This window comes from Zeugodacus cucurbitae, chromosome 4 (assembly GCF_028554725.1).
Source record: "Zeugodacus cucurbitae isolate PBARC_wt_2022May chromosome 4, idZeuCucr1.2, whole genome shotgun sequence".
NCBI lineage: Eukaryota > Metazoa > Arthropoda > Insecta > Diptera > Tephritidae > Zeugodacus > Zeugodacus cucurbitae.
The window spans coordinates 17,916,245-17,985,387 of record NC_071669.1 but is presented as its reverse complement, the minus strand read 5'-3'; the positions used below and the strand labels follow the sequence as shown (position 1 = coordinate 17,985,387).

Below are 69,143 nucleotides of genomic sequence, written 5' to 3'. Positions count from 1 at the left end.
AATGCTTTCGATAAACGCAAGAAACGCCAAATAATGAAGCTGTAACGCTAATAATACTAATTTATCATTTTTTTTTTAAAGCAACACCAAACACCTTGCCGCTTGAATTAGAGTTCAAAGTGCAAAAAAGGAGAAAAAATAACTGAAATAAACTTTTAACGAAGCACCACGTGCACGCGGGAAATTCCCAAAACAAACTGAGCCAAATGTTTTTTGTGAGATTTTTCAATTCATCTTCACTCTTTTTTGCTTTTGTTTTTTGTTATTCCGTCTTCTTTTTTTTTTTGCTTTGACTAATGTGTTGTTATATGAAAATTAATTAAAGCAGGTATTTTTGATAAATTTGCATTTTAATTTTTATGTTTTTTTTTATTTTTTGTTTTTGTTGCTTTTTGTGCTTTTTTTATAACTTTGTTTAGCTTCGCTACTAAAAAGATGCAGAATCCGAAAAACCCACTGAAATACAAAAGCAATAAAAACAAATAGATTTCGTTCACATAACCTTAAAACCGCAAGCGAACGCGTCGAAAATCGAAAACTTTTGGTTTTTTGCCATTTCATTTCTTCACTTTGGGGACGAAAAGCGGGCCGGCGCCCAAGCCGCGCCGCAATTATTAATCAAACAATGTGAAATGTCACATTTATGCGCTAATTGTATGCTAAAAGCGCTTAGTAAACAAATTAACTATGCAACGAGTGGGCAGTGAGTGAGTGAGTGAGCGAAAAAGGGAGAGAGCGCGAGTGAAAGAAAGGGACAGCAAGCAATGGCGTGAAAGGTGCGAAGTGTTAAATAGGTGTGTTTGGGGAATACCTATGAGGAGAAAAGGTTAGTTAAATAAAGAAAAAAAATCATTAAAAAATTAAAAGTATTTTTTTATTAAATTTGTTTTATAGCAATTTTTCTTTAGAGCATTTATTCATTAACTTTTTTTTATTATTTATCTAGTTTTTTTAACTTTTTGTTCGCATTACTTTTGTCTGTGAATTTATTGCTTTACTAATTTCCTAAAAATTACCATCATTTGTCATTTATCAATAGAGTTGCTCGAGCAACTGTTTAAAAAAAATCGATACAAAATGATTAATTTTGTTTGCAAAATAATTTACATGTAAAAAGAATCAATTAAATGGGTGACTACGTGACCAGCGATAAAGACCGTTTGAGAATTGTGCAAGAATAAGCACACAAATACAGTGAAAGGTCGGAAGAGCAGCTAAATGTTAGATTAGTGTTCAATGAACTGTCTGCAGCAAATTAATTAACGGTTAAATTGCAATGGAATTTAAGACACAATATTGTACAAAATTATAGAATACAAGCTGAAAAAGTTATAAGAAGGTCAAAGTAACGAATCGGACAACTAACTGGTATAATCAAGTAGAATTGAAAAAAACTGGTATTTTAGGTAAAAAAAAACTGGTATAAAATAAACAGACTGATTAGGTTAGGTTAGGTTTGTAGGCAGATCTCTGCAAAAACAGAAGATCTCACTTAGATAGCCTGGCGCTGTACGTTGTGGTACCAATAAAACTCCCTGTGGATCAAAGACCTTTAAGATTCAGCAAAACGCTTGGAATCCCTTACAAATTTCTTAATATCGATTCTAGCCAATTCGCTAGGATCGCCGAAAAAGGGCCTTCCGAGGTGTTTCAACCTCAGCCTAGCAAAAGCTGGACAATGAAGAAGGAAATGCTTAGATGATTCCATCTCGCCTTCCTCCATATAGCATTGGCAACTTGCATCTGCCACGATCCCAAGTCTCACCTCATGGGTACCCATTGGACAATGTCCAGTAAGTACACCAATGATCGCGCTGAGATGGACCTTGCCCAGAGAAAGCAGTTGAAAGGACCGCTTACGCTCCACCGAGGGCCAAAAGGACCTCACCACTGCACAAGTACTGGTAGTTGACCAGCGTTTGTCTTGGAAGACACTACAGTGGTCAGGTAGCCTAAAGCTGGTATTGATAGAGAGCTTTCTGCAGAAAACTCCCCCTCCCACCTTTCCCCTTAGCTTCGATCCATCCGTGAAAAAGCTGACTGCACTTCTTCTCCATTGACTTCTTCCTTCCCACATATCCCTCGTAGGTACGTGTGCAGAGAAGAAGCCTCTAGGGGACGGTTCCGCAGTGCAGTAGTCAGGGATGCAATCGAACCGACGGAGAATCTCAGAATGCCCCTGCTTGTGACCGATCATGTACCCAGCGTCTCTGAGTCTGACAGCGACCTTTGCCGCAATGCACCTACCGGCGATATCAACAGGTGCGACGTGTAAGATGGCAGTTAGAGCCATTGTTGGTGTTGTTCTTAGCGCTCCGCTGATTCCAATGAGAGGCGCTTTTTGGACACGCTCCAGCTGCTTAGCTAGTGTGACTTTCTAGAGTGCCCTCTACCAGACGACAACGCCATAGAACATTATAGGTTTAATAATGGTCTCATACAACTATAAAACCACTTTCGGTGAGAGATCCCACCTTTTTCTAATAGCCCCTCTACAGCAGTAAAGAGCTACCGGAGCTTTCATACCCTCTTCTCAATGTTTGGCTTCCATGAGAGCTTCCTATCAAGAATAAGCCCCAGGTATTTCACCTTGTCCGCAGGTTGCAGACTGGTGCCTCCTAATGGGGGAAGAGTGGCTTTTGGAATTTTGAACAGACTGGTATATTTAATTAAATTTGATCAATAAACTGGTAAAAATTAAACAGACTGGTATAATCAAGTGGAATTGAACAATCAACTGGTATAATTAAACAGACTGGTATCGAACAACCAATTGGTATAAGTAAAACAAACTGGTATAATTAAGTACAAACAAATAAAAGTCAATGAGACTAGATTAATCAAATCGCGAGAGAAAAACAAGCGGTTATACCACTCTCAACTCTTTGGAATTTCATTTATTCCTATTCATATTAATTTGCATTTTATTTAAAACGAATTTGCTCTTAAGTTGTTCCCAAGAATATTGGGTCGGCTGATCAAAAAGCAACAAATAAAAAAAATCTATAAATATATTGACGGAAAATTTTAAGAGAGGCTGGGATCGACTAATTTCGGTTTTATATATCTGACCGAGCACCAACAAGTCATGAAAGAAACAAAATGAGCATGTTTGAAAACTACCACTCTCCGTAAAATAGTAATAAAAATATTTAATTTCAAGTGCAACAACAATTATATTAGAACGACCTTCTAAAAGCCGGTCTATAGTACTCAAACGAAGTATCCAACTACATCTTTTTCAGTTCTTTTTGCCACGATCGACCTGTTATTTTTGATTCATATAAATTCTATTGGAATAAGAATATTTTGATATTATTTTCGGGTTAGATATAGGGTTATATGTATATGTATATCAAAATGATCAGGGTGACGAGTAATGTTCAAATCCGAATGTCTGTCTGTCCGTCTGTGCAACGGATAACTTGAGTAAAAATTGCGATATCTTAATGAAACTTGGAACACATGTTCCTTGGGACCGTGAGAGTGTTACTTTCGAAAATTGCAAAATCGGACCACTGCCACGCCCACAAAATGGCGAAAACCGAAAACACATAAAGAGCTATAACTAAGCCTTAACAAAAGCTATGAAAGTAAAATTTGGAACGGAGTATCGCACTAGGAAGGGGCATATTTGGATGTAAGCTATATAAACCAAACTTTCTGCAGTCGGTTCTCTTACGTATCCCACCATACACCATGAAAATAGTTGAAATCGGATAATAACCACGCCCACCTCCCATACAAAGGTTAGGTTGAAACTTACTGAAGTGAGTTAACTCAGTAACGAAAAACACCAGAAACACTAGATTTTACAGAAGAAATTGCAGAAGGAAGCTGCACTCAGATGGAAAATGGGCTTGGCATCGCCCACTTATGGGTCAAAAACCATATCTCAGGAACTACTCGACAGATTTCAATGAAATTCGGTATGACACAGGCAAAAAATGGGCGAAATCGGTTCACAACCACGACTACTTTCATTATAACTCAATTTTTAATTCCATCTTATTCCTTCACTTTATAATATATACATAAGGAACCAATGCAGATAGCGGAATAAAACTTTACACAAATAGTGTATATCATCTCTGGCTTCATTTGTGAAAAAAATTGTCGAAAACGGACTATAACTTTTCAAGGCCCCAGATATCGAACATGTTGAACTCAGCGCCTAAGGGTAAATTTTAACCGAAAAAAAGCTCTTAGATAATTTAATGTAATTCAGAGGAAATTGTTTTCTTCTAATAGTGTTCTGTTCCACAAATTATTAAAATCGGGTCATAACATCTCCTAGCTCCCACATACCTAATTATAGGTTTTTCAAAAATACGGTGGACTTTATTCCGCATACATATATGTATTGGTTAATATGTGAGATATCTTATCAAAATTAAATGAACGTGAAATTGAATGAAATCGGTTCAGGAATTAACTCAGCCCTCATAGTATATAGTATAGGACGATTTTTGTTATTCTATTAAACTTTATGCCGAATTTATGGGTTAACTTGTATGTTATCTTAAAAAAATTTCTTCAATTAATTGCGAGAGTATAAAATGTTCGATTGCATCCGAACTTAGCCTTTCCTTACTTGTTTGCTTTAGTTTTCTTAGAATTACTGTGTTTTCTGTTTGGGTATCAGTGACACTTAACTATGTCGAATTTAAGAGGTTTTGTGTTTGCTCAGAATACGTAATCTGTACTTTAGAAGATTTTTCTGAGTTTAATGAGTAAGTTTGGGAGAAATATTGTTCATAGTGAAATAATCACATCAATGCAATATTAGAGATCTTCACTAAAGTCACCACTGTCATTGATGATGGTATAATGCATGGCAGAAATTATGTGAAATTACTTTTATAACTGACACACTCGGCATTTTTCTAACTTATGAAGACGGTTGTCGGTTCTATAATGAGGAAACGTATCTTCAGTTCATTTTATATTTTGCTGTTTTGTTATTAACTATATTAACAACATTTTTTAGTTCTAAAGGAGGCTTGTATCATTGGAGTAGTAGTATAATACTTGAGGAATCACAAAAAGTTTTGTTCCATCGACTCCTACGAAAGGTTCTCCATATAAAAATTCTGCTAACACGAATACCACACGTGCAAAGAAAGCAAGTCAAATGCTTTTTACGCTTTATTTTACATTTTTTAGTACAAGTATTAAACACTTTTTAGGCGATTAAAAAATGTCTTCCATTATCGCGTCAAAACAATGTCATCCATCATTTCCAACAGCACAAATATGTAAAATGCCGAAATTTTTGGATGCACGTTTTATTAAAATGTTTTTTTTTTTGTTTTTACCCGGGACATTGTTTTTTTGTTTTGTTGAGAACAATGTCAATAGCTTTTGGGCTATAATCTGTGACATAATTAATTGTTTAACAAGAAAATACTGCAAACAGCTACTGTATTCCGCAAAATCCATAAAGGCGATTTGTTTGGCGCGTGCAAGTTATTATTTTTTTGTTAACCAATTTATTTATTATCAGATTAATTATATATAGCTATATATGTACATATATATACATGTTTTTTAAACTGATTTATTGGTTTAATTTTGGTTTTTTTCTTCAAAATTTTGTATACATTTTTGGTGGGATTTACTTAAAAACATTAAAAGAAGATCCCGTTTATTTTGATAATTACCATACTTGTTAGAAAATGGACGACAGTCAATGACCTTAGCGAGAGTATGGTGAATTGTTTTATTCTTTTATAAGGAATTTCCCTATACTCCTTAGTATATGAATTTTCATAAAGCCTGAGATGGTTGCTTATCAAGCAACTTATGTATATCCAAGCAACTTATATCTAATCGCTATATATTGTACTATGAGTATACTTAAGTTAAAGCGCTACATATCAAACATTTTATCTTCAAATATAAGGAGTGTTTATTATGAACTTTGGTTGTGAAAACATAGATACGGTATTCTTCATAGGACTCATTAATGAAATCATTCAAATCACCACCACATTTAATAAAGCTTCGGCTAAACAGAAACTGGGAAGATTCGGAAACTTAAACAGAGCCGAAACTAAATTTTAACTGACTTCATAACTACTCGCGTAATTATTAAAATAATGGATCATTCTCTTCATATGACTAACGAAGATTTATAAAAATCATGACTTCAATTTGTGGAGTCCTCAGAGGAGTAAATAAGGCTAAAGCACCTCTAAAATCATTAACAGAGGTGAAGAAATAAGAACTTAGTGAGATGAGGGTCTGTCGAGGCCGAGGCTCCGTAACAAGATTAGCCACGGATCGAATATCTATAGTACATATGTATATATATTTAACTAAGAGCTAATAACTCGGCAATATATGGATGATGCTTTATGAAGTCAATCATCAACAACATAATTTCATCATTAATGTTTAAAGTTTAATCACAAAGAAGGAGTAATAGAAAGGATTGGGACAGCTTAATTTAAAGAAAAATAGTCAAAATTTAGAGAAAACATTTTCAAAATGGAGTATCACGATGTTTGGAATATGTCACGTGACAGATTTTATTAAAATTTGGAAGCATACGAGATCAAAGGCAGCAAGATCACAACATATCCACTTTTCAAAATCAAAATACAGCTGTTTCGTTAATGAAAAGAACAACTAGTAAAAATCCTGAAAAATACGTCAACGGGATTCGAAATTCCTTTCGAAACCACTTTGCAAAAAAATGTGAGAGTAAATTGAAATGAGCAAACCCTGCATTACAAACTTTAAAGTCTCGAGTACAAGTTCAAACATAGTTTCTTCGTGATAGATTACGTACATATCCCGAACGAATCTCGGTGATTGTTTTCTATATTTATACTATAGAATAATCATTTCATAGGCACTATCATCCTCTCAAACAATTTCAGATCTGTCCTACTCATTTGCTTTTCTTTCTCTAATTACCAATACCATCTCTTCATAAATTTCAATTAAATGACGAGTCTTCATTAAATATTGTAATTAAGAAATTCTTCAGAGCAGCAACTGGAACACTGACGATTACAAACTAGATATGATGACTACTATATGAGGCAAAAAATTAATAATAATTTAGGCTTCTACGTAAGTAGTGATGAAGAAACGCAAAAAAAAAAACAAAAAAAATACAAAAATTAAAAAAAAAATAAAACTGATTTCAAAGCAAATTCCAAAACTCATTCAAGCACATTGACGTCACTTCTGCGCAGTCATAATCATCAAAATCAACTCATTAGTTCGGTGGGGGTACAACTTAAATGCTTAACTAAACGCCATACTAACTTATAGACTTACCAGTTGAACGTTGAACGTTGAACTCTGCGGATATGCGGTTGATTGCTCGCTAAACGGTGAACCAAATTGTTTATTTGCTTGAATAAATAGTTTGTTGAGTGGCAAATTGAGCCGATGAACGCTTGACTGAACTTGAGCACAACTACAACACGTAGAACTGGTAAAATGAACCGAAAAAAAGAAAAAAATGAAAGATAAAAAATAAACAAAATATTGCATAAAATATGAGCTATATGAGAGTTATTTATGGCATTTTTTTGCATTTTTTAAATGTTTTTTTTTTTTTGTTACGAGGGTAGGTTGATATGTCAGTATGTTTTAGAGTTCTTCGAATGCAGCACTGGTTCTTTGAATATGATTGTCTAATGCTCAAATGGAAAACTTAGTGATCTGGATCACCGAGTTAACATAATCCTCTCAAGGAAGCATTTAAAATTATAAAATTTTCGTCATCAGACTGCTTAAAAAGCCTTAAAATTGTAGAATAATAAAAGCTTTCATAGATGGCTAATTCTATAAAGAAGACCATTGAGAAGGTAGATCAAATTTCAATAGGTAAAAATCATGTAGGGACCGAGAAGGTAATCTGGTAGAGGATGTCCAGAGCACACTGGGATTATGGAGGGAACACTTCTCCGACCTGCTCAATGGCAGTGAAAGTACAACACCAGGAGATGGCGAACCCGATTCCCCAATCGATGACGATGGAATAGATGTTCCATTACCCGACCATGAAGAAATTCGAATAGCAATTACCCGCTTGAAGAACAACAAAGCGGCGGGGGCCGATGGATTACCGGCCGAGCTATTCAAATACGGCGGCGAAGAACTGATAAGGTGCATGCATCAGCTTCTTTGTAGAATATGGTCGGAAGAAAGCTTGCCTGACGATTGGAATCTTAGTGTGCTCTGCCCAATCCATAAGAAGGGAGACCCCACAATCTGCGCCAACTACCGTGGTATAAGTCTCCTCAATATCGCATATAAGGTTTTGTCGAGCGTATTGTGTGAAAGACTAAAGCCCACCGTCAACGAACTGATTGGACCTTATCAGTGTGGCTTTAGACCTGGAAAATCCACAATGGACCAGATATTCACCATGCGCCAAATCTTGGAAAAGACCCGAGAGAGAAGAATCGATACTCACCATCTTTTTATCGATTTTAAAGCTGCCTTCGATAGCACGAAAAGGAGCTGCCTTTATGCCGCGATGTCTGAATTTGGTATCCCTGCAAAACTAATACGGCTATGTAAGCTGACGTTGAGCAACACCAAAAGCTCCGTCAGGATCGGGAAGGACCTCTCCGAGCCGTTCGATACCAAACGAGGCTTCAGACAGGGTGACTCACTATCGTGCGACTTCTTCAATCTATTGCTGGAAAAAATAATACGAGCTGCAGAACTAAATAGAGAGGGTACAATCTTCTACAAGAGTGTACAGCTCCTGGCGTATGCCGATGATATTGATATCATCGGAAGCAACAACCGCGCCGTTTGTTCTGCGTTTTCCAGACTAGATAAAGAAGCGAAGCGTATGGGTCTGGTGGTGAATGAGGACAAGACGAAATATCTCCTGTCATCAAACAAACAGTCGGCGCACTCGCGTCTTGGCTCCCACGTCACTGTTGACAGTCATAACTTTGAAGTTGTAGATAATTTCGTTTATCTGGGAACCAGCATTAACAACACCAACAATGTCAGCCTTGAAATCCAACGCAGAATCACTCTTGCCAACAGGTGCTACTGTGGACTGAGTAGGCAATTGAAAAGTAAAGTCCTCTCTCGACGAACCAAAATCAAACTCTATAAGTCGCTCATTATTCCCGTCCTGATGTATGGCGCTGAAGCGTGGACGATGACAACATCCGATGAGACGACTCTTGGGGTTTTCGAGAGAAAGGTTTTGCGCAAGATTTATGGTCCTCTAAACATTGGCAACGGCGAATACCGCAGACGATGGAACGATGAGCTGTACGATTTATACGACGACATTGACATAGTTCAGCGAATAAAAAGACAGCGGCTACGCTGGCTAGGTCATGTTGTACGGATGGAAGAAAACACTCCAGCTCTGAAAGTATTCGATGCAGTACCCGCTGGAGGAAGCCGCGGAAGAGGACGACCTCCACTCCGGTGGAAAGACCAAGTGCAAAGAGACCTGGCTTCACTTGGTGTTTCCAATTGGCGCCAAAAAGCAAAAAGGAGGAATGAGTGGCGCGCTCTGGTGGATTCGGCTATAATCGCTTAAAGCGGTTCCTACGCCAAATATATATATATATAAAAATCATACGAGACTCGATTATCTGGATTGATCGTATTCGACTCTGAACAAAGACCTATAATCAAGTTATTCTATGTTATACCTGATATATTTGTATTATGGGAGATTCATGTCAAAAGTTGTACAAATAACAATAACAATTTAGAACATCTTGAAAGAACTTATTAGTTATTGGATTGAAAATGTTTGAGTACCCCTGACTCAATTATTATAGACTAACATTACATTATAGGGACGTTTTGAGTATTAGAGAGGAGTCTTCACTGAAGCAATGGGAAATGTGAACTTTATGAGAGAAATTTTTTTGGAATGTATATAAAAAAGTTTGACAACCAGTGACTTATATATATTAAGAAAAGAAAACATATTTAAGAGCTATAGTGGATATATTTACTGAAGCAATGGAAGATGAAAAAAACAAAAATAGTGTTTTAGGTAAGACCATAAACTCGTGTTTGAACGAAGAAAATACCAAAAAATAAAATTTGGAATTTTGGCAGACATTTTTCCAAAAAAATAAGAATTTCGGTGAAATTTGCTTGTCATTTTGTTTATTTTAATAGTTGTAATTGGAAAAAAATTAAATCCTTCGTTCAAGCACGAGTAAATTGTATCTCGAACACCTGTGCAAAATTTCATTAAGATCGGTTGAGTAGTTTTCGAGAAAATTTGACAACCGACTTTGAAAACACGGTTCCGACAAAAACGCGTTTAAAGTTTTGAGTAACAATATTTATTCGGATCGACTTGAAAATTTAGGATAATATTCTTGAGATGTTGTAGAAATTAATAAGCCAAAAAACAAAAAAATCGATTTTTTTAAACCCACGAAACCCATGTAACCCCTTAAGAAGAGATTCAAACTGAAACAAACAAAAAGAAAAACAAAATTAAGCTTACCTTCGGTAGTAAGTACTACAATAAAGTTTAAGAGTCCCTGAAATAGATTAAATTTATTGTAACTTCATTCATCGTGACTTAACAAACTGACCTCGTAGTTCACAATCCCAACAACACTGTTAACAGTAAAGCGCTAAAGCTCTACTTAAAAACTAAAAAATATTAAAAGAAAAAAACAAGTTCGTAAAATACAACAATAAAGATTACAACAACAAGAAAAACAATTAATCTGCGAAATACTTCGAATTCTTGCCATCTTTAGCTAGTATGTATGATTGTACCAAGTCTTCTGCTCCAGCAATCGTTCTCCAGCAATTCCTCTACAATTGCATTATTTGCTGCAAAACTCGGAAATTATCACACAACTACATTTAAGATACTATATACGTACAAACAAAAACAATAAATACATTGTTGTTGTAATTTTTTGTTCGTTCACCTAGCTCCGGTTAACGGTAAGGCGACACAATGGCGTCTGATTTAATTTGCACTGCCAATTTGTGTCTGTGCTGTCCAACTTGCCTCGACTTGACTACTCGGTGATTTGCTGCCAATTCAATTGTGCCCAAGTTAGTAGCCGCGTGGAGGTGCTAAAAATAGGTTAAAAGCATTTATGGCATGCCAAGTTGAGCTCTAGGGCATTCAGCGTACGGCCAGCTAGTTGTGAGGGGGGCGTGTGCGTTCGCCTAGAGTATCCGATTACAACTTGTTTTCAGGGCATGGAAATTAAATAAAATTCCTTTTTGTGTAGATTTCATGACGAATATACATATATATAAGTACATATGTATATATGGTATAGCAGCATACTGTTATTATTGTTTTCTGTCTCAGTTCCACGCAAATATTACTTTTGTATGAAAAAGCTGCGTAAAAACTACTCACCCGATTTAAGTGTCTGTTGTTTTTCCTCTCGCTTGTGTTGAATAATATTCAATTACTTTGTTTATTTATGTATTTTTGCATATCGATCTAGGTGTTATGGAGTTAAGCGCTGACAGCTGTTGCGAACTTGTTATTGTAATTTGATATTTACATATAAGCGATTTTTAGAGGAAATTTACAGAAAATACATATATACGAGGGCTGCTATATATATTTCTGGCCTAATAATGCATATAGGAATATTTATCAACGAAAATGGTTTTATTGTCTGAAGGTATGTTACATGACGGTCTTGCATTATCAGTTCACGTACGGCATCGATGTTTTCTGGCACAACGGCTGTTTTTGGATGACCTTCACGGAATTCGTCTTGAGCGAGCGTCGGCCACGATTGAATTCGTTGTACCAGTTTTTCACAGTGCTATAGGATGGTGCTTCATAGCCATACAAAGATTTTAGTTCATCGATGCAGTCTTGTCGCTTAGTGTTGCCTAGGCCAGAAATATATATATAGCAGCCCTCGTATTTTTTAACTTTTGCAGTTTTATTTTCGAAAACGGTTTTCCTGAGTTAATTTACTTTAGAAAATCCAAAGAGTTAACGATGATCCATCCGTTATTCCGTTGCACGACAGTCGGTTCTGTAACCAGAATGGAGGGAAATTTTTATACGACCAAGGACTGTCAAATCGGTAGCATTTCTCAAAATTATGTTTAAAGCCGCTACAGCAACAACTACATGGATCCGTTATTTGTTTTACACATTCAAAAAAATCTTAAAAGCTATGAGTATTCCATTAGTAATCAATTGGGTCGAAAAAGGAGTATATTTCAATTGCACTAATTTAAAAATAACGGTACTTAGTTTTATATCAAATAATTCAAAAACAACGATCCTTATTTTTTGAAGTTACTTATCTCCTAAACTAATTAAGATCTTGACTTGAATAAAATGACTAAAAAAACGTACTTTATCTCACTTTTGGATTCAAGTTAATATCTTAATTAGTTTAGTATCTTTTTTAATTAATTAGTATCTGTACATTTTTTCGTATACTGTATATCTAAATAAAATTAAGATCTTGTTTCCCGAGGTTCACCATCGTTAGAAGGCAATTTTAAATTTTGTGGAGATTTACAAATAACTTCTGTTTACAAAAATATATTCAAAAAATTTTCCGAACTTTCAAAAGGGTGTATATAAAGCTCACCTCTCTCTCAATACTTAAGATAACCAACTACATATATCAGTGGCGAACGCAAGAAAAAAATTGGGGGGGGGGGGGGGGGATGTGTGTTTAGATAAAAAGACAATGTTTCATTATTTTATTCAGAAATTGAAGTCTAATCTTCTTTTATTTTGGGCCATAACATTTAAAATCTCTTCCTCCGGCACGTCTATATCTCTAAGGATATTCAAGAGAGCCATTCCGTTCAGGCGTGCTTCTCCAGTTTTATTTCTAAAATATGTTTTAAGCCTGCGAAGTGAGGAAAACGAGCGTTCACTTGAAGCGACAGATATAGGTATTGTTGCTCCAATCTTTAAAAAACGATGCATTGTTTTGAAAATTTTTGCATCGCAACAATTCAACGCGTCTAAAAAAGTTTTGGATCTCTTTGTTTGATTTAACCAGTTCCTGAAAATATATTCAAAATTTTAGTTAGAAAATATAATCTGAAGAAAAGATTTTTAACCTTTTCCACATTCTAAATTCAGCAACGAAATCAGCGGGATATTCTACATCAGCGGTTAAGTTAAGAAACTCAAGTATTTTTTTGCAAATAGCATAATTTTTTTTATTTTAAATTTATTTCACAACAGTTTGCTCATGGAACGAAAACTGAAAGTCATAATAAAAATTTTTCAAATTTTCCCTGTATTAAGATTAACAATAAACTCTAAAAAAAATAATAGAAACCTTATTGGTGACTTTTCAGTTCAGAACTAATTTTCAAAAGAAGTCCATTTTCGACTCACAATTCCCCTTAAATCTAAAAAAATCCAGTTCAGCAGCCACAGAGTTAGGTTTGTTTTTAGTTTAACATTTTCATAGTTTCAAAAAATTAAATTCAGCAGAAAAGTATCAAAATAGGCCTTTTGTGAACAAAAAAGTATCAAATCACAAAATTTGGAAGATACAATTGTATCAAAACGGCAACGCTGTTAGTGACTAATGTATTCATTTATTTTACATATTCTTACATCGTCGTCAGAAAGATTGCTTTGAAAACAACAAATCACAATTTTTCAAATGACTATGTAGAATTAAATTCTATTATTTAAAAATTCAATTACTTTGGGAGGGGGTTTTAACACACCAAACCCCCCCCCCCCCCCTGCGTTCGCCCCTGACATATATAATTGCACAAGTTGCTTGAACGTGTTAAAATTTCAAAGTGTCGTCTCTCTTTACACCTTCTCTATTAGAACCGTGCCCAGATAATCTCCATAGCTGGTATTCATTTCAACGATTTAGGTTCTCTGTGTGGTTTTCAATGAGGCAATACAATTATCGGAGTTACAGCTGTTACTTGATTCATACTCAATTTGGTTTTCCATTTCAAAATGAACAGACTTACACCGAAACAACGTTTAGGAGCCATCCATAAATTACGTCACACCTTGAAGGGGGGAGGGTATCATTCAGAAGTGACATTGTGTGACAAGGGGCACGGGGGGTCAAAAGCTTTGTGACATCACATTTCAAAATTTAGGGCAATATCGTTTCCCGCTCTGCTGCGCTCCTGAGTGCTAGACGACTGGCTGCTCTGTACCACGCCCATTAAAACATTATGCTTTTGGGTCACATCTTGATTCAATTACTTGATCTACTGACTTAGATCTAGAAAAACGAAACTTCGAAAGTGCGGGCAATGTGTTGGCTGAGATTTGGAGCAAGTTAGTCATTGAAAATTTTCCAGTCGTTGCTGAATATGTTGCACCAACTGTTACTGGACTGGATATTGAACAGGCTATGATGTTGAAAAATAATGCAACTTGGTATGCTAAACATGTACGTGAGTCACAATATTTTTTACAAATAGTTAAATGTGAAACTATTGCATGTTGCGTGTCAGACGTTCTAGTCTTTGGAAATTATTAAAAGAAGGTTTTTTACCACCACCTGTGTTAATTAAACAGACATCAGAAGGTTATGGAGTGATGACAACGACGCTAAGTTTGCTCCATTATTACTACAGATATTATTAAATCTCCCAGCATCATCCCATCTGAAACAAGTTCCATATGATAGTTATTGTCCTAGTGTCGAGTCATACTTATTTAAAAGATCGTGTAGCATATGTGGCCTATATTTTTCTTCATATAAAGCCACCAATCAACACAAACAATCCCATAAAAAACAAGAGCTGTTATCTATTGCGAAAATTCGTCCTCAAAGAATTGCGGCTAGATGTGTCCGAGAGGTTCTCTGTTTAATTAATGATGACTATGCTTTATGGATGGAAGAAGAAGAGGAGTGTGTCAAAAGTCCATGGACACAAGATGATTAAGTTTTGTATTTTTAATTACCGTATCTATTATTGACTTGTCATGCGTTGTCTCTGTACTTTAATATTTAACTAAATGTTGATTTTATTAAAGATTATTCAATAAATATTAGTTTGTGTGTTTTTTTTATGATAAATCCATAAAATTGGAAAATATGGGTGACATCACGTCAGGAGGTGGGGGTGAGTTCAAAATGTGACAACTTGTGACAAGGAGGGGGGGGGAGGGGTTAAAAAGTCTTTAAATTCGTGTGACGTAGATTATGGATGGCCCCTTATTGCTGACATATGGTCCCAATTGCTGCAAAGAGTAATGGAAAATTGCGCTTCTCGGCTGCAATTTATGCGAGTCGGATGCGGTGATCATTTGGCGAACACTTATCTTTATAATATAACTAAATTCTTGTCCATAACATTAAATTTTATGATTTTTACTTTTCTTGAAAACCAAATATCTTAAAACCTATTACATAATAACACCTGGAAGAGAGTCATACGAGATACTTCACTTATACCAAGTATGAGGTACTACTTAGAATATATCCAAATAAACATTTGAAATTAAGAAAGAAACAGTCAATAAAAACAAAAGAATCGGAGAAAGAAGAAGAAACATAGAAAAATGAAGAAAAGACATTCGCAAATGGACTTTGTGCCATTGCAATATAATTTTAATAAAAATTAAAAGAAATTCATTGCTCTCCTCAAAATGTGGCATACTTTATAAAAAAGTCACGAAAAATCCCCCTTTTGATATAAACGACTACCATTTACGTACGAAATAAAAGAAAAGAAGTAACAAGCAACCAGCAAAACTTGTAATTTGTAATAACATTTCAATTGCTATAAATTAAAAATAATGAATTTACTAAGCCAGAGGAAAAAAATAAGTTTTTAGAGCTCTTCGTGCGGGAATCCACCGGGAATTACAACAACTACATGCCAAATGTTCACAATAAAATTTCAAGAAACAAAGTTCAACCGAAAAAAAAACTTTTTGGAATTAAAGTACACACTCTCTAATGCAAATAGTTAGTGTACGTGGGCACTTTGTTAAGCCTTTGCTTTAATTTCAAACGTCAATTCAATTATTCTAATTTCTAATTTAGGATACTTTGAGTTAGTCATACAGACATTTTAAAAGCCTAAAGCGCTCCAACAAGATCATATAAAACCAGTCTATAAACACAAATCAAAATAAACTCGAGTTTATCGAAAATCTTAAATTGTACTCAGAGCCTCTGAAGCACTTATTTAATAGTTATTAATATCATCCAACAGTTGTTCATAAACTAAAAATGGTTAACACGAGTTTATAATAATTTCAAAATAAACTCAGAACTTCTTAAGCATTGGAATGATGTCATGTAATAATTTTTCATAAACTCCTCAACTTTAACTCGAGTTTATAACGATTTTCAAAATAAATTCAGAGATTGTTAATCACTCGAATACGATCACTTGACGTTTTTCAAAAACTCAAACACTAAACTCGAGTTTATAGATAATGCATTATAGATAATGATACAAATTCCAATCAGAAGGTGTTAAGTAATCGAATGAGATTATTTGCAATTTTTCATAAACTCAACAGATTAAACTCGTTTAGAGGAAATGTCAAATTATACCCAAAGCTTGTTAATCACTTGAATCAGATCACTTGAAGTTATTCATGAACTCATTCATTATTCATGAAGTTATTCTTAAACTCGAGTTTATTGAGATAATCAAACTATATTGGAATAAATATGAAAATATAATATTTGTAGCTTGACTGACTCGAACTTTTATGAGAAAAAAACAGGTTTTAATATCAACTGATGTATCATTGCTTTTGGAAAATTCTCTGTTCTTCTTTCACTCTTTCCCTCTCTTTCTAAGATGCTCAAAAGAGATATTTCGCTTTTGTAAGTTGTGATAAAAACTCCATTCCTCTGTCACTCTCTACCTCTATTGCTTTCTTTCTTTCTCTATAGGACTTTCGGAATACGCTAATAATAAATTGTATATAAATAAACAAAAAGTTAATAACAGATATTTTAGCAAACCCAAGTCAATATCTTTAAGAAACGCCTTGAACTATGTACTCAACCAACTTGCATTCAATTAATGCCAATTAGCATTTTAATGACAGCGCCAATTTGTCGCATTAAAAGCAAATATTTTCTTATCTCAAAGACTGAACAAATGCAAATGCATAAAAAATAATATTATTAATCCATTAACACTTTCAAAATAAGAATACTCATTTGAAAAAAACAAAAGAAATTATGAATGCTATATCTATCAGACATTTAATATGTCTGCATTTTATAACGGCAAATGCAACGAAATTGCTGACATTTTTTTGTGTTACCTTTTGCTTTCAATTTAAAAATGATATTTTTATGAAGCCATGCACATTATGGACCATATAGATTGGCTCTTAAGTAAGTAATTTCATGAAAGTATAAACAATTTAGAGCTTTTTCTGCAAAATGAAGTGCAAATATTTTCGATTAATTTATGCGACAATTCAAAATCGCATGCATTTCTTGCAGCGAATAAGAGTCTTTATTTGAAAACACATTGTTTTGCATTTCTTAATGTTGTTGGTTTAGTAATTCTTGGCTAATGGATAAAAGTCATAAATAATTTGCTATCTTTTTATGAAGATAAATACAAATTTGTTAAGTTATGAGAAGAATTTGAACGAAGTAGTTGAAATGCTTGTACATTGTATGTATGTAAAGAATCGGTTAGAGGGCATACATTTTTGTCTATTAGTATTCGCAGAATGAGCTTCATTTATTCATATTTTGTTTTGTTGTTATTCATATTTTGTTTATAGAGTTCATAAACACAAAACGTTAAACTCGAGTTTATAGAAATCTAAAATTGAACTCAGAGTATATGTATGTATGTGATTGGCGTTGCAACCGTTTAGCCGGTTATAGCCGAATCGACGATAGTGTGCCACTTCTCTCTCTCCTTCGCAGTTCGGTGCCAGTTGGAGATCCCAAGTGTAACCAGGAGGCCTTCCCCTTCCTCGGCTTCCTCCGGCGGGTACTGCATCGAACACTTTCAGGGCTGGAGTGTTTTCGCCCATTCGGACAACATGACCTAGCCAGCGTAGCCGCTATCTTTTTATTCGCTGAACTATGTCAATGTCGTCGTATAACTCGTACAGCTCGTCGTTCCATCGTCTGCGGTATTCGCCGTTGCCAATGTTCCTAGTGTCGTCTCATCTGATGTTGACATCGTCCAAGCTTCTGCACCATAAAACAGGACGGGAATGATAAGCGACTTGTAGAGTTTGATTTTGGTTCGTCGAGAGAGGACTTTACTGTTCAATTGCCTACTCAGTCCAAAGTAGCACCTGTTGGCAAGAGTGATTCTGCGCTGGATTTCGAGGCTGACATTGTTCATGTTGTTGATGCTGGTTCCCAGATATACGAGACTATCTACTACTTCAAAGTTATGGCTGTCAACAGTGACGTGGGAGTCAAGACGCGAGTGCGCTGACTGTTTGATGACAGGAGATATTTCGTCTTGTCCTCATTCACCTCCAGACCCATTCGCTTCGCCTCCTTATCCATGCGGGAAAAAGCAGAACAAACGGCGCGGTTGTTGCTTCCGATGATATCAATATCATCGGCGTACGCCAGGAGCTGTACACTCTTGTAGAAGATTGTACCTTCTCGGTTTAGCTCTGCAGCTCTTATAATTTTTTCCAGCATCAGGTTAAAGAAGTCGCACGATAGTGAGTCACCTTGTCTGAAACCTCGTTTGGTATCAAACGGCTCGGAGAGGTCCTTCCCAATCATGACGGAGCTTTTGGTGTTGCTCAACGTCGACTTACATAGCCGTATTAGTTTTGCGGGGACAAATTCAGACATCGAGACATAAAGGCAGCTCCTTTTCGTGCTGTCGAAAGCAGCTTTAAAATCGACAAAAAAGTGGTGTGTGTCGATCCTCTTTTCACGTGTCTCTTGAAGATTTGGAGCATGGTAAATATCTGATCAGTTGTTGATTTTCCAGGTCTAGAGCCACACTGATAAGGTCCAATCAGTTTGTTGCCGGTGGGCTTAGTCTTTCTTGTGGGATCTCCCTTTTTATGGATTGGGCAGAGCACACTGAGATTCCAATCGTCAGGCATGCTTTCTTCCGACCACATTCTGTTAAGAAGCTGATGCATGCACCTTATCAGTTCATCGCCGCCGTATTTGAATAGCTCTGCCGGTAATCTATCGGCCCCCGCTGCTTTGTTGTTCTTCAAGCGGGTAATTGCTATTCGAATTTCTTCACGGTCGGGCAATGGAACATCTGCTCCATCGTCGTCGATTGGGGAATCGGGTTCGCCATCTCGTGGTGTTGTACTTTCACTGCCATTCAGCAGGTCGGAGAAGTGTTCCCTCCATAATCCCAGTATGCCCTGGACATCTGTTACCAGATCACCACCTTGGTCTCTACATGAGGATGCTCAAGAGTATAGTAAAGACTTTATTAAGCTCACCTTGGCGATAAAAGTCTAGTTCGTTCCGGTTGCATAGAACCAACTATCTCGAGAACGATAAGAAATTATAGAATCCCTAGATAGATAGTGATACCAAAAAAGACCAGTCATTAATAATATTTCATACTACAGATTTCCGGAGATCGGCAGATATTATTCGTAATTTAGCATATATTAGGTTAAAATTACAAAAGATGGAAAGTTTGTATTGGCCTTATAGAGTAGTCTGGCAGATATTTTCCTCGAAAATTGTAGATTATGGTGGATATGTTTCTGTTTAGAATAGATCATGCATATTTATCTTCACTTGATGCATCAAATAAGATCGAGAAGGCATCCAATTTTTCAGTAAATCTCTGGCAGAGACCTCGTTCAACTCATGGCCGGCTTTCTTGAGTAGATTTTTGAGTTTCAGAGGAAGATGCTAGAGGACTTATGTGTTGTATGTCGATGGCAAGTAACTTGACTTTTTATAGATTTCATATTGCAAGGTTTTTTGTTAAGAGTCTTACGGAAAATATTTAATGATCGTAACACTAACCAACCAAGAACGTTGAGCCAATCATTAAGAGCTGTTTCTCTTTCTAAGTGCTCTAAGATCTCACAATTCACACCGAAGGCATTTTCCTCGCGTTATAGATAATGTGGCACCACCTATTTTCCTGTTTTCTTAAATATTTGCAACGGTTTAGAGATTCTCTTTAAAAGAAAATATTTCCACGCACACCAAAATCCACAAACACCAAATTTTTAAACCAAGCACTAACTGTGTAGCTGCTCAGAATCACGTCAAACTGAGCTAACATTCCTTCAATCAAACCAGATTCATCCCATTAAAAAAGAGAAAAAATCTAAATTTTTTGTATAAAATTTGTGCAATTTGTATAACAAATAGTTTTTGTTTTATGGCATCTCTTGTCTTTCTTTTGTACAATTCACGCAAACTTCCTGGTGGTGAATGTGTGTAACAGTTATTGGCTGAATAGACTAGGGGAGAAAAGAAAAAAATAATTCTAGTGAAAGATTTGCGTTTGTTACTTGTTCTTCATCTTCTGCTTCTTCTTCTTCTTTCAAATCAATTTAATTTATGCAGGAATTTATATTTTGTATGGTAACTAGCTGGCGAGTTGGCGACGCGTTGACGCGTCATACTGGCCGTCATAAATTCGTAGCAAATGTCAAAAGATCCATAAAACACATAAATTTCGGTACATTTAGTTTTTTTTTTCAAATTACGGCTACTTTTTCACACATAGAAATGGAGACACAGACACATAGAAACACAAAAAAAAATAAATTTGTCGTAGAATTTTTTTTTTCATACAAAACAACAGGTTTTCCCAACATGCCACACCAAAATTTTAGTTAATGCTTAAACAGTTAGTGATGAGTATATTTGTATGTTCGTAAGTATGAGTTTGTGTTTATATTAGTTTTTAAAGTTATTAGCCAAGCTTGCTAAGTTAGTTAAATTAAAATGTGTTAATTTTATTGATGGCACTGATTTGCTTGCTGCTGTGCGAATAGCTACAATTTATTTGTAGCTGATACTCATGTGAATATATTTATGTATGTATTTAGTAAACTATGTAACAAAATAAAAGCTCCAGCATTGACTTTATGTGAACATCTGATAAGAATTTAATTGTTACATGGCAATGCTTAAAAAAAGTATTTAAATTATTATTAAATATTTTTTCACACCATCGGATGCAAAAATTGTAAATAAAATATATATTTTTTTTAATTTACGCAAGTGGCAACCCTTTTTCAAAATACTTGGAATGATACAACTTTGGAAAATCTTTAATATTGAAACCAAATTTAAACTTATTTTATAATTTGAGTTAATTAAGAAAATAATTTTTAAACAGGTGGCAATCCTACTCTTAGATATTTTCAATTGAGAACTTGTTGAAATTTCCTTTTTTTGATACCCATATCGTAAACTATTTTTTTAGCCTACCCTTAGTTATTTCCAATTGAAAACTTACTTAAATCTTCTTACTTTGATTACCATACAGTGAAATATTTTTAAGAAGGTGGCAGCCCTTCTCATAAATATTTCCAACTGAGAACTTGCTCAAATCTTCTTACTTTGATACCCATATAGGACAAGATTTTTAAACAGGTGGCAACCCCACAATTAGGTATAGCAAGTAATAACAAGCTTTCTTAAACCTCTTTATTTTGAAACCCATATTGGAAATTATTTTTTAAAACAGGTGGCAACCCTACTTTTATATATTTTCAATAGCAAGCTTTCCTAAACCTCTTTATTTTGAAACCCATATTGTAAAATATTTTTAAGCAGGTGGCAACCCTACTCATAGTTATTTTCAATACCATGCTTTCTTAAATCCCTTTATTTTGAAACTCATATTGAACTAAAGAATAGTTTGTAAAGATATGGCAACACCCCTCAACGATATCCTTTATTGTAAGCCAAAATAATAATCTATATAGTAATTGGGGCCAACTTTCCTTAATAAATTTGAACTCTAAGATTTCTAAAACCCACTTATTTTGATATCCAGATTGTAGTGTCGTCTTATTTTAAACAAATTTTGCTACACAATTTCAAACAGGTGGCAACATTCTATCATTAAAATCCATTTTGATCATTTAATACTCCATTTATTCCATCAATACTTTTTGAAAAATATTAACTACTGGAAATTTGTCCATTTAGAAATATTAAACATGTGGCAAGCCGTCTAAATATTTTTTTTTTCTCTGTAAGCTTTCTTAAAGCTCTACAGGGTATATTATTTCTTTATAATTCTTCTTCTATTCTTTTATTAAGGAATTAAAGAGCAAAAAAATATGGAAGGCACCTATAAAACGTAGTTAAAAGCTCATTTATTAGAGAATGGGAAAAGCTTTCATTTTTTTATGAAAGGATTTTGTATGAAATATTTCAATTAAGCGAGAGTTTGAAAGATAAAGAAGGGGTAACTCATTGAATAGTTAGCCAATTCCGAAATATTTAATTTCATTAACGAATTGAAGAGCTTGAAAAGCTCATTTATTACAGAGTTGAAAATCAATTTTTTTGTAAAGAATCTCAAAAAGAGTTTCATAACCAATAATTTCATAAAAAAATTAAGTTCGATTAAAGCTCTTGAAAGTTCATTTATTACAGAGTGGAAAATCATTATATTTTTTAAAGAATCTCAAAAAGAGTGTTTATGATATGATAACACAGGCTAACACATAATTTGCTTCTTTGAATTTATCAACTGATTCTATTTAATTTGGGTTTGTCTCTATCAGCTCTAGTTTTCATGATATAGCTTTTTTACCCTCCACTTAACTTTTGACCTGAAAAAATAAGGTAAAATTATTTTTTTTAATTTTTTCGGGCTGTGTAATCTATCTTATTTCATAAAAAAAAGTTCAAAAAAGCTTTTAAAAGCTCATTTATTACAGAGTGAAATATTACTAATAATCGTAAAAAGAGAAAAGAGAGAGAAGGATAATCTATATTATTTCATAAAAAAAAATTAAGTTGAAAAAAGCTCTTCAAAGCTCAGTTATTTCAGAATAGAAAATCATTATATTTTTTAAAGAATCTCAAAAGAATTAAAGAGCAAAATAATATGGAAGGCACCTATAAAGCTTAGTTAAAAGCTCATTTATTACAAAGTGGAAAAGCTTTCATTTTTCTTACGTAAAGAATTTGTATGATATTCTTCCAATAAGTGAGATTTTGATAGATAAAGAAGGGATAACTCATTGAAGAGTTAGCCAATTCCGATATATTTAATTTCATTAACGAATTGAAGAGCTTGAAAAGCTCTTAAAAGCTCATTTATTACAGTTTTGAAAATCAATTTTTTTGTAAAGAATCTCAAAAAGTGAATCTCAAAGTGGTTATGAAGGATAATCTATCTAAGCTCTTGAAAGTTCAGTTATTTCAGAGTAGAAAATCATTATATTTTTTAAAGGAGCTCAAAATGAGTGGTTATGATATGCTAACCTATCTTACTTCATACAAAAAACTATGTTCAAAAAAAATTTTGAAAGCTCATTTATTACAGAGTGAAAAATTACAGAGTTAAGAATCGTAAAAAGAGTGGTTGTGAAGGATAATCTATATTATTTCAAAAAAATTCATATTAAGTTTAAAAAAAAAGCTCTTGAAAGCTCATTTATAATATAATACAAAAGCATTCCTTTTTTAAGAATTTCAAAACGAGTCTTTATGAAAGATAAACAAGAGGTAAACAAATTTTAGATATTCTGAATTTTTACTTCAACATCATAAAAAGAGCTTTCTAACACTTATAATTTCAGTGATTCCCATAACCTCGATTGCTGAACTTATCTTTTGTAACACAGTGTAATTTTCGCGCGTCACTGCACAGCAGCTGTTGTTTTTTCAGCACTCTAATCAATAAATTATAATTTTTAATCGTTTTTTTTTTTTTTTGTGAAAATATATTATAGTCTGCAATAGTATTTACTAAAACTAAATATTTATAATGTAAACAGAAAAATTTAAATACGAAAACAAACAAAAAGTCATAATAATGTCTGGCGCACGACATTAATGTTTAATTGGCGCCAAAAGTGTTATTGAATACTGATTAGTTTGTTGTAATCTTGAAATTTATGCTGACCGCAAAGGTTAAATAGCGCATTAAATTTGAAAATTAATCAGCGGAAAAATTACAAAAAAATGTCAATAAAAAAAATTTACTACTGAAGGGGTGATGGGGTTTAGAAGAGAGGTGGAAAAGATTTAAAAACAAAAGAATAAGAATGTGATGTCTACAGCATTTTACAAATACATATTTATGATTATAAATGTATATTATATATTCAAATGTACTCTTCATATGCGAAGGGTGCTTTTTTAGAGGAGTAGAACTTTTATTTGTAGCAAAATACCGAAAAGTGAATGGAATGTTAAATATTTCCTCTTATTTATGACATTTAGCGATTGAACTGTTTCTCGAATAAGCTATCGTTGACTCTATCGTACGAAGAACAGCCTATAGTTCAGATTTTACACCACTTTTACAGCATATATGGGTCTGTCTCATCTATATAAGGTAATATGTCAAAATATGATACGATATGAAAATCAGTTATTACTTTGACAGTTCATTTGTCAGCTGTTCTGACAGTTATTCTGACAGCTATATAACCTATCCAAAAGCACACCCTATACATTTGCAATTTGAAATATTCAAACACGCGACTTTGACTTAAATAAATATGTACATTTGTACACAGAAGTCAATATATTCTTTACCTTTTGCATTCCTGTCATTCATCAGATTATTGGTTCAACAGATTTTTATTTATTTATCAAGTGTTTTTTCTTTCGTAAGTCAACGAACTGCTTGTGGTTTCTGAGTATTTTAGTATGTATATTGTTAAATAATATGTAAATATATATTTCGATTATTTGCATTTCAATTTCCTTCAATTAACGCTTGTACCGCAAATATGCGTAGATAATTGCTTTTACACTCTCACTTTTAATCGATTGACATACTCACGATGCTGAATACTTATTTATTTATGAATACTTTATACTTATGTGTGCATATCTACTTACATATATGTATACCTATACTCATTCACTTGTTCACATCTGCATACATATTAACGCTTCGTCATCTTCAAGCGCATGACATTGAGTCATCATTTATTTCAGTAAAACGTGAAGAATTTTAAAAATGTCAAGTGATTATTGACCATTCGTTGCACGATGTGTTATTAATAGCTTCAGTAATTGTTATTGATATTGATATTTATATTTTATTAAAAAAGAAAAAAAGGAGACAGAGAAAAAAATTTATTTTTATTCGGTAGATGGCGCAAATGATAGTACTTAAAGATTTATTCAGCAAAAGAGCAACGGCTTACGGATTTATTCCAAAAGTTCAGCATATTTACAAATTCAAGTAGGTTGTACACCCTTCTAAAGGCTCATAAACTGTAGTACTGTTCGCAATGTCATTATACGATCAGCGATTCGTACCCACTATGATCGAGTTTAGGAAACCGCAACGAACACGTAATATATAGTTACTTACAATGAAAACAATAGATGCACGGATGCATTAGATCTAATTGTGTTGTCCTATATTATGTTACAAAACTAAAACTTGTCTCTTTTTAAACTCAAATTCTAAACTTAGCCTAGACAACAAAGTACTGTTATACACTGCAATCATAAAACCGATTAGCATGTATGGTGGCGTACCACCTGTGCAACCAACATTGATATATTTCAGAGATTTCAATCTATAATGCTTAGAGCAATCACGGATTCACCTTAACGAAAATATCCATAAAGATCTTGATATTCCTGTGGTAAAGAGAATGAGAATGAGATAGAGGGAAACAGAAAGAAATATATTTCTAAACTACGCGAACATTCAAACCCATTGGCTAATGCCTAGGTACTTTCCTGCAATCAAACACGTTTGAAATGAATAGATCTAGCAGCCTACTAGAGAACAACGTTCTACCAATATAGCTCAACCACATTCTTGAGCTTCTTTAGTTGTAAACTGATTTAAGATTTTAATACGTTATACAAAGCATATCCAATAAATAAGGAATATTGAATAAAAAATCTTAAACACTTTCTGGCAACCGTAAATCGACACACAGCTTCAATCAGCTGGAATCTCGTGCGTTATACATTTTTATGGTTATGGTTCCAAGTTCACTGTAGCTTCTTATATCGAAATGAACCCGCGTAAAAAAATTATGAGTGACTATGCTCTAACAGGTCATTGTCCCATCGAAATACAAACTAAAAATCCGGAAGCCAGCTGCAGAGCTGCTTGAAGGAGAGTGAGGTAGAATCTTCCCAACATTTTCTTTTGGAATGCTCCTCCTTTACGAGCTCTTGGATCTCACGTTTTTGTATATCCTCGTGTTAGGTTTTTATTGCATCACAAAGATCTGACCTTAATGGTTTAGTCTTGTCCGAAGATTCAATCTTATTTTGGTAAATCTCTGGGTTCCAAGTACCATTCGATTCATATGCCAAGTATTTCCTCTCGAAAACTCCTAGTGTCGTCTCATCTGATGTTGACATCGTCCAAGCTTCTGCACCATAAAGCAGGACGGGAATGATAAGCGACTTGTAGAGTTTGATGTTGGTTCGTCGAGAGAGGACTTTACTTTTCAATTGCCTACTCAGTCCAAAGTAACACATGTTGGCAAAAGTGATTCTGCGTTGTATTTCGAGGCTGACATTGTTGGTGTTCTCGATGCTGGTTCCCAGATATACGAAATAATCTACGACTTCGAAGTTATGACTGTCAACATTGACGTGGGAGCCAAGACACTTGCTTGTTGACAGGAGATATTTCGTCTTGTACTCATTCACCTCCAGACCCATTCGTTCCGCCTTCTTATCCATGTGGGATGATATCAATATCATCGGAGTACGTCAGGAGCTGGACACTCTTATAGAAGATTGTACCTTCTCTATTTAGCTCTGCAGCTCGTATAATTTTTTCCAGCATCAAGTTAAAGAAGTCACACGATAGTGAGTCACCTTGTCTGAAACCTCGTTTGGTATCGAACGGCTCGGAGAGGACCTTCCCAATCATTACGGAGCTTTTGGTGTTGCTCAACGTCAACTTACATAGCCGTATTAGTTTTGCGGGGATACCAAATTCAGACATTGCGGCGTAAAGGCAGCTGCTTTTCGTGCTGTCGAAAGCATCTTTAAAATCGACAAAAAGGTGGTGTGTGTCGATACTCTTTTCACGGGTCTTCTCCAAGATTTGGCGCATGGTGAATATCTGGTCCATGGTGGACTTTCCAGGTCTAAAGCCACATTGATAAGGTCCAATCAGTATTTTGACGATGGGCTTTAGTCTTTCACACAGTACGCTCGATAGAACCTTATAGGCGATATTTAGAAGGCGTATCCCGCGGTAATTGGCGCAGATTGTGGGATCTCCCTTTTTATGGATTGGGCAGAGCACACTGAGATTCCAATCGTCAGGCATGCTTTCTTTCGATCATATTCTGCAAAGAAGCTGATGCATGCACCTTATCAGTTCTTCGCCGCCGTATTTGAATAGCTCGGCAGGTAATCTATCGGCCCCGCCGCTTTGTTGTTCTTCAGGCGAGTGAAAGATACTTCAGAGAAAATGGAATAGAATATCGTTCGTCAAGTTTTCACGCAAAGATATTATTTTTAGAAGTCGACCTGTGGGACAATAATATAAATATGTGAGTTTTAATAAGGTTTCTATTACAAATATATCGGTAGATGCTTTAAAGGTTCTCTTCCCATTTGTGAGGAGGCATTATTGGACAAACGGAATGTTCTGAATATTTTAAACCGACTTTGAGAGGCTGAGAAAGCTAAAAGAAATCTTCTTTTAAGGGTCGGAATCTCAATGATAGGGTCGACCTATTCTGCCTAGTCTGCGCCAGGCCGAATGCGACAGTCCTCAATAAAATATTGTTCCATGAACGTTTTAGAAGCGCTCTCACTGAATAACTGCTAAAAAAGAGTGGGAGATAAATCTCTAGATTGATTAAAGAAATAGGAAGTGAGAAGCGGCAATTAAGAAGCAGTAAACTACGTTAATACGACAATCGAGGCTATGTAACGTTATCTGTAATATAGAAAAAAGTAGAAACAGTTTTACTAAACATCAAATCTATTTATACACGCTGCAATTAACTCCACACCCATGGCAACTCGTCAGCTTATGCCGCCATCACTGTTAACGCACGTCAACAAATTTGACACCTTCGTTTGTAATATTCAATTAAACAGCCGACTGTATGGCATATTATATGCGTATTAATCGCTCTAATGTCGGTGATTAACAAACCGACTTGATTATAATGGACGATTGCGGCACATCGTAATTGAGTGGGTCGCAACCTGAGGCGGCCATTTATAGGCAGCTTAGTGAAGCTGAGGCGCATTGTGAGCGTGTGAACGTTCGTGTGGGAGCGCAGTAGTGGGGGAGGTGTATAGTCGATAATCTGCTGACGGCGGGCCTGGTGCTGCCTTGTACGCGCACACACACCCACACAAGCCAGTGTGATGCAGCAAAATGAATCAAAATCGCTGTGTAATCGCAACAATGCCTTGTTAAGTCAATATCAAAAGTGATTTCAATGCGTTGCGAGCGCTTGGTGTTTTTGCTAAGAATGGCAATGTTGCTGATCTGAGCAAATGCTTGAAAGGTAATTGATGAAATTATGAAGTTATAATTAAAAATTGCTCTTACAAACAATTTTTTATTTAAATATTAAAGAAAAAAGGAGCTTCAGCAACCTCAAGTATATAATTACCATTTCTTGTGAAAACCCCAAAAAAAAATATAACTGCCAAGTCATAGTGTTGTATCTATTATATGTGGCGAATGCAAATAGTTTTGTGTAAAATGCTGCTGAAGAATCGAGCGTCAAGACAACGCTTAACCGGTTCTAAAGCGTTAGCTCTGGAAATTCGCGTACATTCCACACATAAATTTATGCAACGAAAAAATTTTATCGGAAAAAAATTTGAATTTCTAAAATATCATGCGTGCTGCGATAAATTACAAAGCCTCCGATATGGCCTGCGGTGTGGGTAAGTTTGGCAATTAACATTTTTGAGAGACACATATTGATAAACATGCAAATTTGTTGGAGGAATTCAATTTCAAGTGAGCGAAAAGGGCTTTGAGGTAGTAACTATTTCATTCTAGAGGGCACACGAACATACCTCTAATACCAGAATTGTAATTTTAGATTATGTATTAAGGGTGGGTCGTCATATCGTTCGAAACTTAATATCTTCTAGATGATGTACCTACATCAAAATGTAACTATCCAATTTAATAACATCTTCTATTGGTGCAAGAGCAACCACTAGGTTCCAATGAGAATATAAATGACGATGCTAGATACTAGTTTTCATAGAAGATATCTATTGATGGACTTTAAATGTCGTAGTCGCAAAGCTACTATGAATCAATAACAAAGTCAAAGAATTCATCGAACTAGCGACTGTTCATAAACGAGTATAATGACAAATATTAATATATCACCTTTTCGCACAGGAGTTAATTGATCAATTAAACGGTCTTTGCTCGATTAAAGCGCTGATTTAGATCAATTTACCATTTAAAATTAAAATCTAAAATCTTAATTCCTAATCGAATGCAAATCGAGTTAGAACTGGAATGCAACTCTGCGGATTGTAGTTATTGATGAACTTGTTATGAATAGCAAAAACAATAATGTATAATAGCTGATCATTAATCGAGCAGCCGGCTGTGCGAAAAGCAAAAACTGGTTTATCAATTATAATCTTAATGTACTAAATTTATTGGGCTGTGCGAAAGAACTATTCAATTATCTGTAAACTGAAACATCAAAGTGTTAACATAGCCAAGGTATGAAAGCTTACTAAATATTTGCTGAATGTACTGTATGTAATTGGAGAAAAATTCTTGGGCATTGTCAAGTTTTTAAATAAAAATTCCTATTATCATCTGGAAGTTAGACTTATTTTGAGTTAATACAGACCTCCGTTCCACTGACTTCTCTTTAGACTTGTTACAGGCCTTGTTTAGTATGACTTTTAGTTCCTAAGCTAATATTATGTCCTCAATCCACTTACAGCATATTTTTCAAGGCGAATACATGAATCTTGGGAATATGAAAAGTTAGTGAGGACTACATCTGCCGAAGAAGTTGTGTCAGGATTCTTGCACCCTCTCTCTCTCACTGTGTACTCGACGTTGTTTGTGTCAAAGCATAGGTATTTTTGTACGCTTTTGAAAGCGAAATGTCCAAAATCCTAAAGATGAGATACAAATATTTCGGTCTGACTCATTTCTCTATGAGAATATGTCTTACTCTCTCTCTCGTTGATTCATAAATTCAATGACCCCAAAAAATATTTCTCCCTCTAATCAATTAAAATGCTCTCTTAAAAGCTATATCAGAAGATTCAATTTAATTTTTTTCCAAGCTTTTCTTCCTTATACCATTTGATTTCTCTCATTTGAGCTCAGAAACTATATATCTTTTTCTTCCCTAAACTATCTATACTGCTCTCTGGAAGCGTGATTTGTATCCTATTGAATTTAGTTTCCTGTTCGACATTAATTTCTATTAAATTGGGGAATTATTCCACGATTCAGAGAGTAGGAGTGAGAATCGTAAAATGATTATTTAGACATTCTGATGCCATTGTAGGTTTTTAATGACAATTTTACATCCTCAATAGCTTCATTTTTTTCTTGTTAAAGTAAATATTTAAACAGATTTCCATAAACTGAATATCTTGCTGACTTGAAAGATTACTCAAATCTCCTGAAATATCAATATTTATATCAAAACGTTGTTGCTATTTAGAATTAGTAGCAAAATTCATTAAAGTCCAGGAGCTGACCGCAAAAAGTGTATGAGTCACTCTAGAACTTAAGTTTTGATGTAAACAACCTTCTTTTAGGTGCTGATGTAGACAGACATTGCCTTCATTAAATATGCTCCAAAATTATATAACTTGTTATTTTATTCTAAAAAAAATAAATATATTTTTTATGTAATTTTATAGCCGCACGGCAGACTGATTTGCTTATCTCTACGCCTTTTACATAATACATTATATATAGACACACGTATATAGAAATCTATATACAAATAGTGTCTTATCTGTAAGCTAAGCAAATACATTTTCGTCAGAACTTCTACATTTATTTTTTGCTTGTAGCTCATTTCTTTTGTATTACTTTTTTAATTTTTTTGGTTTAATTTTTTTTGTATTTTATTTTTTTGTTCTTCATCGGCACTGCTGGAATTTTGTTTACCAACGCTCATCAACAAGAGCACGTCACAAATTGTGCTGATTAGTTTTTTTCTTCAGCCACATTTTTTGCTCAATACATATATTTGTTGTATTTTTTTGTAATTTTTTTTTGCCATTTCTTCCAACTCCTTACCCGCTCTACACTCGTTCAGCCGCTGGAGCGTCGCAACGTGCTCGCTTACGTGCAAAATACAAGTCTGCGTATGGGGCTCGCTTTGCCGGCGCGTTGTGAGTTAATAAACAAAATAAAATAATAAACAACAACAATAATAACAATAACAACAACTAAGCATTAGCGCTGAAGTCCACAGCAGAGAGCGCGACAGCATTTGATTTAAATATGAGCGTTGGCTCAGTGTGAAATTCAGTTGAAAACTCGATCTCAACGTGAACAGATCAACAACAAGCTCCAATATAAAGTCAAAATTAGCCCTCAAAGCTAGAAATTTAACAAGGCAAATTTTACAGCAACTAAAAGTCAATCAAATTGTGTGTTTAAATTTAACAAAAGCAAAGAAATATTTGTTTGGCTGTAAGAAAGATACATTTGAATTGCAAGAACTATTTGAAATTTGTGTGCGTTTAAAAAGCATTCGCTAGAAAATAATTTGAAAAAAATATTTTTACAACAACTACTAAATACAACAAAAATAAAAAAATGTGCTCACTAAAAGTGTGTTTAGTCTTCATTGCTGCAGTTATTGCCATCAGCTGCATTAGCAGTACAAATGCTGCTGTCTTCACACAACCCGCTGCCTTCCATCCTGGTAAGTAAAATTGAATTTAAACAAAAAAATAAAAAATAAAAATAAAAATTGAAGAGAAGTGTTTAAAATGTAGTGCAAATTAGTATATACGTGTGTGTTATAGTTTTTGTAAACAAATTCTAAAATTTATTTGAAAAAAAAAGATTATCGACTTAGTCACTTTTTGCTTTTAAGTAAAAAAACTTAAAAATATGCATAAAAAATATAGCATAGTTGTTTCTAATAGTTTTAGTAAACATATTTGTGATTTTTTTGGAAAAAATAGAATATCGACTTAGTCACTTTTTGCGTTAAAGCGCTGATTTTTTTAAATTATTAATAAAATGTAATGCATAGTAGCGTAGAAGTGTTTTTAAGTGTCTTTCAAATGTATTTGTGCATTTTATTGCAAAAAAATAATATTGACTTAGACACTTTTTGCAATTAAGCGCTGAATTACTGCGTATAAATACATTTTTTATGTTGTTTGTCAAAAATGCTGCTCTACTTATGAAAAAGTGCTGCCGAAAAGCACTCAATAACACTAAAAGAACAACAAAGATAACAATAACAATAAACAAATTATGTGAAAAATATATAGCGATGTTTCAAAGTCCACATATTTTATATAAAAAAAATATATATATTTTTTTTGTTTTCGTAAGCTTTTCTATTATTTTTGTGCCTCTTAACTTGCTTGTTTTAATTACAATTATGTTCTTTTTAACGACATTAATAATGCTTTAGCGTAGGCAGGTTCGTTGCTTAAGTCTTTTGTATCAAAGCAATTTTTTGTTGATTTTCTTGAGTGAAAAAGTGTAGGTTGCAGAATTATTGTGGTTTAAAGAGCTTCAAATTTGAAGCAAAGATGTAAACAAATAATAAAAAAAAATTTAAAAAAAAATTAAAAAAAAAATTATAAAAAAATTATAAAAAAATAAAAAAATTACAAAAATTATAATAAAAAAAATGTAAATACTCAAAAAGCAAAAAAAATAAAATAAATAAAGCTGAAGATATAAAAAAAAAAAATTAAAAAAGCTAAAAATATATATTTTATTTTTTTACATTTTTTTAATTTATTCAAAAAATATCTTCAAAACATACCGGTAAATTTTAAAATAACCACATTTTTTTCTCACACTCAAGCAGTTTTCCTTGACACACTCAACAATTTTGTGTACAAAACCACTTTTGTAAATTATACCAATTCTACCGGCATAACATGCGCTCTCTACGCGCATCCTTGACTTTCAATTTTTTTCCAACAATATTTACCGGTGTCATACTTTTAATCAACATTTCTAAAGCGCCAATCAATTATTTTTATGCGTTTTTAATCAAAACGTAAATTTACCGGTTTTTTGCTGTTGACCAAGCAGCGATAAAAAATGCCAAAAAATAGCCCAAAAAAGTTAAAAAAAAAAATCCCAAAAATCTAAATACAAAATTCGAAAAAATCTAAAAAAAATTCTAACAAAAATTCCCCAAAAAAAATTTGATAAAAAAATCGAAAAATAATCGTAAAAAAAATCTATAAATTAAATAATCAACGTGACTGTGCGCCAATATTCTAATACACTCAATTATAAAAGCAGTTTCAGAAAAAAAAACCCAAAGCGCGACCTCATTCCAAATGGAACGGAACTGAATTTCGCAAAATTCCCGCTTCAAAGCGGTTTTATGCACTGAATCATTGCCCGCAGCGATAAATGTGTGTTTGCTTTTTGGGTAAACCGAAAAATTTGCATTTGACGTCAGTGGATGCCAAAAACAATAACAAAAATAATAACAACAAAAAAATTTAAAAAAAATAGAAAATACATTTTTGCTTATTTATTACTGCAAAAAGCACGCACACACACACCAGCAAATCGTAGTTCATTCCAGACTATTGTCTTGGCTGTAGTAATTGGCGCTGGTAGAGAGCTGACGTCAAAGCGTACAAGTGATAAACCGATAAGCGCGCAAACAAGAACCGGTAAAACTACACTTGTGCTCAATAAAAAAAAAAACTAAAAAGACGCAAAAAAACAAAAAAAAAGTGAGCCGAAGAATTCCACTGCCATACAAGTAGAATGTGGCTTAACTTTTACGCGCTTACAATATGCAAAATACGCAGCAATTTTTTTCATTTAATTTTTTTTAAGTTTTTTTTTAATTTTTATTTTTTTAATTTTTTGTTATTGCATTTTATAGTTAACTAATTTGCTAAATATTTAGTTTCTTTTGTTTGTTATTGTTTTTATTGTTATTCATTAGTATTAATGCCTTCATTTTTAAGTCGCAGTAGCAGCGCTCGCTTTGCGTTTAGCATAAAAAACAACAAATTTGTTACGTTATTTCACGATTATAGTTTTTTGTTGTTGCTTTTTAGTGTCTCTCTGTTTTTTGTTAATTATGTTTGTTGTTTTTTTTTTGATCGGTTTTTTGCTAATTTATGCTGCCATGCCTTTCGGCTGCTGCCAACTAGCTACAATAAACTAAATAAATATTTTTATGGCGACAGCGCGACGCCTGGAAGCTGAAGGTCGTTTGGCAAGGCCTGTTTTTTGTTGTTGTTGTTTTTGTGATTCTTTTTTTTTTCTTACAAATGCCGTAACATATATTGATGGCTGGTTTTTATGGTCGGGAGATTAATTTTTCGGAGACTTTCAACTAATTAAAAATATTTTAATAAAAATATTAGCTTTGGAAGATAAAAATAAAATTATTCAAATTAAAAATAAAAATTTTCAAAAATATTTTAAAATGTATTGAAATTATTTTTTCTTAGAAAAAAAAAATATTTTATACAGAATTAATTTTTTTTATTAATTGTTGCTGTAATTATTGTTTTTAATATTTCATTAAACATTTTCTTTTATATTATTAATAACATTTTTTTTTAATTTTTGAAAAAAAAAATATTTTTTTTTAATTTTTTTTTTTAATTAGTATTTTTGTTCTAATAATCTGCTAAAAGCTTCTGTTTTAAAGCGTTTTTATGTTCATATCAAATTTTATGACCGCCTGCAAATTGTGCGCTCATTGCGCATGCGCAAATTATAAAAATAGCACTGAACTCACACGCCAAATGCGGCAGACGTCTACAGCCTTGTGTCACGTTTTTTGCGTTTCATGAATTTTTTTCGATATTTTTAATTGAGTTTTTTTTTCTAACAGCGCTGTCAATAACGCTGACGTAGCAAGCTATTTTGACACTTTTGCTTAATGAATTTTGTGGCGAATTTAATGATTTTTCTATGTGATGAGTAATCAGTCAGTTATTGATAGAAATGCAAAAATATAATACTTATAAAATAAAAAAAAGGTTTAATAAATATAAATTTTAATTTAAAAAATTAAAATTAAATAAAATAAAATTTAATTAAACTTTCCAAAAATTTTTTAATACAAATTTTTTTTTTTTATTAAAATAAAACAAAATAAAAATTAAATTAAATTTTCCAAATATTTGAAATACTGCAAACTAAAATAACTTTTCAATCTAAATTTCATTGCTATGCATTTAGCTTTTTTTGGAGCAATTTTCTACGCTTTATTTCTATCAAGTTCGTGTCTTAAGTCTTTTGTTCAAACCAAATAATAATTTAAGCAAGTTCGTGTCTTAAGTCTTTTGTTTGATTAAAGCAAACTATAATAGTATTCATGAATGCAATCTTTTAATTAAATTTAATGATTTAATTGGCTTAATAAACGTTTATTTAAGCTTTTGATATAAAAAAGTAGTTATTTTAATAAACAAATCGCTAAAGCTTAGGTTGCTGAACTCATAAATAAAATGATTTAAATTAAGCAGCACCACTAAACCACCTTCAACAACAATCTGATTGTTTGAAGCACTGCAATAAATTGAAATTCAGCTGTAGTTTTTTTATTTTAATTTTTAAAATTTTATTTTTTTTTTAATTATTTTGAAATTTTTTATTATTTTTTTATATTTTTTTTTTAATTTTTATTTCTTTCGATTTTTTTATTTTTATTATTTTTATTTTTTTAATTATTTGTTCTCTCAAAAAATAAAAAGAAAATAAAAATAAAAATTAATTAATTTTTCACACTAGCAAGCTGCATAATTCACACTCTAAAATTGCTTGCAAAACATATATTCCCATTAAATTCCAGCTGTAAGCAACCTTCAAGTAGCAAGTTCGTTGCTTAAGTCTTTTGTTTTTACATGAAAAAAGCGCAAAGGAAGCACTTCCTGCTCAGACACTGAAATATACTGCAACAAAAACAAAAAATTTTGCATATAAGTAATATTTCAATGGCACCCAATGCCATAAACCATAAAAGCAAAAACAACAACAACAACAGCTGTTTAGTATGCAAAATTCGCACGCAAGCAACATGAAGCATTACATGCGTTAACACTGCTTGTTATTATTGTTGTTGTTGCCTTTTTTCATATTATAATTACTTCCTGAACGTTGAGCTGCGCTTAGCCGACAGCAACAGCAAACGGAGCAACAAAAGCGCTATCGAGCCAACGATAATAAATGGCAATGCAATCAATACAAACACACACACATACATATATACTGATTTAAATATATACATACACACATATATATATATATATATATACATATATATATATACACTTCTATATACCAGATATGCATATTCAACGCATGAGTAATAAAACAATTGACTAACTTCCGCTTTTTCCCTCTCTTTCTCTTTGTAGCGCATCCTGGAAAGTGCTTCGACAAGATCACCCGTCGTGCTATGCTGCCGAACAAGGAATACAAGCCGAAAGGCATTTGCGCTGTCATGACATGCGACATATTCCGCCAAACGATCAATATTGAGACGTGCCCGTACGTGGAGATGCCCGGCTGCGAAGAGTTGCCCAGCGATCCCAATTGGGCGTTCCCCAAGTGCTGTGCACAATTCAAGTGTATGGACTTCAAGACCGGCAAGGAGTTCATTGTGTCGGCGTAGGGAGGTCATTAAGCTGAACTAAGCGGCACAATATAACTAAATAAGAATAACAACAAAATAATAATAATAATACTCAAGTGCCGCATGCCACGCGTTGAAGGCCGGGCAGGAAGTATTCCATGCCGAAGGGCTGCACGGATGAAGGGAGCGGAGGCAGGTGTGCGCGTGCGGCGCGAAAACGTGATTTTATGCTTTTACTTACCATTACTACCTTTAAACTACAATTAAAACTGCAAAGTACTATTTTTAAATGTGTGAATCGTCTACGAGGGATGCGTGTCGGCAGCGTGAAAGCGCTTTTCAAAAGCCCTTATACTCATTAAAAAACTTCATTAGTGTGTAAGATTATTTATTGCAAAAAAAAATCAAAAATCAAAAAAACAAAAACAAAACAAATTGTAAATACTCGTCTTCGCCTAAATTGTTTAGAAAAAATATTTTTGTTAATTTTAATTTGTAAAAAAATAATTTTTGTTAATTTTAATTTGTAATTTTCTAATTTTTAATTATGAATTTCTTTAATTTTTTCAAATGTAAAATTATTTTTATTTGCTAAAATGTTAATTTTATTATTAATTTTTTTGTAATAATTTTTTTTTTTAATTTTATTATTTTTTTTGTAATTAATTTTTTTTTATTTTTTAAATTTTTTATTTGTTATTAATTTTCTTAAACTTTAAATCTTTTTATTTTTGTTACTTATCTACCTTTATTTGTATGCCTGTTCGCATGTTTGTTAATAATTATAAGTTAATTATGTAAATTCTTGTAAAAAAAATTCTCAAATCATTAATTATGGGTTAGCGTTCTTGGCTTGCCCATTTACTTTTAGCCTTAAAACTGTATTAATTATAGTATTTATTATATAAGATTTGGAAAAGATGAATTGAAATTAAAAAAAAAAAAACAAAATTTAAATAAAATACAAAATATAAAATTAAAAAAATGAATTTTCATTTAATTTAAAGTTGAAAAAATTACAGCTATTGCAACGGTGCTTAATCAAAGCTTTTCATCAGACAAGACTCGTATTAAAGTTTGGCAATTAAACCAATTATTATGACTGTGGCTTAGTGTTACTGGCCCATCATAACATCTTAGGTCTTAACGAATCGAAGAGAATTTCGTACCAAGCTCGATGGAGTACCTCTTAAAGAAAACTCTAGTCGCTAAAATTGCTAACCATGAGACAATATTTGAAAAATCATGTAAACAAAAAAAATAAATACTTATATAAAAAATTGTGAAAAAATCTCCTGAAAGAATATTTTTTAATTAAATTTCATAAATTCGGCCCACTGCCAGGCTCTTTGCAAAGAAAGGGGATAACCGTCAAGTTTTTGCCTTTTTCTTTTTAACCATAATCTAGTTAAATTAGAGGATAGTTCAAACCTAGAGTTTTTACGGAGATTCAATTAATATGAAGACAAACTCAACCGAAAGTCATAGTATTTTGGTCCAACTTGAAGCTGAGCTAAGCTAAAGTGCGAAAAGTGGTCTGCATAATACAAAAGTGGAGAATTTGGGTTGGAAGGCGAAGAACATCCTGGGCAATCAAAAAGTTTGAGATGAAAATTGGAAAGCATTACTCAAACACAAGAAGACCTTGCAAAAGTGCTTGTGCTTATGAACTTATAAAACCAACGACAACAACTCTTCAAATTAAAGCGACCGACTGCCGAAAACGCCCGGGAACGACAACTTCTGACTACCATTTGCTCCGATCGATGCAGAACGCCCTCACTTGATTACGATTCACATTAGAGCAGGGTGTCGAAAAATGGCTTCATTCACGAATAAAGTTATAGACCTAGATGATGCCTGAACTTGACGGGAATTACAGAAGGTGATGTGGTTTCAATAACGATATCGCTTCCAGAGTATCGTACTGTGAAGCCCACCAAGTGCTGAAGCCGTTGTATTGATACTGCAGGATAAGTACACAAGAGATGTTCCATTGTTTCTTACTCTTGACATGTCATGCATTCTTTCTGTCAGCCCCGTTTTGCAGGCATGCGCCGCCACCAAACTGTGACCAGTGAGTATGCCAACCATGTTCCTACATTTCCTTCTATCGAGCGTCAGTAAGAACTTCGTGTATTTCTGATCTACCGCTTTACACATAACTATTGCGGTTTCGCATCCCGGTAGATCCTTCCCGCTCCCTTTGAACACTCGTAACAAGTTCCTGTCTAGATCATTATATAGGCAGTGCATGGGTATACCTATGTACGTCGATCACGCTTTCAGATGACAGTTTACGCCCCTCTTGGCAATCTCGCCCACTACCTAATTAGATATACTTTTTCTCCATTGCATTGAAAGTAGTAGTCCATGAAACTGAAATAGCGACTGAGTTCAGTTGCTCCTAAAATAGAGTATATATACTCAGGTCTTTCAGGCCCAATTGCGGTTTTTTTTTTAATCAACAGCATTGCTAATGTTTTATAATGTAGTTATTATTAGTGATGTAGAATTAGGATATTCGGTCATCTTTGAAAAATTATCTCCTCCAATTACTTTACTTCTCTCCATCTCTCTATCTCTTTTCCATCAAATACCAATTTCTATTTCATCTTCTTCTTTCTACTGACGTAAAGCATCTCTCCTCCAACTCATAGATCTTTTGTAGTTTTCAATTCAAACTGTTATTTTTTTAACTCTAAGGGATGTGAATCAGGTATCAAATATGTGAATCAGAAGTCTAATATTTTTTATATATTTGTCTATTTCACAAACTGTTGGTTCATTTCCTCCCATCAAAATTATATAAGCTACCAATCATCCACCTTTAAACGCTTTATCATTTCTCCACATCTTCAAATCACATTTAGCGCAAAATCTGCATCCTAAAACCACAAGTCAGCATGATTCAAGCGTATTTCTTAGCCACAGGCAAAATTTATTTCCACGAAGAAATTGCGCACATTCACTTATTTGTATTATACAAATAGCAACAAAAATTAAACTTTGGATGCTTTTGTGGTACAAAGTGCGAAGAAATAGAAATCTATAAAATCAAATTTTAACATGAATTGGCGAAAAATTGTGTTTTTTTGATTGTGGCTAAGGTTATAATTTCAAATGAGTTTAAAGTAAATTGCAGATGAATCAGCAAATTTAATGTTAATTATTGCAGTGTGTGATTTAAAGTAATTTCTATCACTTTTCAAAGAAGTAATTATATTTTTAATTTCTTCGAATTTTTTATTTTCATTAATATTTATTTTTTTAAACAAATACTCTACTTTCATAAATGCTAATCAGTGAAATTCCTGCAAAATGCGTAATCTCTTGTTTGTCAACAGATTTTTGTTTTTTTATTTTAAATTTTTTTTTTGGTTTTTTTTGGACATGATGACGATATTTCGGTCCGTTTTAAATAATTCATTAACCTTTTTGGCAATGCAGATGGCTATAAAAAATCTACGCAGTTTGATTGAATTTAGTTCAATCGATTCGCGAAAGAGTCAAAAAACTCAATGAGCCGCAAAAAACTACTACTAAATGGGTGTGAGTGAACAAAATCATGCGATGCGTAACAAAAAGTTATTTTTGGTGTTGTTTTGCCGCTGAAATATTTTTGTTTACAAACAAAAGTGTGCCTTGTGCCAATTTTTATAAATAAATATTTTTTTTTTTATTTTTTTTTTTTTTGTAATTTAGTCACATCTAACTATATAGTTAACATATGGAATTTCATCAAAACAAAAATTCGCATTAAAAATGTAAAACAAAAAAATCTCAGCAACAGTGAGTCCATAATCTTTGTAGTGGAAATTCCCAAAAACTAAATAACAAATTGTAAAAACAAAACAAAGTTTGAGCAAAACAACAGCATCTTCAAGGAAATATTACAAAATGTAAATGTTATGATGTGTATCTTAAGTTGTCACTCTTGAGCTACTTAGCATTTCAATATACGTAAATCCCTTGACAAAAACAGCTTCATATTTATATATGTAAAATTAGTAACGTCAGTTATGGTGACAAAGTTCAAAGCTTTACGTGTTGTTGCTACAATTTCAGCACAGAAATCGTTTGATATTTAATACGTTTGTGACTTTCACGTTTCCATAAAATATAGACAATTCAGTGGCTTTACGACAAATTTGATCAATAATAACAATTTTCTAGTTATTTATTTCCTCCCAATAAGTTTTCTATAAATTTTATGCAATATTAATTTTTCCCCAAATAGTTAATTAAGTCATTTAGTAAATTTAATACATTAATACCATGTGAAAAAACTCGCTTAATTGAGAGATTTTAACAATTTAGTATCTAGCTTTTCAATCCATAATGGAACTCAATTTACAACATAATTGTGGACTTAGTTAATTATTCAATTAGTATTTAATTTCCAATAAATTGAATATCAATTTACCATACAACCATGTAAATAACTAACTACTTATTGGGAAGTATTTAATTAATAATAAATGGATAAATTACCACAGTACAAAGAACCGAAATATAGCCCATGACGAAAAATAACCAAAACTGAGTCAATTAATCAATTGTCTAGACAATACAATATGAACAATATTTGTTAATTGAACAAGTAAGCACAAGTAAGAATATGTACGCAATTAAATCTGAAATTAATTTAAATTTACCACGTAATTGTATAATTAATTAATTATTCAATTAGTATTTAATTGAAAATAAGTTGTAACTCAATTTACCATACAATGAAGCGATAAATTAATTGTCTAATAAGAATTTAATTGATAATAACTTGAGTCTTCGCACTATTACATAGTTAATTGTTCAATTAGTATTTAATTTACAACAAATTGACTTTAAATTTATCACACAATGATGCTATTAACGAGCTGTCCAATTATTATTTGATTGATAATAAATTTAATCTCACTTTAGCACGGTTTACTGTCCAATTAATATTTAATTGATGATAAATTGAGTCTCAATTAACCTCTTTATGATGCAATTAACAATTTGATGATTTAATATATAATTTATAATAAAATAAAGAGCAATTTTAGATGCAATAATGCATTTCTCCAACTGGGCAATTTATATTTAATTGAGGATCTGATTTATAACCAAAATTTGTTGATAAAACTTGTCAAATATATTAAAAAATATATCAGAAAACTGACTAATTGAGTAAATTAGCAACTCTATATAAGAAATTTGTTAATTGACTCAATTAAGATACTGTTTGAAATGTATTTTAAGGACAATTTTAACCAAATTTAATCTAAATGGACCAGTGAAAGCCTTAATTGACGTAGCGAAATGAATTTAAAATATCTCTGAACTATCTTACATCTTAAAAATTATAATCATGTAATTATAATTTTATAATAAACGCGAAAATCATCATAAAATCATAAATTATAATATTTATATTTTCATTGAAAAAATTTTAAGATTTTTTTTTTTTTTTTTGCAATTAGTTTTCTAAGGAATTTCGCTGAACTCTCTAATGAGCGACCTTTCACTTCGCAAAAGACTTGCGTTCAAATAAACACGCCCAGCGTGCGCTCGACAGTTGAGAAAAAGACTAATGAGACTAAGCATAGCAAAAATGTGTGGCAATTAGCATAAGCCAGCTTTAGCTTGATAAATTGCGTTCTATGTTTTATGTAGCATGCTTTTTTTAAATTTGTTATGCATTTTATGAAAGCTTATCATTAGTATACGATGAAAATATTTATACAATTTGAAGTAGAAAATATTTGTTAAATAATATGCGCGTAAAAAATATGAATAAATTATTTAAAAATATATGAATTAGCTGCTTTAATTAGGCAAAAATGTGTTTAATGCGAGTAAAACAGAAGACTTAGGCGACAAACCTGGTTTGCGAAAAATGTTACGGGGATAGTTAAATGCAGATTTTTTAGTAATGTAATATAATCTATTATATTATTATTTATTTTTTAATAAATTTAAACATTAAAGTTATTAAATTTCTTTTTCAAAATTTATTTTTTTCCATAAAAATTTGTTTAAGCTTTTTTAAATATTTTTTTTTTAATTTTTTTCAAAATTCATTTATGATTTTTTATCAAAAAAAAATTTTACTAATTTTACTAATTCTTTTCTATTTTTTTTTAATTTTTTGATATTCCTTTTATTATACAATTTTATTTTAATTTTAACAAATTTGTTCGCTACTTTTTTAATTATTTTTTCTCCTCCCTTGTTATTAAGCTGCCAAATCTGCCACAATCAAATCACCATGTCACACCTCTGAGCGACTATAAAATTGATGAAATGGTTATTCCCCACTTTCTAAATACACGCCACACAATGGAAAACCGAACAGAAATTGGTAATTTTTCAAGGTGTGGTATATCAGCGGCATTTCAACGCAACGACATAACCAAATCGATGTGATTATACAAATCAAAATAGAAATATTTAACAAATGGACGCGAATAAATTGTGAAAAATCGCACAAAAAAAGAGAAAAAGACAAAATGCGATAGTAAATATCAAAACAAAATTATTTGAGAGAAAAAACATAGAAAAGGTAAAAAATCAAAATTGCTGCAGAAATCAAAACAAAATATATACTAAATAAATGTAGAAAAAATAACAACAAAAATCAAAAAAAAAAATTTAAAAAAAAAATAAAAAAAATTCAAAGTGAGAAAAAATTAATTAAAAAATTACAACAACACTAAAATGTATTTATTTTTTCAACAACAAATTTTTAATAATAACAACAACAACAACCTCTTAACCACCATAACTAATGTAATTAATAGCAAATTTGTTTAAATTAAGCGACGCGCCTCCATGGAGCCACTAAAGCTTAAGAAAAAAGGTCACAAATATCATGCTCGAGTCAAATGCAAAACAAACGAGAGAAAGAAAGAAAGAAAAAAAGCGGTGGCAAACGCCAAATGAACCGGCGCCGTTAATGCAAATTTTGTCAAGACCAAATTTGGGAATTCCCAACAACGCCAGAGACGGATGGTTTGATCGATATCGCACAGCAACAATAGTAATAAAAACAACTAATAGATGAAACAACCATAATTATACAACAACAACAGCAACTAAACAAAAGTAGCAAAAACAACAGCAAGCAATCATCCAACAATCAGCTGAGGCAACAACGATGACAACAATAACTATAAAATAACAACAGCAATCAACCTACGTCTAGCTGTAGCAACAATAACAACTATGTCAAAAAGGTAACCGCTTGCTGACGCGCTAGAAATGTCCAAATTTGGTCACATTCATCTTTGGCGACTTCTCCACATTTTTTAATTTGTTTATTTTAGTTTTTTTTCATTTATTTTAATTTTTTTATTTTTTTTAAGTATTTTATTCTATTAATTTTTTGTGTTTGACAAATTTGACATCACAGTGAGCGTCTGCTGACGCACTTAAAACTGACCAAATTGGGACATATTCACCTTAGTTTGTTTGGTATTTTCTGCATAATTATTATTTTTTTTTATTGTTTTTTTGTACTATTATACATTAAACACTTTTTATTTTGCTTATTTATAATTCTGTTTATTATAATATATATTTATATAATATATTAGAATATATATATTAAATTTTAAGTATTAATTTTTTAATTTTAATTATTTGTTTTTGTTGTTTAATGTATTTTGCATCTTTATGTAATATTTTTTTTTTGTTTTTCTTTTTTTCTTTTTTGCTTACTATTATTTATTAATTTAGTGCAATTTTAATTGTGTTTTATTTATTTTTTTTTTGTATGAATTTCTTCGTTGGATTTATTTTTTATTTCTTTCAAGTTTTAATGTATAATATTATATTAATGTATTATATTATATTATTAAATTTAATAGTTTTTGAGCAATTCTTCATTTCATTTAGTTTCACATTTTATTTTAATGCGATTAGTTAATTATTCAATTAGTATTTAATAAGCAATAAATTGAATCTCAATATATAATAATATACACTGGCAATTAACTAATTGTCCAATTCCTACTTAATTAAGATTTATTATAATAAATTGAGTATATCACGATCACTTTATAATGCGATTATAGGAATATAAACGATTTGAGTACTTAATTGGCCACAACTTAAGTCCTCTTTACATTGTGTAGTCGATGGGATTAATTGATTGTCCAATTTGTATTTAATTGATAATAAATTGAGGTTCAAGTTACCACTTCATGATGTAATTAGTTCATTGTACAATTAGTATTCAATTAAAACATTTCCTAATTTACAATGCAACTATGAAATTAACTAATTATCCAAGTAATATCTCGCTGATAATACATTAACACTCAATTTGAGATAGATGGTGCATTTATCTAAATGTTCAATCAATATTTAATTGAAGATCTCGTTTGGAACCAAAGTTATATCAACTTAGGTGTCAAATATATTACAAAGTATTTACGGTAACTAATTAATTGAGTCAGTTAACATGTATATACATAAATTTATAAAAAAAAACAGCTAATTTACTCAATTAAGATGCTATTTGAAAGGTCTATTAAAAACAATTTTAAACAAATTTGATCAAAATTGATCTTAAAACCCTGAAATGACATAGCAAAATGATTTGAAAGTCTCTCGCTACTCTCTAATGTGCGGGTGTGATTTTTTTAACATTTCTTTATATTTCTTAAAAAAATTATTAAATTTTATTTTTAATTTATTCTTAAACTTTATTTCATTAATTTTTTTGTAAACAATTTATTTTTATTTTCATAAATAGTTGAACTTCTCTGCATCGAATCATCATAATCACAACAAAAAACTTCGAGTTGGAGAGACTTCGAGTAATGGAAGGTAATTTGTATAAAATATGACTTTAATTGGCAATTCAAGAGTTCGATTTAGGGAGGACTTCGAGGTATATAAGTTCAAGTTATGGACGTTCAACTGTATATTTATTTATATTTTATTTTTGTCAAATTTCCTTATATTATTTGCTGTAAAAAAGTTAATTTATTATTTCAAAATTTTTATTGCATATTTTATTTATATTTTATATTTTTTTATTTTGGTAAAAATTAATTAAAAAACTTGTTTGGTCTACATTTTAATTTATTATTTATTTTTTATATTGGAAATATCAGATTTTTATTTTTTATACATATGTATTAAGATTTTTAATGCATTATTTACTTATTTTTTATTTTATTATTATTATCTTACTTTTTATTGTAAAAAATGCGTTTTTTATTTATTTTGTCTTTTTTAATTACAGTTTTTTTTAGAATAATTTTTTGTTTTGCTGATAATTAATTAATTAACTTGGCTTTCCCGTATATATTTCGTTATATATACAATTTTTTAAATATTTTTTTCTGAAAATATCAGAATTTTTTTATATTTATTATGTATTTTACTTAATTTATTTTTTTTTTTTGCATTATTTATACTTTTTTTACTTTTTCTTAATTTTTTTTTTGTTATTTTTTCACCATATTACGTCTGCATTTCTTTGCCGGCATTCACCAGCAAACATTCCCTCAGCACATAACCAGCTATTAATGAGTTTCCAAAGCATATGCTAATCACGGTATTGTTTACATTTTTGGGCTAGTAGCGCTGGTTTGGGGTTTTTATCAAAAACAAAAAAAATCAAATTTTTCCATTTATTATTATATTTTTTGCATGATTATTAGCTTTTTTTCAGCACAGCTGCCCGCTGATTTTGGTATTTTGTTTATCGAAAAAATTCTTTCTCAAAAGCCATTAGCCAAACTGTATAATTCATGTTGCGCAGCTAGTTTGAATAGAAAAAAATGCGGATTGAAGAAAGAAAATACAAATAAATCCCATTTAAATTTACGTCATTTAAATGATTAAAAATTCAATTCGAAGGAGATTTAACAAACAAGTTCGTGAAAGTTGCCGCCGTCTGAGTGACGCCAAAATTCCCAACTGGCGGCGGCGGCGGCTAGCAAAAAAATACCAAAGAAACAATAAAAAATATTAATAAAAAAAAATAATAACAAAAATTTTAGATAACAACAATAAAAAATAGAAATATCAATAACAACAACAACAACAAAAACAATAAAAAAAAATTTTAAAAATTCAAATTTATTGAGACCAACGAATTCCGAAGAAGCGTCACTCAGCCACCCATACTAACGCATTTATAAAAAGTGGGCAAAAACCGTTTATAGATCGTAGATTGGTGCAAAAAAAGTATACCAAACTAGTTAGTCGCGGCTGTTGGCCTCTTTCGCCGCGTTCAGGGTCGTCGCCGGCAGCGCTGGGGCAAACCCAGCCCATCTAGCACGCCGCGCCGCAGCACAAAACATTTCAAAACAACACAGCGCTAACAACGGTCCAACGGTCCACAGCAGCAGCAGCTCACAAAAAATTTCGAACTCTTGAAAAAAAAAATTTGAAAAAAAATTTGAAATTTTCGAAAAAAATATTATTCTAAACAGTGTACAGAGAAGACTTCTTTTTTTCAAAAAAATATTTTTTTTTTAATTTTTTCTCAATTATTTTAAAAGAGCAAAACTCGTTGTCGCTCGGAATGCAGTGCTCTAAATCTTCACTTTCGGGTTCTAAGTTCGCGTAGTCCATTTGTTATTGTTGTTGTTATTGTAGTTATTATTGTTGTGCTATGTTTCTATTAACCTCATTGTTGTTGTTATAAATTTAATCGCATTCAATTAATATCTGTAGCCAGTTGAGAATTTTGTGTTGTTATTTGTTGCGTCGCCATTTCTGCATGCGACCTTGACCAAGAGTAACTTAGTAGCCGTTGCATTGCCATCGAATATCGAATATGTCTATTAATGGCGCTATTAAACGTATACGCGACAGTAAATAATAATTTGTGCAATATTTTTATGGCGCTTTGTCTATGGAGCAAGTCTGAATTTAAATATTCTCTAAAAAAAAAAAAATTTGGCCGATTGGCGCTACGGCTATTTTTGGCCTAAAAGTGTATTAAATTGTCAGAGAAAGGTTAACTCAGAACAGTAACGGTGGTTTTCTTAATGTGCAACAAAAACAAAATAATAATAGCACTCGTCATCATTTGTGAATTATGGTGATTTTGTTGAGTTTATTTTATGAAGGAGGTGTCTTAAATTAAACTAGCGGTTGCTTGCCATAAACGGTTTACGGGAACCCCAGAGAATCGATTTTGTTTTGGAGTTTACAAAAAATTTTGGGCACAATAGTAAATATATGGCGTGAAAAGACAGGCGAGTTATTGAAAGCACTTTAAACATAACCCCAAACATTTATTGTGGGAAAAGAAAGTGGAATTTCTTAATAAAAAATGTCAAAAGGTATGGTGTAGTTGTTGGTGATTAGACAATGAAGAAACTTGATCCACAATTGCATCCCACATGTGACATCAATAAATTCTTATTTAGGAATTTTATAAATTTGTGGAACTCATTTGAGGGAAAATTTGTGGAACTCATTTAATTAAATGTGTTCCACGAACACGTTCCACATTTAATATTGTCAACCGTTAATTTTTATGATATTTAAGAAATAGCTGGAACTAATTTGTGGGACTCTTTGTGGAACTCATTCTACACTCAATTTTTTAAATCTGCATATCACTGTTTCTTTTTGGCTAATAGAAATAGTCTGTTATCTATGCGTGCTATAATTTATTTCTTGGCTTGAACTAAAATTACATTGCCTTACGGAGGACTTACCAGAGACTTTAACCTGGTACCACGGGGAGCAGGAGCCCAGGGAGCTTCACTTCTAACCTGCTCAATGGGTTGGGCCTTCGGGGAGTTTCGTGGTGGCTGTGGTTTCAAAACCTAAATGAAGACCGAGGGCCTTTGGTTCCTCGGTGTGAAGTTGCGTGGCAACCGGGTGCCGGAAACAAAGCACGCCAGAGGTTTCAGATGGGCCTCGGCCCAACCAAGGTGGCATAAAGTGTGTCCATACCACACGCCAATTGGTACTGAAGGTGCATAGCAAATTCAGGGCGCTGATCAACGCATTGTATTGATCTTATGTGTTTTTGAGCACCGTGAGGTTAGGTCGTCGTCGGCAGGTACTCACGTAAATCAAAGTCACTAGTTGTCACGCTTTTGCTAGATTAAGGAATAAAATACCTCCGATCTCACGCCTTTCGAGATCTAGGAGCCCCAGCGGAAATAAAAATAAAACAGCAGAGCAAATCTGGGATCTAATTATAGGCCTGCACCAAGTCCATAAAAAGCATTCCAAGAACCTAACCTAAATGACTTCTTAAGTTTTCATCGAAATAATTGTCAAAACGTCATAGATATTCGCTTCGTTAGCTTCATTTCTTTATTAATGATCTCACAGATCCAAATATTATCGTATATTTTGCGTAGTCTTCTACTAATTCCTAATTGCTGATCCTGCTGATAATGTTTGAAGAGGTTGAGTGTTCTACCATTTAAAGTCCACTATTTCGCTTTTGCCTGGATTACTATTCTTCATAGAGCGTCTAATAGAATTGTAATTGAAAAATATATAACAGCTGATCGTTAATCGAGTAGTCGCTGTGCGAATGGCAATAACTGGTTTCTCAATTATAATCTCAATGTTTTAATTATTTTCCGTTGTCCGAATGGACGAAAACACTTCAGCTTTGAAAGTATTCTATACAGTACTTGTCGGTGGAAGCAGAGGAAGTGGAAGGCCTCCACTCCGTTGGAAAGATCAGACCTGGTTTCACTTCCAGGCGCCAAACTGTGAGGGAGAGGGAAGAATGGCGCGCTATTATCGATTCGGCTATAATCGAACACACATTTCCTACGCCAATTACATGCATAAATGAAAGGCTGTGCGAAAGGCCTATAACACATGTCGGTGTAGATTAGAAGATTTCGATTGTACTGAGCTTTCCAAGTTTTATTAGCAGAATTATCGTTGTTATATTAAGTGTAAGTATATATTTTTATTGTTTAATATTTTCATTAATAAACGAATTCCTTCTTTTACAGCATTCAATTAATTAGTAATTTAGTAAATTAGAAGTAATTTCTTGCAGTTATATGAAGTACTGGCGGCTAGGCTTCAAATGTGTTTTAAATGAGAATCGTCTTCGCTACATCTTCGAGTGCGACGAACAGAACAAACAACTGTTATAAACTACATAGACTGGCTTAACCGATATAGATATATAATATACAAATCTTATCACTATAGTGAGATATGCTCTCCCGTGCAATTTTCCAATAAGAGAATAGAACTCTGATAAGGCATAGCAAAGCAGAAAAGTGGCAAATATTAGTATTCCTATTCAGTTTGAAGTTTTTCTTTAACGAAATGGTTACTTAAGGATTACAAATTTACCAATTGTTATTGTTTCATTTCCACATTTATTTTTAAATTATAAATTAAATTAATGTTTTAATAAACAAACAACAATAATTAATTAACTTTTTTTTACAAAAATATTTTATAAATGCATATGTATATATTTTAAAATAAATGTATATCATAAAAACATTAAAGCCACTTTGTCTTTTTATTTTATTTTAATTTAATTTAATTTAATTTAATTTAATTTAATTTAATTTAATTTATTTTATTTTATTTTACTTTATTTTATTTTATTTTATTTTAATTTAATGTAATTTAATTTAATTTATTTTATTTTATTTTATTTTATTTTATTTTATTTTATTTTATTTTATTTTTTATTTTATTTCATTTCATTTCATTTTATTTGATTTTATTTTATTTTATTTTATTATATTTTTATTTTATTTTATTTTATTTTATTTAATTTAATTTTATTTTATTTTATTTTATTTTATGTTATTTTATTTTATTTTATTTTATTTTATTTTATTTCATTTCATTTTATTTTATTTTATTTTATTTTATTTTATTTTGTTTTATTTTGTTTTAATTTATTTTGTTTTATTTTATTTCATTTCATTTTATTTCATTTTTTTTATTTCATTTTATTTTATTTTATTTTTTTTAATTTTATTTTATTTTATTTTATTTTATTTTATTTTATTTTATTTCATTTCATTTCATTTTATTTTATTTTATTTTATTTTATTTTATTTTATTTTATTTTATTTTATTTTATTTTATTTTATTTTATTTTATTTTATTTTTTATTTTATTTCATTTCATTTCATTTTATTTGATTTGATTTTATTTTATTTTATTATATTTTTATTTTATTTTATTTTATTTTATTTAATTTAATTTTATTTAATTTTATTATATTTTATTTTATGTTATTTTATTTTATTTTATTTTATTTCATTTCATTTTATTTTATTTTATTTTATTTTATTTTGTTTTATTTTGTTTTAATTTATTTTGTTTTATTTTATTTCATTTCATTTTATTTCATTTTTTTTTATTTCATTTTATTTCATTTTATTTTATTTTATTTTTTTTAATTTTATTTTATTTTATTTTATTTTATTTTATTTTATTTTATTTTATTTAATTTTATTTTATTTTATTATATTTTATTTTATGTTATTTTATTTTATTTTATTTCATTTCATTTTATTTTATTTTTTTTTATTTTATTTTATTTTATTTTGTTTTATTTTGTTTTAATTTATTTTGTTTTATTTTATTTCATTTCATTTTATTTCATTTTATTTCATTTTATTTTATTTTATTTTTTTTAATTTTATTTTATTTTATTTTATTTTATTTTATTTTATTTTATTTTATTTTATTTTATTTTATTTTATTTTATTTTATTTCATTTCATTTTATTTTATTTTATTTTATTTTGTTTTATTTTATTTTATTTCATTTCATTTTATTTTATTTTATTTTATTTTATTTTATTTTTCAGGTCAGCCAAACTCTTACTAAGCGCTTATTTTCAGAAAGAAGCCAGCGGCGTTTCAGACGCTCATTCAATTTAAAAATTGACGACTCGACAACTCCATCAGTCACGGTTTGTAGAAGCGTAATTATAATTGTACAAATTGGCAAAAATTCAGCAAATAAATATAAAAATAATAGTTTCTTAACCATTAGCGAGACAATGGCGATTTTTTGCAAGTCAACTTAAGTATAAAGAAATGTAAGTGTCTGACTTAGTGCTAGTTTCGTAATTATTCACACTTTTTCGCAACAAAATGACTCTTTACTGAGGAAACTTTGCAGCTATAAATGTAACCTGTTGCTGATTTTTTGTTGTTGTGCAATTAATTTTAATAGTTGAGCGTCTGCAAATTTTATATTTTTGTTATTCTATACTAATAATTCTGTACATAGAGTATTTTATACCATTCTCGACTTGGAACATGTCTAAAAAAGCTTGTTTAAAGAGCAGAAATAATAAATAACAAATTGTTGGGACTTTTAGCAGGTTAAATAATGGTTTTTCATTTGTTATTGTTGTTTTAAACTGTATAAAATACTTTTTGGAAGTATTTTGCTGTAGTGTTAACAGTTCAAGACGAGACCAGTACTTAAGATGGTCAATATTCTTGCCCCATGCATATATAAAAACTTAGAAACAACAATTTTTAGAAATAAAAAACTTTAAATGGTAGAAAAATTCATATTTTTACCTTTCAACACGGTCCAACATAGAAGAATTTCAACTTACCATAAACTCCTCTAAACAAAATAACAACAAAATCTGTAAAACAAAAAAATGTTTACTTAAAAACTCACATTTTTTGAAATAAAATATTAAAAACAGTTATTTAATACAAATATAATGAAAATAAATAAATATACTTCTTCCATTTTATTCAATTATTTATTTATCTTTTTTCTTTCATATTTTATTTCATAACCTCAAAAACTATAATATTTCCACGCCGATAAAGCAAAAATACTTAATTTATGAGCATCAAAGCACTGTTAAAGCTTTCATTCATTAAATAAAATGTTTAAATGTATGTATGTCTGCGCATAAAGAATTGTAAGCTTGTGTTTTCAGAGCTATACTTGATGCTTAGAATTCTAAACAGCTGTAGAGTGCAAAAAAAAAATTTTTAATGATCTGAACGCAATCAATTTATTAAAAAACAAAGCATGTACAATCAAATGTATGTATGTAGAGAAATATATATTTATATGCGAAAAACACCACTCACCAAAGGTATTTCCGCTGGACAATTGCTGCGAAACACTTCGATTGATTTATAGGTGATTTTATGACAACGCTTGATGGTATGTTTGTATATTTGTCTTTTACTTTTATTTGATAACGAAAGACTTGCAAAAAGCAAATTTGCACAATTTCTCCAGACAAAAAAATGTAGCAATTGAATACTTAATTCAATGCTCACATATGTACATACATACATATACACATTTAGTAGCCTGTGCCGTATGCAAATCTACACCCGTTCATTATTTACACGAGTGACCGCTGGTGGGTGCAACTGACTTCTCGCACGTCGTCACTAATGGTCAATAAAACATTTATGCAAGGCACATCTCATATCTTGCATTGTTAATGAGCAGACGCATTTGAAATTTATACACGCTGTGCCAGCTGTAAACATATGTATTTGAGGCTGCCAGAGTCGCGCACGCAATATTTACACTCATACAAATGTATTAAAGGAGGCCTGAAACGCCAACGAACTTGGTTTGGACAATTATCTACACAAGCAACTGGGCGTAAAATTCTACCTTTTGAACTTAAGATTACGATTATTCCAATAAGATACACATAACCTTAATGATTGATTTTGATTTTTATTATTGAAAGTGAATACATATTGACTTAGTTACTAATATTTAGTATTTGTGAAAAATTGTAAATTATGAAAAAATATTAGATATAGATTAAAGCGGTACAAGTTTATAAAAAAAAATCTTACACTAGCTAGTATTGACAGTATTAATGCCACAAAGCAAATGTCAAATTATAAAGATCATACATATATATTACTTCATTTGTATATATGCATTTTGTACTATCAGTTCAGTTGACCGCTTAAATTGAACACATTTCAATTCTTATTCCACATCAAACGGTTCAATGAAGTTCTTCACCTTCTTGACACTGCGCTCTGCGGGACGTATCATAATTGATTTGCCGTAAAATGAAATCTGTATATTTCCCAAGTAAATGCAAAAGACGCTATCAGCCTTCGGCACCGTTCTGATACGATCATCCATGCCAACAAGTGTAAATGTGTTTTTCGTATCCAACACAACAACACCAATCATGCCCTTTAATGTTTCGCATTTCGATTCCATTACTTCAATCTTCGCACCATGTAGATCCGTTCTCATTAACACTTTGTTGAGGGGGTCGTAAGATTTATCAGAAACTGACGGTATCAAATCACCCGGACGTAAACCCAGCGATTCACGCACATAATCACGCCACAAGTAATGTATTTTTATTGCTTCCTGAAATGTTATGGCTTTTCTGGGTAATGTGTGTAAGCCTAGTTTGCAAAATTCTTCTCGTGGCAGCAAGCTAGGTGGACGCCGAGCTGGACGCGTAACTTTACGGCTAGTTTTGCGACCAGCTGAACGCCCAGCTGGACGCCAGACATCTCTTCTGTTAGCTCTGCAACCGCCCCCCTCCAACATGGTTATGTGTTCGGGATTGATGTTGTCTGTATCATCATCATCACGCGGCATTGTCGCAATCAACTCTCGCAACAGTTCTTTAAGAGGCCTCATTCGGTTGTCCATTTTTTTATGGTTTTTTTTAAGTTATTGTGTTGTAAAACTTTTAGTAAATTCGTGAAATGTCACTAGCGAGTGAAAATTTTGGAAAACCTTTGTTCTTTTTTAGTGTGTATATGCACATATTGTATGTGGCATTGCCAGTTGGAAGTCAACAAATGAGATGCCAGGTTATTGTTGAAAATGTTTAATATTCATTAACACTGTGGTTACCTTGGAAAATAGAGTTTTTACAAAATCATTCAGAGTAGACGGTATATATATATAATTAAAACTTAAACAATACTGATTATAGAATTAACAAAATTATGTATTTAACTTTCATTTATATATTTTTATTATATATTTTTTTATGAATTCGCTTTGCACGATTTCCATATTCGCCGTGATTATTCTCTAGCAGTTGAGAATAAACATTGTAAACACAATTTAAGTGGCAAGACTGCTCGATGACACTTGTGATTGTCAAAAGACTGCTGGGCGTTGTCAAATCACTTCCAACTTGTTTAATATATTTGTTTACTAAAGTACGACTGAATTTTTAAATATAATTTATTGTTTATTTGTTTATTGTTGTTCCGAAAATGCATAAAAAGACAGCAGCTATTTTATTTGTCATAGCAGTACTGACTTTGCGTGAAGGTGAGTGCGAAAGCAAGCTTACTAATTTCCACCCACAACTATGTTCAGTGATATGCACATATGTATATAAGCAATTGTTTAAGAACAATTAATCATAGCATATTAAGTCGAAAAAATTATATATAAAAGTCAAATAATTAAACAACTAACTTTTACAAGAGTAAACATATTTTTTTCTACAACAAACAGCTTCAGCAATATGGTGCTACCGCTGCACATCGGCCACACCAGGTTGTGGAGAAAAATTCAATTGGCGCGGCATAGGTTTTCTCGGGGAGCAATGCCCTGAAACCAATGATATATGTGTCAAAGTGATTGAGAAGCGTGGCGGTATGTATTTTGCATACATTTATACATAAATAGCGTAAATTATTTCTTCATTTTGCAGCACAAGAGACCATAACGCGTGACTGTTTGAGCGCATTAAGCTTCCGCACAGACATTCCAGCTGATAAATATGAAGGTTGCAGACCGGCCGCTAAGGATATACGTCTGGCACACTATGTCAATCACACTATAAAGGAACATGATGTGAAGCGTGACTATTTCAATGATGTCACATTCTGTTTCTGCTTTCTCGATCATCGCTGTAACGGCGCTAAAGCGAATGCTATTAACACAATGGCACTATTGGGTTCACTCAGCATAGTATTGTTTTTCGCAAGAAAGTTGTTTGCAGATTTTAGTGCAACAAGTTAAAAAGTTAACGGCTATAGTGACACCTATCATAATCTCAAAATTAAGTAATTTTTACACCAAAAGTGCCTTCGATAATAACTGAATTTAAGCAAATAGTACCTATGACATAAATATGCAAGTATTTTAATGCGAAAATATTCGATTATTTTAATAATTATGTGTGTAATCTTGTGTCGTTATTGTAAACGCCATCTCGACAATAATTGTACGCGAAATAATTATTAAGAACAACAAAAATAATACTTGACCTCAACGCATTCCGTCCGTCCAAGTGCAAATTTTATCTTTACATACGTATATATGCAGTAATTTTGTGTAATGACCGTCTAATACATGTTTACAAATTATTAATCAATTATTCATAAGCTCGAATATTAATTTTATTTATACAAATGCGAACAATTAATGCGAAACACAACAATTTTTAATAAAAGTATATTGATATAAACAAGCGAAAGTACAGTAATTACATTTTCGTATGAAAAAGAAAGATTTCGAAATTCAAAACATTACTCCAAATACTCATCAATGGGTTCTTTTCTGCCACGATAATCATATTTAGCCACTTCGGGATGTTTATCTATGAAATCTGCATATGCGGATGCCAAACGCAAGCATTCATCCACAGATAATTCGAATGGTCTGACTGTGGGATCCACATCGGCCAATTCGAAAAGTGTATCCGTCACATCTTCACGATCTTCGGGTGGAAAAAGTGTGCTATAACCGCGACGACAATATTTCTGACGCATATTGAATATGTGACGCACCACACGCTCCACCAGCTCGAATGGTAGTGACGTTTTCGGCTGCTTCAATGGTATCAATTTCACAACACCAACATCCACGTCTGGTTTGGGCACAAAAGCTTTCCCCGGTATTACGAATTTCATAAACGGCGTGGTCCATATTTGTGACATAATCGATAAGCGACAACGCTGCTCATGTCCCAGTGGCGCACAAATACGCACGGCCACCTCTTTCTGGAAAGTCAGTGTCATAGCCGTGTCCGTACGACGAAAACCACCACGATGCAATGAAAGATCTTGCAACCAATTTATAAGTAGACGCGTAGAAATGGCAAACGGTAAATTGCCGATCAAGTGTAGGCGATGTTCCGTCAAAGGTATATGTTTTTCCATATCGAAACGCAAAATATCCCCCTCATAGATGTCAACTTGCGTATGTAGTGGACGCGCACATTCTTTTAACAATTCTAGGGTAGGCATAAAACGTATATCCTTCTCCACAAGCACCAAACGTCCAGGTGTGCGTCGCAAAATCGAACGTGTTATGCCACCCGGACCGGGACCCACCTCTAAAACCGTGTCTTGTGCATCAATGCGCCCGGCACACTTGACAATTTTATCAGTTAAACGTTCGTCCATAATGAAATTCTGACTCATATATTTAATGGCTTGCAATTTATAGAGTTTGACGAGATCGCGTATGGTCGGCATGGGCGGTAGGCGCACACCGCCGGTGAGTACGCGTGCTGCAGCATGTGGCATGCTGATGAAATATTACTAAAAGCAATTAAACAAAAATAAATAAATAATTTAATAATAAAGATCAATAAACTCACCTTATATGCAACAACAAATATAGAACTCCAATATTAATCCTTAATTACACAACAATAAAAACACTATTTGGCTTTCGCTCGCCTGTCGCTTGTCTTAAAACTAAATATAACTTTATGTAACTACTTTTTATTGCTTTGAAACTTTTTTCGGCTCTTCAAAATCATCTAGAAAATCCTCTTGTTGCACTGATAGCATTGAGTAGGCATAAATACCCAATACGGAGGCGCCCAAGATGCCGGCTGTGATTAGGTTATTTCTACGTATGCGCTGCAATTTTTCCACACGCACCAAATTCTGCTGCTCGATGATTTTCATAAATTCCAGTTGCGCTTTATCCAATTTCGGTGCATTACCATCGAATTTGATATTGGGCAATTGACCATCAGAAGCGGACATAGTATATGCTGTGTGTAAAGAATATTTTCACGACTGCTGCTGTTTTTTTTTCGAAAAAACTTGTGAAATTAATGAAAATTATGCTTTTCAATGGCACTTCTGTTATAGCATTTTCTTTGCTTAGCTGCTAACAGCTGTTTTTGGCACATTTGTGTGGGGAAAAGTGAGGTTAACTGCAGGCACAGGGTGTTGTGCATTGATTTTTTGATAGAATTTTTTTAAATTTTTATTTTTAAAAAAGTGCAATTATTAAAATGTTTTTCTTTTATATTTTGTAGTTTTTACTATACATAATTTAAAGCTTTCACTTTCTAGTGCACCCTTTAATTCTTTATTTTTATATTTCCTTATCTCTTTGCTATCTGGCAACACTCGAAATGCACTTCCTTGTTGTTACTGCACAATTTTCCAAATACCAACTGGCCCCCCTTCCGCCCCACAAAATTCGTACGCAGTGGAGCTCTGAATGGCTGCATTCGCTTTTCCTGTACGTTGCGCTCAGTTCACTTTTGTGACTCGGCTCGTGAAGTACATTATTTTCAACTGCTGATCAAGAAAAGCGAAATTTATTTTGAGAAAAAAAACTCCAAATAATCCATTGTTTTCAACCGTATCAAAGTGTAGTAAAAGAAGTGAAAAAAGCTTGAAAACATTTGTTACTGCTGATGCGCAATTGTGCTTGCCTACTGTTCTGTACTGCCAAAAATAAAGTTATAAACAAAACAGAAAACTAAAAAAAAAAAAAACGGTGAACATTTGACATTTTATAAATAATAAAATAAAGCAAATATTGTGCATTTCTGTGATTAATCCATATAATTATAACTCTTGAGACGATACACAATTGCTTGTGGCATATGGAAGCAGCTTTTAAAAGGCAAATTGCGCAAAATAATAGTAAACGGAGCATTCATAAGTGTATGTGTGTGTGTATGCATTTCTTTGAGGAAAATTTAACTGCCAAAAAGAATTTTAATTTTTATCAATTTTATTGTTTTTGTATTTCTTTAACTTTTCTTGCAATTTTCTATATGTGTGTTTGTTAATCTGCGCATATTTGTCTATTGAAATTTTTGCTTGCATTGCATTTTATATGTATGTATGAGCAGTTGGAGCTCTGTTGCTGCGAATATGCAAAGCAAAGCAGAAAATGTGTAAAAAACATGAAATTGTCTATCACAAATGTATACAACAAAAAATTGAATTACAACACAAAACGTATGGGCATACAAAATAGAAAATTAACACAAAGCATAAAAGCTGAAATCAGCTGTCTACCACACAATTTCGAAATTGCCAATAACAACAAAACGAAATAACAACAAGTCAAGTGCTAGTAAATAAGCACGAGTATTCGCACACACACACACTGCCACCCATCCACCACTACACTCCTTCTCCACCAGCACCGATATTAAACTTCGTGCTCCACAGCGTACGAGTTCATATGTTTCTGCTCAAATCCGCGTGTGTGTGTGTGTTCGGCTATTAAAGCACTTTAGTATATGTGTTTGTATGCTGTGTGCGCCACTGTGCAACGGCCTATTTGACCACAGAGTTGTTGTAGCAGAAAACGTTCTTTGTTTTCATAGCGGTTATTATTGCTATTTTTATGATTTTGTGCATAAAATATACAAACAGACATGCAAGTGTGCGTGTGTAATTTGATTGTAATATATTTTCACGTGTATCTGCATTTTATAAATATTTTAAAAATTTTTGGTTGTTTGTTGTTATTGGTCAGAATATTAACTCTAAACAAGTAAGGAAAGGCTCGCAATTCATTTATTAAATTTTATTAAGATAACACATAATTTCACCATTATATTTGGCATAAAGTCCAATAGAATAACGAGAATTATCATATATAGTATATGAGTGCTGAGTTAATTCCAGAAACAATTTCACTCATTTTCACCACCAAGGTACATTATATTCAAGACTATACGCTCACTAAATTTAGCTAAGATATTTCACATATTAACCGATATATACGGTATTAAGTCCAACGTATTTTTTTAAAACCTATAATTAGGTATATAGAAGCTAGGAGAAGTTATGACCCGATTTTAATAATAGTTGGTACAGAGACACGGAATTAGAAGAAAAAGGTTCTCTCTAAATAAAATTAAAATATCTGAGAGAATTACCGATATGTTAGGTGAAAAATTACCTAAAGGCACTGAGATCTTATGTTCCATATCCAGGGCATTGAAAAGTTCTAGTCCGATTTTGACAAGTTTTCCACAAGTGAAGCCACATATGATATCGTCCCCTCAATATAACAATAGCGTATGTGCTCATACGCCACTATTTTTTTATTGCATATTTAGAATCTCCATCATTGATTCTATGTCTGGTCAAAATTTCGTGAAATTCTACTTCCACAAAGTGGGTCAAAATGTCATTGGAAAAAATGGTGTATAATTTCATGTTCATGTTTTCTGATTTTACAAAAACTTTAAACTCGATTTTCTCAAAACCCAAAAAAAATTATACGCTATTGTTATATTGAGGGGACGATATACAGTATTTGTGTAAAGTTTTATTTCGCTATCTTCATTGGTTCCTAATGTATATCTTATAAAGTGAAGGAATCAGATGGAATTCAAAATTGAGTTATATGGAAAGTAGTCGTGGTTGTGAACCGATTTCGCCCATTTTCCACACGTGTCATTAGGGTGTGAAGAAAATATTATATATCGAATTTCATTGAAATCGGTCGAGTAGTTTTTGAGATATGGTTTTTGACCCATAAGTGGGCGACGCCACGCCCATCTTCCATTTAAAAAAATCTGAGTGCTATTTATTCTTTCTTTCTTCTTTCTGCTATTTATTCTGTAGTGTTTAGTGTTTTTGATGTTGTTCGATAGTAAGTTAACGTTTTTTCGTAATTTTCAACATAACTTTTTTATGGGAGATGGGCGTCGTTATTATCCAATGTCTTCCATTGGACTGTATAAGGAAGTGACTAAAAGAAAGGACTCCAGAAAGTTTGTTTTATATAGCTTTATTGGATATATACAAAACACCTATTTAGAGGCGGGGTCACGCCCATTATCCAACAAAAATTACATCCAGATATGCTCTTCCCTAGTGCGATCATTTATACTAAATTACACTGTTATAGCTTTATTTATGAAAGGGTTATGACACTTTTTTCGGTTTTCACCATTTTGTGGGCGTGGCAGTGATCCGATTTCGAATCAGTCCTGGAACCAGTCTTTAATAGCATACAAAATTTCCAAATGGCATTCCGGAGTCTTGTTGATTTCAAAATACTCGACAGATTATATTCTCGGGTAGTTTCAAAAACCCAAATCCCAATGTTTTGGGAATCATATATATCTTAGTCTATTGAAAATTCAAAAATTCGTAGTAAAGAAACTTAGCTTTGTGGCACTCGTTTCGGTAGGTTTTGAACGCTTTTTTCCCACTTCTAAAGTCGTATATATGTATATATATACATATATATTTGGCGTAGGAACCGCTTTAAGCGATTATAGCCGAATGTATGTGTATCCTTTTTGCTTTCTGGCGCCAACTGGAAACACCAAGTGACGCCAGGTCACTTTCCACTTCGTCCTTCCATCGGAGTGGAGGTCGTCCTCTTCCGCGGCTTCCTCCAGCGGGTACTGCATCGAACATTTTCAGAGCTGGGGCACTTTCGTCCATTCGAACAACATGATCTAGCCAGCGTAGCCGCTGTCTTTTTATTCGCTTAACTATGTCAATGTCGTCGTATAACTCGTACAGCTCATCGTTCCATCGTATGCGGTATTCGCCGTTGCCAATGTTCTGAGGACCATAAATCTTGAGCAGAACGTTTCTCTCGAAAACCCCAAGAGTCGTCTCATCGGATGTTGTCATAGTCCACGCTTCAGCGCCATACATCAGGAAGGGAATAATGAGCGATTTGTAGAGTTTGATTTTGGTTCGTCGAGAAAGGAAAGCAGAATAAACGGCGCATATGAGGCAAAAATTCGGGTCTAATAAATACTCCACGCTTTTATTTTGTTAGATTCGGCTTCTTTCATAATTTTAGAAGTTATTGAGATAGGTTTTCAGCTTGGCAGGTGAAGAGGTATCATCCAAGCACTTGGAAGTCCAGCATTCTCAGGGTAAGGTTTAAACACCGCGACAGGCACATCTTCGGCGAACGTAGTGAAGTGACTGGAATCGACATTAGCTGACTTAAGATCTTTATAATAGCGCTCTTTGCGCTTTGTTGAATCATAAGGGTCTTGGCGATCCGTCAGTAGTATTTGTGTGTCACATCAAACAGCCGAAGCTATATAAGTGAGACTCTCTGCAGTTGCGGAGATATATCCTTTAAGCTAACCAGGTAGTTACATGGAGGCTTTAAACCATTTTAAAATTTTACAAAGAATAATTCGTACCTAAAATAACTCGAGTTCCAGGTTACCAGCCAAGATTTTCGCCTTTCAAAGTCAGTGTTTTTAACAAGGTTATAGCTTACGTTCCAACGATATATTCCAGGAATTCATAAATATTTCATCAATCTTTCCATTAATTCAAAAGTATTCGAAGCTTAAATTAAATTAATGGATAAGGTATTTACTATATTATACGGATCTCGAACTTACGTTCCACTTAATACTAGTCATAATCCACAAACAAGTTATCGTACCAAAGTACCGTTATTACAATTATACGTATTATTAATTTATAGCTGAAATATTTTCTGCTTAAAACAATCATAAATTTCAATGCTCTACACTGCTCATATGCACCACCCCTCGAACAATCAAAGGCAATTACTGGGGAATCATTGAATTGCATTAAAATCATTTGCCCACGCAAACGATGATTAATATGATAATGATGGGTGAGTGGGTAAAAGAGAAGAAGAGAAAAAGTAGGTGAATGAGAGAGATGCGGGTGGGAGAAGGGATGTTGAAGTCGCGCGTTTACTTCACCAGCGCTGTTATACAATAAATGCTTGGGCAATTTCGCAACAAAAGCTAGACGAGTGTGCATGCCATAAGTACATACAGACATCCATATGAATGACTGATATAGATGCATACATACACACATACATATGTATTTATTTACGAAAATTTTCAATTGAGAATGGAGCAGAATAATTGCAATTAAAGCATTTTTTTCCTGCTCTCAGTCATAAATGAAGAAGCAGCATAATAAATAATTAAAAATAGCAAACGTGCGTGTAGTAAACTGTAAAACCGTCCGTACAACAAAGTGTAATACAATTACACAGAGAACAATTATTAATAAGCGCAATCATAAAACTTGAAATTAAATTGTGATTTTGTTACGAATTAAAAACAAAAACAACAAAAAATACTAAGCAATTAAGTGCATTAATTGTAAGGGTCAACGTTAAATTACTACAACGACAACAACAACAGCAAAGGCAGCAATTGCAGCGAACAGCAAGCGCTTGCATTGAGTATACAGCAGCCATCACATACAAACAAACAACTAGCTAGCTAATTAAAGCCACTGCGAAAACAAAAACAAAAACAAAAACAAGTAAATTCATCGAAATGCCGTTCTATTCGCGCGACTGGCGTTCACCCGGTGAGGCATGGGTCAAAACCGATGAGGGCTGGGTGTGCAAAAAGGTGCTCGAATGCGGCAAGCGGAAGAGGTGAGTATTTTCTTGAAAGATTTTATAGTGTTGCATACTTTTTTGGGCAAGATCATATAAAGAAACACTTCCTTTAACGAAAAATGAGAATTTTCGGTAATTATACTCTCGCAACCTGTTGCACAGAGTATTATAGTTTTGTTCACCTAACGGTTGTTTGTGTCACCAAGAAATATAATAGTTAGATATGGGGTTATATATACATAAATGATCAGGATGACGAGTGGATTTGAAATCCGGATATCTGTCCGTCCGTCTGTCCGTAAACTTGAGTAAAAATTAAGATATCTTAATGAAACTTGGAACATATGTTCCTTGGCACCCTGAGGAGGTTTCTTTCGAAAATGGGCAAAATCGGTCCACTGCCACGCCCACAAAATGGCGGAAACTAACTAAGCCATAAATAAAGTTATGAAAATGAAATTTGGAGCATTTGGAAAAGTGGACGTGACCCCACCCCCAAATAGGTTTTTTTGTATATAACTCGCAAACCAATAAAGCTATATAAACCAAACTTTCGTTTATTTTAGCCATTTCCTTATACAGTCCAAAAATGAAAGAAATCGGATATTAACCACGCCCACCTCCCATACAAAGCTTAGGTTGAAAATTACTAAAAGTGCGTTAACTCACTAACGAAAAACGTCAGAAACACCAAATTTTACATAAGAAATGGCAGAAGGAAGCTGCACTGAGAGCTTTACAAAATGGAAAATGGGCGTGGCGTCGCCCACTTATGGGTCAAAAACCATATCTCAGGACCTACTAGACAGATTTCAATGAAATTCGGTATATAATATTTTCTTGACACCCTGGTGACACGTGTGACGAAATTGGTTCACAACCACGACAACTTCCCATATAACTCATTTTTGAATTCCATCTTATTCCTTCACTTTATAATATATACATTAGGAACCAACGAAGATAGCGAAATAAAACTTTACACAAACACTGTATATGATCTGTTGCATCACTTGTGAAAAAAATGTCAGAATCGAACCATGACTTTTCAAGGCCCCTGATATCGAACATGAAGAACTCAGTGCCTAAGGGTAATTTTTCCCCGAAAATATACTTAGGTAAATCCCTCAGATATTTTAATGTAATTCATTCCCTCTGAATTTTTTTTCTTATAACAGTTTCTCTCTGTACCTGAAATGGTAAAAATCGGGTCATAACTTCCCCCAGATCCCATATACCTAATTATAAGTAATATTAAATTAAGTGATCGTATAGTCTTCGATACATTGTATCTTGGTGGTGAAAACGAGTGAAATCGGTTTAGGAATTACCTCAGTCCCCATATACTATATTTGATGATTTTCGTTATTCTATTGGACTTTATGTCGATTATATGGGTCGAATTGTGTTATCTTTATAAAATTCCATCAATAAATTGCGAGAGTATAAAATGTTCGGTTACACCCGAACTTAGCCCTTCCTTGCTTGTTTTTTTTTTGCTACTAAATCATGTTATTTTACAAATGTAATAATATGGCATTATTATATAATGTTTTGACTTTAAGTCTCGAAAATGTGAAAAACAAATTATAATTTCCAAAGTTATAGCTGTCTGTGTTGAGCCAGTTTCAAAAAAAGGTCCTTGGAGATTCATGTAAAATGAATCGGATAAAAAAAATAGTTTTACAAATAATAATTAACAAAATGGCGGCCTCAAGATTTGTTTTTTAGATTTTCGGGAAAAAATCAACAGTTAATTGGTCTTAAAAAATTGAAATTTTTGAAAAAAAAAATCCTTCGGATTATTATGTATTCTATTATGTATTCTAAAAGCTGTATGAATTTCATTAAAATCTACTGAACGGTTATCGAGTTACAGTTGTCACCAGTTCAAAAAACATAGTTTTGAGATAAACGCATTTAAAGTTTGACACTAGTGTGTTGGAGTGCCTGAGCGCTCTTTGTTATTTGTCGGATAACTCAAAACGTAATTATAGGATCTACTTCAAATTTTCAGAGAATATTTTTAAGATTTTAATCTTTGTGAAAATCCTGACTACCCCTAACCCCTTAAAGAGTAGTCCATAAATTTTTATTACAGTTGTTGTAATAATTTAAAACATTTTCAAATATAAATCCTTTATTTCGATCTCGTAAACTAGTCTGTTTTGAAAGCTAGACATCAATTGAATACTTTGCGGTTGGGATCTTTCTCTAAAATCGTACCAAGAGATCACCCCGCAGTTACAATTTGGATATTTTTACGAGATTCATTATAAGTTAGTTCTTACAACTTTGAGCAACGAGGGTTTTCGAAACTACAATCGTACATCTCTTCGTATCGAACTAAAAATGACTGCCTATAGTTTTGTATGACTGAAATGGCTAAGTACTAGGTCAATTCGATTCCAAAATCGGAGCCGAAGTGGTCCAGTATATGTCATATAAGCTTCACCGAAGTTTTTTATACACCATTGAGTTAAGAGAAAAATTTAGATAATTTTCCAATCCAATTTTTGGATTTTTTATTAGCTATATCTTGTAATTTTTACTATTTTTTTTTTAAACCTTTTTTCGAACTTCGAATTCTGATATTTAGAATTTGTAGGCTAACTTCAAAAACGGAGTATACACTTTTTTACTTATGACTTTATCTCCAGGAAAAAATAGCTTGGTTCAATACCCAGCCGAGTTGTACAGTGCTATTTTTTTGATAATTTTGCTAGAAATGTCACTTCAGTCAACGGTAAACTTTAAGTGATTTTTTATGTTCGAATATTCAAAGGACAGAATTAGATGAACTTATAGGAAATTTAGCAGTCCTCGATTTCATTTGCATGGTCACCATGGGCACTCTTGTAGAAGTTCAGACGCTGAATCCTATTTTCGACGGTTATCAAGCATAACTCGACCGATACAGCTTCAATTTCGCGTTCGATATTCGTACGAAGTTCATCAGTCGTCATTGGTTTATTGGCATAGACCATAGACTTGACTTAACCCCACAGGGAATAGACTCACGGCGTCAAATCGCTCGACCAAGGCGGCCAATTGACTGGGCCATTTCGTGAGATAACACATTCAGCAAACTTGGTTTTCAATAAATCGATTGTGACAAAAATGACAAAAAGTTGAGGTCACTGACTCCGATTTTCGGTAGTAAATTTTAATAATTTCGACTCGTTGTTTGATCTTATATCTTTCCATGATGAAATGGCAAACTATTTGTGTAGCTACCTAATGGAAAACCCTTTAGATCATGCCATTTATGAGATAGACCCAAAAACTGTCTCCAAGACTTTCATTAAAAGGTTACAGGTCTGCAAATACCGGGAAGATACTCACATGCTTGAAATCCTACTCCAAAGGGAATAATCTATCTATGAACCCCTATCGAATTTTACTATTTTTTCATATTTTAGAAAGATACCGCTATTTGGACCCCTCTGTAGACGATTTTTAAGCTCAGAACTAACAGTAGAGATCCAACATTATTTTTTATAGATTTCAAGGATTTAATTGATTTATCGGAACTCGAAGTTAAAATCATCCGGGGTTCAGCTTTGAGGAAACTTGTTGAGGTAATCTCCGATTGATTTTAGTAACATAAAATACAAAATAACAGTATTAAGTTTTACTGAAATTGATGCATCCTCCATGTGCTAAAGTTTTGCTCCTCACTGTACTTTCATATATGTATAAAACAAATATTTACCGCACCTCTCTGAACAAATTGTCTTTTATTTGTACTTTCATTGTTTTATATATCTTATCTCCACTGACGCGTTTCATTGCACTTGGTCTCTGGTCTCAAAAAAAATAACGGTAAAGTAATCAAAATGATTAATCGACTTTTCACCACTCTACAGAAACTTCAACGAGTACAGAAGACAATTATAAACTTTGCCCCACTCAACGCATGAAGTGCAATTAGTGAGGTGGAAATTTTGCGTGTAACGGAAATGGTAACACATACAACAATAACAACAACGAACACAAATGCAATCAAATAAAAGCTTAATGGCAACTGTGATAAAGCACGTACAGTTAGCTGCAAATGGCAGACAAAGTGCCACCTGTGAGTGTTGACAAATGTCGCCTCTACGCTTCACTGCACTTAGTGGAGAGAGAACAACAAAATTTACGTGCTCTCTTAATTGTCCAACTCTCAAAAACTCTGCTGGACGATTGTTTGTGCCAATTAAAACAGCTGTTTGGTGGCTTAGTTAACGGTAAAATGTATTTTTTTTTTATTTTGTTTTCTTCAAAAATCATTTAACACCAATATAGAAATTTCAATTGATTTATCAGCTGACTGCTGTCTGAAAAGGGTTATTTCAATTGTTATTACTCGTACGAGTACTTGTTGATTGTCACCACTTCAAATTTGAGTTTGTAATAATGATAACGGTTTATTACTCTGTTTGCATGACTCATATACACACACCTTTCACCTTGATAGTAACGGACGGCCATTAACACTAGCGTTAGATTTCCCGTTAGCTGTTTTTTATGCCGCTTTTTATTATATTTGAACTTGATTGATAACAGTAGAAATGTAAACAAATTAAAAATCAAAACTTATCAAAGTTTGTGACAACAAATGAATTGCGCACCATTTTTCGCGCTCGAGTGAATATTGATAGGGTCTGTTGAAGTTGTTGTTGATGAAATGTGCATAATAACGGTACTTAATGCATTATGCATTGAAGATAGTGGAAATTATGAAAAAAAAATTGGAAATAATAATTTGTTGCACTGGATTCAAATGCATTAAGAATTGCTTAGTTACAATAGCATATCAAACCATATAATTAAATTATTAAGTATTTTTGAAGAAGAGTCTACCGAAATTATATATATTTACATATGTACATATATATCAGAGACCTCTATGAAAACACTCGAGAAATTGTACTTAGCGAATACTAACTAACGTCATGCTTTTAATACTATAACGCAATAGTTTATTATTTACAGTCCCTTAAAGATTATACATATACTAATTATACTAAAGAGCTGATATAAGTTTCTTTAGCAAAAGGGTACAATAACATAACTCCTACTCCTCATACAATGTGATTTAATAAATGTCTTCTATTCGCCACATCACTTAGATCACTAAATTTAAGCTATACTCTCTTCAGAGAGTATCCTCTTTAAAGTGGCACAACCGCTTGCTGTACTAACTCGATTGGATAGTTGATTTATACAACTTGCATGTCCGATGCAGCATTCTCTAAAGTTTGAACTACTACGATTATCATTATATTTTGGCTGTTCTAAAACACACTAAGAAGGCTATATTATTAAACCGATAAAGTAGTTTAATGATTAAAAAATACTTTAGGGTGGGAAATATAATCACCACCACTATATCTGACGTTTCTCACCTGATTGATTCTGATTTTTTATAAGGAATATATTATTTTTCTATATTATGCCCTAGTGCCAGCGTCGAAACACTTCTCAAACTCCTTTGAATCTTTCAGCAACTTTTCGTATGCTTCTAAAATGGTCAAAAATTGTTTTTGACCAAGAAATTTTGAAATTCGTTTTGACATTCTGGAGATAAAAATCATATCATTTGGAATCTCATACCAGGATTCAGGGTCCATAACTGGTCGTTATTTCGAAATCATTGCTTTACAATCTTTTAATTTGAATTCCACCCACGGTTTTCAATTGGATTCGAGTCGGGCGACTGACTATGCCAATTAAAGAACTCACACAGTTGTCCTTGAAGCAATACTTCTTACTTCATATGCTTAAGGTCGTTATC

General features: G+C 32.5%; 6 protein-coding genes and 1 long non-coding RNA gene across 9 annotated transcripts in view; 4 read left to right on the top strand and 3 right to left on the bottom strand.

Annotated features, from left to right (window-relative positions):
* Positions 1 to 31,525: 31,525 nt before the first annotated feature.
* LOC105216074 (uncharacterized) lies at positions 31,526 to 37,784 on the top strand. Its single transcript, XM_011190355.3, has 2 exons — positions 31,526 to 31,942; positions 36,615 to 37,784. The coding sequence occupies exons 1-2, from the start codon at positions 31,834 to 31,836 to the stop codon at positions 36,869 to 36,871; spliced, it is 366 nt and encodes a 121-aa protein (XP_011188657.1). The 5' UTR covers positions 31,526 to 31,833; the 3' UTR covers positions 36,872 to 37,784.
* A 6,181-nt stretch (positions 37,785 to 43,965) lies between these two features.
* Positions 43,966 to 45,792, top strand: LOC128921812 (uncharacterized). The gene is made up of 2 exons (XR_008471120.1): positions 43,966 to 44,052; positions 45,576 to 45,792. It is a non-coding gene; the product is annotated as an uncharacterized LOC128921812 (long non-coding RNA).
* Positions 45,793 to 52,794: 7,002 nt separating this feature from the next.
* Positions 52,795 to 55,915, top strand: LOC105216059 (uncharacterized). Of its 2 annotated transcripts, none has more exons than XM_011190342.3 (3): positions 52,795 to 52,954; positions 55,268 to 55,408; positions 55,467 to 55,915. In XM_011190342.3, the coding sequence occupies exons 1-3, from the start codon at positions 52,939 to 52,941 to the stop codon at positions 55,775 to 55,777; spliced, it is 468 nt and encodes a 155-aa protein (XP_011188644.1). In that variant the 5' UTR covers positions 52,795 to 52,938; the 3' UTR covers positions 55,778 to 55,915. The 2 variants fall into 2 exon arrangements, with proteins under 2 accessions (XP_011188644.1, XP_011188636.2); XM_011190334.3 differs by lacking the exon at positions 52,795 to 52,954 and adding an exon at positions 54,882 to 55,078.
* Positions 53,469 to 54,573, bottom strand: LOC105216048 (ribonuclease P protein subunit p29). Its single transcript, XM_011190323.3, has one exon. The coding sequence runs from the start codon at positions 54,440 to 54,442 to the stop codon at positions 53,753 to 53,755; it is 690 nt and encodes a 229-aa protein (XP_011188625.2). The 5' UTR covers positions 54,443 to 54,573; the 3' UTR covers positions 53,469 to 53,752.
* A 224-nt stretch (positions 55,916 to 56,139) lies between the features above and the next one.
* Positions 56,140 to 57,288, bottom strand: LOC105216043 (dimethyladenosine transferase 1, mitochondrial). The gene has a single exon (XM_029042677.2). The coding sequence runs from the start codon at positions 57,286 to 57,288 to the stop codon at positions 56,287 to 56,289; it is 1,002 nt and encodes a 333-aa protein (XP_028898510.2). The 3' UTR covers positions 56,140 to 56,286.
* On the bottom strand, positions 57,163 to 57,824 carry LOC114803499 (cytochrome c oxidase assembly factor 3, mitochondrial). The gene is made up of 2 exons (XM_029042690.2): positions 57,363 to 57,824; positions 57,163 to 57,303 (listed from the first exon to the last, which is right to left on the bottom strand). The coding sequence occupies exon 1, from the start codon at positions 57,757 to 57,759 to the stop codon at positions 57,490 to 57,492; it is 270 nt and encodes an 89-aa protein (XP_028898523.1). The 5' UTR covers positions 57,760 to 57,824; the 3' UTR covers positions 57,163 to 57,303; positions 57,363 to 57,489.
* Positions 57,825 to 58,247: 423 nt separating this feature from the next.
* LOC105216012 (F-box only protein 32) overlaps positions 58,248 to 69,143 on the top strand; it is a 36,724-nt gene continuing 25,828 nt past the window's right edge. The window contains exons 1-2 of one of the 2 annotated variants that reach the window (XM_011190261.3): positions 58,248 to 58,656; positions 62,903 to 63,397. In XM_011190261.3, the coding sequence (XP_011188563.1) occupies positions 63,294 to 63,397 (104 nt within the window). In that variant the 5' untranslated portion in view covers positions 58,248 to 58,656; positions 62,903 to 63,293. Of the gene's footprint in view, positions 58,678 to 62,902; positions 63,398 to 69,143 lie in introns of both variants that reach the window. The other variant, XM_011190269.3, reaches the window with a different exon arrangement.

Coding starts and splice junctions, on each gene's coding strand:
- LOC105216074 (XM_011190355.3), top strand. CDS start 31,834: ATGTGCTCACTAAAAGTGTGTTTAGTCTTCATTGCTGCAGTTATTGCC. Junction 31,943..36,614: donor ACCCGCTGCCTTCCATCCTG/GTAAGTAAAATT, acceptor TTCTCTTTGTAG/CGCATCCTGGAAAGTGCTTC.
- LOC105216048 (XM_011190323.3), bottom strand. CDS start 54,442: ATGGACAACCGAATGAGGCCTCTTAAAGAACTGTTGCGAGAGTTGATT.
- LOC105216059 (XM_011190334.3), top strand. CDS start 55,021: ATGCATAAAAAGACAGCAGCTATTTTATTTGTCATAGCAGTACTGACT. Junction 55,079..55,267: donor AGTACTGACTTTGCGTGAAG/GTGAGTGCGAAA, acceptor TACAACAAACAG/CTTCAGCAATATGGTGCTAC. Junction 55,409..55,466: donor AGTGATTGAGAAGCGTGGCG/GTATGTATTTTG, acceptor TTCATTTTGCAG/CACAAGAGACCATAACGCGT.
- LOC105216043 (XM_029042677.2), bottom strand. CDS start 57,288: ATGCCACATGCTGCAGCACGCGTACTCACCGGCGGTGTGCGCCTACCG.
- LOC114803499 (XM_029042690.2), bottom strand. CDS start 57,759: ATGTCCGCTTCTGATGGTCAATTGCCCAATATCAAATTCGATGGTAAT.